The sequence below is a fragment of the Marmota marmota genome, unplaced genomic scaffold (assembly GCF_001458135.2).
Source record: "Marmota marmota marmota unplaced genomic scaffold, marMar, whole genome shotgun sequence".
Classification (NCBI taxonomy): Eukaryota; Metazoa; Chordata; class Mammalia; order Rodentia; family Sciuridae; genus Marmota; species Marmota marmota.
Genome location: NW_026000185.1, coordinates 17,289,836 through 17,360,324, shown reverse-complemented (window position 1 = coordinate 17,360,324; position 70,489 = coordinate 17,289,836). Strand labels below are relative to the sequence as shown.

Below are 70,489 nucleotides of genomic sequence, written 5' to 3'. Positions count from 1 at the left end.
GTAACGGCCACTGCAGGCTTCCCACTGTGGCGCTCCTCTCCTGAGTCCCACTGTACCCTGAAATGTCAGGAATGACTTTCATTCTATATGAATTACAGTAAATATTACTTAAAACAGAAAATTGGACCTTTTTAAAAAGTTGCTTATGGCAACCAGGGTATGACTGATATTCCTTTATAAGCTGTTTAGCTTTTTTCTGTGGGAAAAGGTCTTCTGAGTTCCAGTATCAAAAATTCTAGGCCAACATAGCAGAGCAGACTTCACCCTTATCAACTCTGAATTCTGGGCTCTGTGAGCAGGGAGCAGGGACCCAAGCAGTGTAGGAAGAAGAAAGAGGATAAAGAATCCAGGGAGTCCACTGACATGGGTGTGAATCTCTGTTCTGCCATTTACTCACTGTGTGACCTCTTATGAAATGCTTGCCCTCTCTGTTGCTCAGTGTTCTCCACTGTGAAATGGGTGTAACAGTGCTCAGATGGTGCAGGTGATGTTGGGAGAGTGACTCGTGTTCCTCTGTGTCCTTCATTTCCTTCTCCCCTTCTTGTGGGATCAGTGAGCTCTCAGCTGAAATCATGAAATGCTCAGGTCCCTGGTTTCTGCCCGCCTCTCCCGGACACTAACGAGGTTCCAGATCTGTTTTCTCTATCCCATCCTCCTCAGTGTCAAGTTCCCAGCCAGGACCTCGGCTTGTGTCAGGAGAGAGATGCTATCACCTCTCTTGAGAGAAATAATTCTAAGGCAACTTTTCCAGATTTATTGGTACTTTTATCTAGATTGCATCTGTTAACCCAAGTTATTCTGGAATCGATAGAATTTCAGTTATTAACATAAGTCAAGCCCTCTGGGAGGAGACGGCTTGGGGTCAGGCGACTGTGGGGAGGGGGGCCACCACGCTGCTCCCCCGCTTCTTCCCGTGCTCTGGGGCACCCAGGGAGGGGCCTGGAGCAGCGTTTCCCTGGTGGTGTGGCAGCCTCTGGTAACTGCTTTTTCTTTTTTTTGATCTTTTTAAAATGACAGGTCACAAAGGGTCCGAGTGTGTATAATGCACTTAATGTTTTTTAAACACATTGTTGGTTTTGTCATGATTTTTGATTTACCATGCAGTTGAGTTCCCACTCCCCTCCACCCCGCTTCCCCTGGCGTCACTGTCTGACGTCACCAGGGTACATTTATCACAGCTAAGGCACCAGTCTGGTTCCCAGCTGTTCATTAAACTCCAGTGACGTCCGTCTCCCCATCCTGGAGGCCCAGTGCCGAGTGCTCATGGTTTCCTCTGGTCTGTGGGTCTGTGACGCTGTCTCAGTCTTCCCTTGTGTTGGTCTGACTTTGGCCCTTTGAGGAGGGGTGGTCAGGCGTCTGCAAGGAAGTCCCTCCCTTGGTGTTGGTCAGCTGGCCTTCTGGTGGCTGGACTGGGGCTCCAGGTCCTAGAGAGAGAGACAGAGGCACTCTCCCTCCTCCCAGCAGGTGCATGAGGTCAGTACCGCTTGTCCCTGTCTCCAGGGACAAGCTCCTTGGCCTTGCTCCTGGCTGAGGTGGTGCTGGCTATCACTCTGCTGCTCTTACTAAAAGTTCTTTTTTCTCCTTTGTGCAGCAGTTAAAAAACCTGCTCCAGCGCCCCCGAAACCAGGAAACCCGCCTCCTGGCCATCACGGGGGCCCGAGTGCTCCAGGAGCGTCTCAGCTTCCACCCAGCCTGTCACCAAAGCCATCCGCTCGAAGTCCGTCTCCTCCCCCACAGCACACAGGCCCAGCCCCAGGCCAGCCCTCGGCCACCTCCCAGCTCTCTGCACCCCGGAGGTACTCCAGCAGCCTGTCTCCAATACAAGCACCCAGCCACCCGCCGCCACAGCCCCCCACCCAGGCCACGCCGCAGGGGCACAGCAAGCTGAGCGGCCAGGGCCCACCCACCTCCATGACACTACCCAGTGAGCACGGACTCGAGCAGCCACCCCACACCCCTCCCCAGACGCCAACACCCCCCAGTACTCCACCCCTAGGAAAGCAGAACTCCAACCTGCCAGCTGCTCAGACCCAGGCGGTGAGTAACCCTGAGGCTGCGCAGACACATGCTGGAACCCTGCCGAGACCCAGGCCAGTACCAAAGCCGAGGAACCGACCCAGCATGCCCCCGCCCCCCCATCCTCCTGGCGCCCACTCTGCCGGGGACAGCAGCCTCAGCAGCGCAGCACCAACAGCTTCCAAAATAGTGACAGGTAAGTAGGAGTCACTCTCCCCTGCCGACCATGCTGGCCCCCAGCCAGGTGCTGTTGAGGTTTTATTGGCACACAGCCACGCCCAGCAGTCATATCTGGTCTCTGGCTGCTTTTGTGCTAGAACAGCAGAGTGGTGTGGTCGTGGCAGGTAACGTGGCCTGCAAAACTGAAATCCACAGCCTGGCCTTGAAGTTGGTTCAAGATTTCTAGTCGTATTACATGTGTCAAACCTATCTCCGTTTGCATGTTTCTAAATGTGATGACTTTTAATCCAGATGGATCATTTCTTAGTAAAGACATTCATAGTGAATGAAGAATTTCAGGTATAACTTTAAAAATCCTGATCATGCCAAGTTGAATGTGCTGGAAGGCAGGTCTCAGAGCCTGATCCTAGCAGAGTGCCACCTTCCAGTGGCACAAGAGGGAAGAATTGAGATTCCCTGCAGCCCCAGTGCCAGTCTGTTTTGAGAGGGGATGGTTGTGTGAGTGGAGCAGACCCCTAATGGGATCTCCTGCAGGAACTCTGGAACATGACCATTTTCTTTAATCATATTAAAAACCATTTTCATCTCAGATACTCAAATTCAATATTTAATTTTAAGTATGAATAGATTTTTAGTGTTTTTAAAATGGCATTAGTAGCTCCACATCAATTCTTCCAGCTATAGATTATTCTAGATGGAGGCATTTTTGGAGAAGCCACTGAAATATTCCTCTGGGCTCTCCAACCATCCCAGGTGGCTTCAGTGGAAGATGAGCCAATAGTGCACCCAAAATGGGGACCCAAGATGATAAGGTTAACCAACTTCAAATAATATCTTTCAATAGCTTTATTTCCCCCCAGGAATGTGATGCCTCCTTTGCACATGTTATCAATGGTTAATGACTTTTCTTATGACACCAGTGTTATTTTGAAAACCACAAAGCCACAATGGTTTGTTTGCTTGTTTGTTTCCCAATAGATGTCCTTCCTAGTGCCCTCACAGGTGGGGAAAGTGTCCAGGACTAAGGTCTGTACCCCCCAAGCAGCTTGACCGCAGCTCCAATGCTCCTGCTAAGCCATGTTTCGTGTATGTGCTTTGGACTTTGTGCTCCAGAGTGGCCCTTGACCCGCGCGATGGCAGTCAGCAGGCCGTCCGTGCCATAGCATGTGGACATTCTTGTGTTTATCAGAAGCACTTTGAGCTGCAATGCTCCAAATCCGGGCATAGATGTCAGTAGCGGGAGAGCTGCTTTCAAGCCATTCACGTAGGATGCTAAAACTTGTCCTTCCTGTTGGTAACACAGCCCGATGCTCTGCCCAGTGCAGTTGGCCTCCAGTGCAGTTGGCCTCCCACTGATTGACTCATCAGCATCCAACCAAGAGGACTCGAGTGACAACAGCACAAAAACTTGTGTCCCTTAAGTCCTAGCTTTATTTTATTTTATTTTTTTCAATCTTAAGTGCAAGTTTAACTGCATGGAGCTTCTTAATTGATGTCTGAAATTCTCAGGACCAGGGGGGAAAACCAGTCTTCCCCCAAGATCCTTTACTGAATTCCTTGGAATCCCTTTGTAATCCAGCATGCCTACATTACGCTTTCTTAAACCACAATGAGCTTTTTAAAAGGCGCCGTGAAGCTCATCTGAACCTGCCCTTGGATCCACATTTGCTCAGCAGAAGCCTCTCGTTAAGAGTGTGATTGCCTTCATCACAGCCAGAAGCATTTTATGGGCCATGCAGTAAGAGCACCCCAGCTTCTGCTCGAGCAAGACTCCTATAGGCAGCACAAGGGAAGGCTAGAGTGTAACTGAAAACACGGGGGAGCCACAGGCCCGAGCCCACCTTCCTTATTACCTGGTGACTGACCTGAGTCTGGGAGTGCCCAGTGGGTGTGGAAATCGTTTACAGTGTAGAGTAACTGAGCCATAATCACTGTTAAAGGATTAACGCTTTAGTACTTGTGGCACACCGACATTTTATTTCTAGATCTTTTGTTTTTATTTAGATGGAAGACTACAAACCAGAATTCCATGTCTCCTTTAATAGGGTTCTTACCTGGGTTGTGTTTATGCCAGAAGGTTGTTCTGTTGATCGGCTACAACACTGCAATTCACTGTGCTTTGTAATTATTAGGCAAAATTTTCCACTTAAAAGTAACTTTTCCATAAGATATTAGCTAAATATTTAAAAGCCAGTCTATGCTGTGAGTTCTCCTAACACAAGACTCCAGGTCACCACAATTGTCTTTGTATTACAGAATTAACCTTTAACATCTTACAATCCCCTGGATGCCCTTGGATGTACACAGAAAGCCAGCAGTTAGAGTCCAGGAGCCCACAGGGGTTGGCTTGCCTATTAGCCATTCTCGAACATAGCACTGGGCTTTTCCAGAAGGTAGTAACTTCCTTGAGCAGGGTCCTGTACCATGACATCTTGTTTTCACTTGGAAAACTTCAGATGGGCAATTTCCTGAAAACAGGCCCTTCATTTAGAGTATTTAATCTCAAAGAGCTGACACGAGGATTCTGGGATCAAGGTCAGCTCTCTGGGGATCACTGCCACCACACAGGCTTGGTGGCCCGTGCCTGGCAGCTCAGCACAGAGCAGAGCTCTGGAGAATGGAGGATCAGTAGGGTTTTAACTTCCCAAGGGAACAGTGTTCATCTTGCTGTGTTTAATAAGTTTTAGCAAAGAGTATTCTAATTTAAACATTTCATTAAATAATTTAGATGTATGACCTGCCATATTCAGTCAGAACTGAAATTGGAATATGTAATGGTAAGGAAAAGGCACCTGATTGGCCAAAGCATTTTTGCTGCTGTCTGATCATATTTGTGCACTAATGCCTGTTACTAACCAGTCTCCCTAACCCTGCCTGCTTGCACCCCTACTAATAGTGCATGCACTAAGGAGGGCGGCTTGTCCATGCTTGCTGTGAGTCATCCTGAGTACTAAATGTGTGCACAGATGTGGATCAGGTGCCACAGGGCCGGCCTCATGACTTCTATGACTTCTATTCTTTCCTCTATTGAACAGGCTTGAGGTGTAGTAGAAACAACATACACTGCACCGTCAAGCATACCTGACTTAGCGTTTTAGCTCTCTGTTACACTGGGCAGGGGACAACCTGGTTGACCTCGGAAGTGGTGACACCTGGTAGAACTGATGAGGGGATTAAACTAGGTGAAATAGGAAGTACCTGTTACAGTTCATAACACCCAGGGTCAAATCTCTGGCAGTTGTTTATTACATTTATCTAAACGAAAATGTTTTAGATCAAAGTCACATATTAGATGGATTCCTAAGTCAACGTTTATAGAACTTACATGCCAGACCCAGCCTTCTAGGACCCAGAGCCAGGAGGTCAGGAGCAGGGCTCCTGTGTCCATATTTCAATTTCATGCACAACTTGGTTTTCCTATTAGTGTTTTTGTGGGTTAGAAAGACAATACCCTGCAGGAGAAGACATTTCTTACTGTAGGAAGAGGAGTTAGGAGAATACCCAGGGTCACAATGACGAGTCACTCTCAAATGCCCATAACACTGGACAGTTTGCTGGCTCTCCAAGCGTCCTCTTTTAAAAATCAAACTGTTTATATTGTGAAATAATACATTCTTTAAAAATAGTATGGATGGATATAAAAAGAAATTTTGAGAAATAGAAATAATAAGAACTTACAGTTCTATAATTGGGGAAGTCTATTTTTATTCTACTTTTTAAAAATTCTGGGTTTTCTGAAGGCAAGGAGGTGTGTGGTCACAATTATTTTGACGTATACAGATTTTGATCCTGCGTTATTTTATTTTACATCTGTGGTCTTTGCCATCTATGTTAGATGACAGCATAATATTTCATCTAGCAGATGGATCAGTACTAAGTGGCTTGTTCTTCTATTGGCAGTTTACTTTTAACAAGTAGATAAGAGAAATTGTGTCAAGTTAAATATCCAGTGAGACTTGAACAGAACCTCTCCTAGAATAGTAAAAAGTTGAGTCAGTGTCTTTCATGGATAAGAATATTGCTTTTAGTCTTAAGGAGTGGTGAGGCCTAGAAGGCAGCCGTGCCTGTGGTCCCTGGGTCAGAGCTGAGGGATGGACAGTGGCGGTAGGGCTTGTCCACTCTGCAGCTGAGCCTGAAACTCTTCATTTCAAGAGTGGATTTGGATCCACTTGCTCTCAGATGACCTTGCCCTCTTGAAAGATAGATTTATGACCAAAAGCACGCACTCAAAATCGCAAGGGTGACTGACTGTCCTAGAATCATACCCTAAGTATCAGGTTGCCAGCATAGGCCCTCAGAGGGCCTGCTTCCTGGAGGGAGACACTCAGGTCAGGAGGACCTGGGCTACGTGTGTCAGAGGCCCAAACCCAGGATGAACCATCTCCATTCTGCCTTTGGGCGGAGTCTGGTTACTGGGAGTCTCTTTTCCAGTTTCTTGGTGGTTGTTAGCATCTGTTGTGAACTTAATTCCAAGCAATATGCACAAAGACCAGCCCTTCTTGGAATGCAGATAGTGTATATATATTCATAGGCGGAGGGTTGGAGAGACTTGGATTCTTTCATCTATCTTTAAAATAATTTTTTCTCCTTTTTATTACAATGCACCAGAAAGTTTAAGACTGAAGCCATTAGCTCCTCAGGTGACATCTTCTTTTTCAGGATCCTCACCCAAGAGCTCCCACACTCCCTTAGGGAGGAGGAAAAGCATTATGTAGATCACAGCCAGACTCTAGCTACGTGGCTTCGATCCCTTCAGACCTGCACTCTCCCGTCCCCTGGGACAAGGAGCAGAGCCCTTGAGCGGCTGTCTGCCACCCCTCTCTCCCCAGTGAAATGGTGAGGGTTGATTGGCAGGGTGCGTGGGGAGCACTTAGCAAGCCCAGTGAGTCCTCACGACCGGCGTACTCCCTCTCAGAATCCTCGCTGCACACATTGCCTCCCTCCTTCCTCCTTGTTGTGTGCAAACAGATCCACTGTTTGCTTTCACAAAATGATACACGGAAGAATGAGAAAGGGGCTTGGGGAGCCGGGGGGACGGACAGGAGCAGGTTGAGGGATTTCCCTAGGCCCTACTACACATTTTCCCCCGGATATAGAATTGTCTTCATTATAAATAGAAAAACTCAGAGAAGTAAAAATGGAGATGTTGTCCATGATGTGTGAGGTCTTATATGTAAATATAGATGTTAACAAGTAGAAACCCAGTCCATATGTACAGGGTCTTTGCCTTGCGCATGCCCCCCAGGTTCCTTGTCAGCTCTGGGGGCTGAGAGGAAACACTGCTGCTTGGCACCATCTGTATTGTTGGGTCGGGACCACAGGGAAAGGGTTTACAATTTCCAGTGGTTTTTTTGTTCCACTGTTGCCTTGAGTCCTGGCTGCAGTTGCCTAAGGACATTTAAGAAGGGAGGGTTGGTCACACAGGGTGACTCTTCCATGCAGCCATCCAAGTGTCCAGCCACGATGTGTGAAGTCTGCTGTTTGTCAGTGGTGCTTCTAGGTACTGAGGATGTACTGTGAACAAGACAGATGTGCACTCTGTCCTGTTGACTTCCATTCTGCTGAGGACCATTCTGAGACATCCTCAGTTCTGTGCACACAGACTGCTTCTGACTGTGCCATTGTACAGAGCACCTCAGCCCAGTGCAGTGGGATTTATAGTTATCTTAAGACCTAAATTGTCTGAAATGACATTGAGCGCTTGAATTCTTTAAATTCCTCCATAAATCTAGGAATTTCTCTGAGTTGTGATGCACAGCAAACCCTGAGGGACAAGTCTGCCAACCCTCCTAGAAGTCACTGTGAGGAAAGGGGTGCCCCAGGGAGAACTGTAGGGACAGGAGTGTGGAAGGGGTTGGGGACAGGGGTGAGTCTCAGAGCAGTGAGAAGGTGCACAGGCATTTATTTGCCTGCTGTGCCTGCGTGGATGAGGAGCGGGGGAGACAGAGGCACTATCAGAAACAGCTCCAGCAGGGGCAGCCTGTGCCAAGAGCAGGGAGAGCCGCCTTCAGCCCACCTGGGAAGTGCTCCAGCAAGCCCACCTTCCATGTGGTTCCCTCCCCACACCCTCCAGGACAGCTCTAACCTGACAAAGTAAAATCACAACATAGCCAAACATTTCTCTTCCCTCAAATACCTAACAGAGCTTTTCTCATAATTTGCTAGAGCTCACCTCTACCTGACACTGAACCTTAAGGTTGGGCCCCCCCACTTGTCCACAGGCTTCATTAACACCGTGTCTGTATTGTTCATTGTTGTGTCCTCAGCAGGTAGAACATGGCATGTGGTCAGTGCTCAGTAAATATGTAGTATTTGTTCATGAATGAATGAATTTAGGACCCACTAACCTCTCTGGGAAGAGAGCTGTGGTGGATGAAGGTGTCTTATCAGCATGAGCATGAGGGACAGTGGCTTGAGAACCATATATTTTCCATCTTACTAAAAGGAATTCTGGGGCTGGGAACTTGTATAACTCATGGTAGAGCATTTGCCCGGCATGTTTGAGGCCCAGGGTTGCATCCCCAGCACTGGAGAGCGGGGGGTGGGGGGGAGGATCAACCAAAAGAATTTCAGCCAACATAATAAGACATGAAAAGGGAATTTGATGTATAAGTATTAGAGAAAACTAATATTTATAGGAGATTTGGTAGTCTACTTCAGTTATTGTCAACCAGGGATGATTGGGCCCCCAGCAGACACTTGACAGTGTCTGGAGACTGTCAAGACAGTCACCCTAGGGGAAAAGAGCCATCTAGCATTTAATAAAGTAAAGTCCATGGATTCTGCTCAATATCCTATAATGCACAGGACAGCCCCACAACCCAAATAATTCAACCCCAAATTTTGCTAGCCCAAGGTTGAGGTCATAGCATTGGTAACAGGAGGAATCCCTGCTGATAGGAGATTTCATCTAGTGCATCAGAGGCCTTGATAAGGAAGAGGTTTCCTTTCTTCAGTCAAAAATCCTCTGAGGGCTGCCCAGGTTCACAAGAAGGAGCACCAGAGGGGATTGTGCCATGAGGGCCACTTTCTGGGATCTCCAAGGCTTGACTCAACTTCTCAGGGCTGCTGAGGTCTCTAGCAGGGGACTGTGTGCATGGGCTGACTCACCTTCCCAGCCTCGTCCCCGGGGCTCCCACACGTCGCCCCTCGTTGATACCATGTCTCCTTGTGTTTTCTGTCCAGACACCAATTCTAGGGCTTCAGAACCGCTTCGCAGCATCTTTTCTGAAATGCACTCAGACTCCGCAAACAAAGACCTGCCCGGCCACATTCTGCTGGATATAGACAATGACACGGAAAGTACCGCCTTGTGAAGAAAGCCGCTCCCAGCCGTCCCTCCCACCCTGTGGGCCGGAACCAGGCTGGGCAGACCAGACAGTGAATAGCTTTCAGTGGAGGAGAAAGGTCCTCCCATGCAGGACCTGGCCTTTTGCACAGCCCAAGGAGAGCGTGGAGGCCCACACTTCAAAGCTGCATGACCTGGGTCTTGAAGAAGTTGGCTTTCTTTACCTGGGAGGGCAACCATGGCAAAAAGTCAAAAGCAAAGAAGAACCTGGAGAGGACCAGCCTTCCTGCCGAGCAGTGCATAGGAAGCTTTGGCCACTGCTGTGAACGCAGGCGGCACCCACAGCAGCTCCGAGCGAACGAGAAGCAACGCGCCGTCTATTTAATAAAACCCTCAGCCATGCAGGTCAGTGCTGCTTGCTACTGGGGCACTCACCCTCGTGTACCAGGAGGGAGCCCCTCCTGCAGACTTGCTGCAGAACCGTTTTGTATTAAGTCTGGTCTGTGTCTTCCCAGTCCCCTCAGAACCGTGAGCATCGATGGTGACTGCTGGATCTGTCACCTCATCAAACTGGACGTGACTTGTGCCTTGTCAGATTGCCAGAATGTAGAGAAATGTACTGTCTTTTTTTTTTTTTTTTTTTTAAACAATGTAATTGCTCCTTGATACGGACCGAAAATTATTCTAGTTTCATGTTTAATTTGAATTAAATATATTCTGTGGTTTATATGAAAACTTGATAATTCTTGGACACAAACTAAAATGTGTGTGTGTGTGTGTGTGTGTGTGTGTGTGTGTGTGTATACGTACATACATGTGGGTACATATTGTCACTTAGCCAAGCAGAATTGCTGATGGGTCATCTTAGGAGGTCCAATTGTAACTCAAAGCATTTGAAAAAATAGAGTGAAGTCGCTGCAGTGAAAAAGGCCACCAGGTTCCCCCAGACCTCCAGGCTGAGTGTCCTGTGGCTCAGGCTGCCCTTGGGGTCTCACCAGTCCCCATCCCCTTTCTTGTCCCTCGAGGGACATAGACTGGGGGTGCTCACTCTCAGAGACTCGGCCTCCACAGGGCCAGGAAATACATCAGCAGCTTTAACTGCCACAGGAGTCCCGTTTTCAGGGACTGGGATGCTTTCTTGCCCTGCCAAGTCTTTCCCAGGATTGAAACCCTTGAGAAGAGCAGGTGGGGAATTGGAGCCAAATGAGGCTGCGGTCTGGACCACTGTTCTCATGAAGACCCGCCCCCCCAGGGCCACATATGCACAGAGGGGGACACACTGCCAGAATTGGCTGGCCAGGGCCGTCCATTGTTGGAGCTGTCAGCTGGGAGTGTCAGTGGCCTGCCCCTGGCTTGGGAGACACTGAATTTCCTTTTATCATGAACTTAAACCTGGCTTGACAGGAGCAACCACAGCTTTCTCTTCCTCTGAGTTCCCGGTGCCCCCAGAGCACTCTCCACACTTAATTGCATTGAAAATCTGCACCCGTGACCCCCCCCCCCATATGTTAAGTTTCTGCCTGCTCCAGACGCACTCTTCCTTCCTCCCCCTTTAGCTGTAGAACAAACGCTGCCTAGGAGGATTCTGTGCAGGCTGGGGCTCAGTGTCCAGCCCCTTCTCCACGGTGCCCAGCTGTGCACGGCCAGAGTCTGTCTGCAGCACCTTGGAGATGTCTCCGGAGAGGTCTCCACTGAGATGCCCGAGCCGAGCACTCGGGATGCAGGGACGCAGAGCACGTGCTTGTCTAGGGGACAGCGTTGACATGCTCCCTGCCTGCAGCAGGTGTTCGTTATTGATGATTCTGATACACGACACACCAAACCCTCATTTTAAGGGCATCATTCAAGTTTATTCTGTTTTATTCTGTTGTTCGTGGCTCTCTCCTGCCCTGACAGCTCCAGTCTTCATAAAAATGAAAACTATTTGATGGGTCAAAGGTAAATACCAAACAGAAGCTACTGTTCATCATCTTTGGAGGGATGAGCCAGCAGGGGCCTGGTGGCTCAGAATTGGATGTTCTGAGCTGTCATTGTGTCAGCTGAGGGTGGATCCTCTTTGTCATTTTGGAGCCCACAGTCCCTCCTGCTGTGCTTGTCACCTTGGCAGGCTCTTTTCCCCTCCCCACTGCTCTAAATGGGCCAGAATCTGAATCCATAGCAAGCCACCCTGGCCATCCAGAAAGGTGCTGGTTTCTAGAAAGATCCTGCTGGTTATCTGACTCCCTGATTGCTTCCTTTCCTTCTTTCACAATTTCTTAAAATGCTCTAGCCCTGTGTGGCAGACCTTTTGTCCCTGCTCCTTCTGCCTCTGCCACAACACCAGTGTCCAAGCTGTTCTCCTCACCACGCCCTGCAGCTCAGCACCCATGCGTTTAGTCCAGTACTCTGAAGGCCACAGAGGTTCAGAGAGGAACCCTGGCTGTCCTGATTGTGCTGGGTTCTGCCCCGTGGTCACTCCAAGAGTTCAGAGGTGGTTGGAATGACCCAATCCCTGGACTGTCTTATGGCCCTGGTTCCCAGGGGTCTCATGGATGGACCCCTTGTTCTTCTCGGGGCTGTAGTTCCCAGTGAGTTCATATTTGAAGGTATCAAAGCCTCCTCCTGGTTTTTCTTGCTGAGGCCCACTTCCACCATTTTCCACCATATTCTGGGGCCTTCACCCTCTTCTTCTTTCAGGATCTTCCGGATCCTGCTATGTCGTCTCTTCACTCCAGGTGGGCTCTGGGACCTACAGTCTTGGGTCTCACAGGAGACAGCAGTAGTACTCATTGACTGGGATGTTTCTAGACCAGTGGCTTCCACTTTTCCCCTATGACATGCGTGGAACTAGGGAGTGAGTCCCCCAGCAAGGCAGACTGAGGTCACCATTCATTAAACAACATGTAACAACGGTGGCATCCTGGTAGGGCTTAGATGTGAGGTGTCCACAAAAGCTCATGCGTGAGACAATGAAGGAAATTTAGAGGGAAATGAATGGGTTAGGAGGGCCTTAACCTAATCAGTGCATTAATCAATTAATCCCTGATGGGGACTAGCTGGGTGGAGACTGGAGGCAGGTAGGGTGTGGCTGGAGGAGGTGGGTCAGTGGGGGGGTGTCTCTGGGTTTATATTTTGTCCTTGTAGAGCAGAGCTCTCTCTGCTTCCCAGTGCCATGTCCTCAGCTGCTTGCCTCCACCACACACTTCCGCCATAATGTTCTGCCTCATCTCAGGCCTCGAGGAATGGAGTTGGTCATTGTTTTAGTCAGATTTTTCACTGTTGTGACTAAAAGACCCAACCAGAACAATTGTAGAGAAGAAAAAGTTAATTTGGGAACTCATGGTTTCAGAGGTCTTCGTACACAGCCAGCCAGCTCCATTCCGTGGGACTTTAGATAAGGCAGAACGTCCTGGTGGAAGAGTGTGGCAGAGGGAAGCAGCTCACAGGATGGTCGGGAAGCAGAGAGAGGTGGAGACCTCTCCACTTGCCAGATACAGATGTATACCCCAAAGCCACGCCCCCAGTGCCCCACCTCCTCCCGCCACACCCCACCTGCCTTCAGCTACCACTCAATTAATCCCATCAGGTGATTAATTCACTGATTGGGTTAAGGCTCTCGTGACCCAATCCTGACTTCTCTGAACCTTCTTGCAGTGTCTCACACATGAGCTTTTGGGGGACACCACACCCAAGCCATAACAGTCATCTATGGACTGAGACCTCTGAAACCATGAGCCCTCAAATAAACTTTTCCCCCTCAAATCATCCTTGTCAGGTCTTTTAGTCCCAGCAGTGAGAAAGTTGACTAGAACATATCCCATCACCGTCACTACATTCTGGCAGAAGCAGGTCATAGGGTCTGTCTATACCCAAGGATAGCGAATTAGACAAGGGTGTGAACCACAGGAGGTAGGGGTCATTGAGGGTCACCTTAAGGCCTATCTGCCACACACTTTGAAACATCATTGCTAATGACACTCTTGGCACAAGAGTGAGTTTGATACGTGGAAGAGCACCAACCTTGTTTCCATCCTCCTGCTAGTATGTGAACTCAGTCTTTGTGCACATCAGCAATGAACGTTTCCACATACGCACCCTTAGCACTAGCCCAGGTCATGGTAACTCATTCTGTGTCCTCCAGGTAAATACTGAGGGCTTACTCTTCACATAAACTGACCTGGACCCTGGAGAACTAACATGAGTCATAGAAACAAAGATGATGCTGAGAGGGAGGAGCCACGAGAGCGCATGGGCATGAGCACATCTTAATTATGAGTGCTGAGGGTGCAGGTGGACAGTCCAGAGGAAGGAGGTGTCTCCTGCAGGGGCTGAGTGGAGGCAGCATGGAGGTGGAGCCAGAATAGGAGGTGGAGCCAGGGAAGGGGGTGGGGCCAGAACAGGAGGTGGAGCTGGAGCCAAATAAGGGGGTGGAGCCAGGGAAGGGATGTGGCCCGAGCAGGAGGCAGAGCTAGATTTAAGAGGCAGGAGGCCAAGCTAGAGTTAAGAGGCAGAACCAGAGATGGAGCTGGAGCCAGCATGGGGGGCGGGGCCGGAGCCAGAACGGGAGGCAGATTAGGAGCTGGAGTCAGAAGAGAGGGTGGAGCCAGAGAAGGGCAAGGCCAGAGCAGGAGGTGGAGCTAGAGTTGGAGCACAGAGCAAGGAGTGGGCTGGTGAAGTCAGGAGGATCTAGGCCAGAAGGCCTTAAAGCCTGTACTCGAAAGCTTTCCCAAGGATAGTAGGGAACTGGGGAGAGGAGAAGGGGAGCTGCTAGTTGCATTTGTGTTTTAGATATCTGACTATGGTGCAGAAGCGGGACTGAGGCAGAGGCAAGACTAGAAACAGGGACCAGCCTTGGAGAAGAGATACGCTGGCCTAAATCAAAGCGAGGCAGTGGGAAGGGAGTGGCGTGGAAGTGTTCTGAGCATGGACCAGGACCTAGGAATCAGTGTTTGACCATGTCCCGCTGGCCTCTTTTATGCCATCCCCTGTGCTAAGGCACAGAGGTGAGGGGGAAAATGTGAATATGTTATGACCTTCAGCCGCCCGGGAGACCTTGTAGAGCAGAGAGACCTGAGAGAGACCTGGTCATTAGAGGCCTTATCTTTCCTACAGGAATGTGGGCTTCATCCTGAGAGTCACTGAAAGGATTCAAGGCAGAGAGATCACTGGATCAGATTTGCTCTCTGCCTGTGGCTGAAAAAGGGGCAAGACTACAAGTAGGAAGGCCGGTCAGGCGGCTGGTGGCAGCAATCCCAGGAGAGACGGCAGTGGCTTGAGCCGTGATAGGGACAACTTCCACTGAAGTGTACTTCTGGCCCCAGCCAGAGGCAGCAGGGGTCGGTGTTCAGGTCAGCGCTGGGAGGGAGCTGCCGACTCCACTGGACAGCCCTGTGCCTCCCACTCCTCTCCTTTGGCCCCTGGAGAGGCAAGCGCAGCCTGACCCTCACACATTGTCCCCGGAGTTCTCTAGCCTCCAAAACCGTCTCAGACTTGTGCGGGGAGCCTGTTACAGGGTCTGGGTAGGAACAACATTGGCAACCAGCCCCACGTATCTGCCCCTTCCTGTGTGGCCTCAGGGCGCCTTTCATTAGCCCAGAACAATCATTTGGGTTAGTGTGGAGAAGCCAGGCCTCCTAACAAGGGGAGGCTCTGGGCTAATACAGGTACCTTTGGACCAGCTGGGCCCAGGTATTGAGCACGACTAGGAACTCAAAAGAGATCACTGAGTGACTAGTAGGAGAGGGGATCCTTGGCCCCAGAGGCTCCTGTTTTCCTTTGAAGTCTGGAAGTTGGGGACCTTGGAGAGACCACTCCACTTTCTAGCTCCGTCAGGCCAGTGAATCCCTCTACCCACCACTGTCCTTGATCCAGGGCTGCAGGGCTCTTGTCCCTGGTCTTGCTCTTAGCCATGCACATGACAAACACAACCGCTATGTGGCATCCCATCAGACCCTATTAGGGCCCCAACAGAGAAACTGAGATGGCCGACTCCACAGAGTAGTAGATGGCTGCTCTCCAGGTCCCAAGCCACACTGGCCTCAACCAGTGGAGATTCTCTGTGGAGGTGCCCAGCCTGATTTTCTTATAGTATAGGATTTCAGGATCACAGTGCAAGGATCACAATGAGAAGACCTTTGGGGATCAGCTCTTCCTTTCAAGAAGAAAAGAGATAAATGTCATGTCAAAAATGGCCCATAAACACCTTAGAAGCTTTGTGGTAAACAAACAAAAGCTTTATTATTATTATTATTATTATTATTACTTCATTAAAAAATAACAAGACATCAAAAACAAACTGAGAACTTGGACCCCCTGGGTCCACTCTGCATTAAGCAAAGTAGCCCCACAGGAAGATGGCACAGGTCATGCAGACAATGCAGTTGACATCCAGAAGGGTTTTCACAATGGGGTTTTCCTCCAAGAAATCTATCACAGGTTCCACTTTGCCTGGGGGCTCCTCTTTGCCCTTGTTCTCCATTCCACAGAGCCACAAGATGGCCTTCACTACTTTGGACTGCTTTGGGGTCACATCACCTAAAAAGAACCCAGCAGAGGACCGTCATAGAGATGGGCTTGGTCTCCCTGAGATGGGAGAGCAGAGCCAACCTGAATGTGTTTGTGCAGTGGGACAAGCACTGGATGTTCGTGTTCCAGAAACACAGTCCAACCTCCATATCCCTGGGTTCCACACCCACAGAGCCAACCAAACACCCATCATAGATGTTTGGGGGTGGGGTTGGGTCAGAACTCAACATGTACAGACTTTCTTTTTTTGACATTTCCCTCAAACAATATGGTGTAACTATTCACGTAGCAATTACATTGTATTAGGTATTACAAGTAATCCAGAGATGATTTTAAGTATGGGGAGGATTGTGAAAGTTACTTACATATAAATGCCAAGCCCTTTTCTACAAGGGACTTGAGCACCTGTGGATATAGGTGTCCCCGTGGGACCTGGAACTGGTTACCGAGGAACAACTGTGTTCATTAATACCTTAAGTCTGGAAGACTTTAATTCTGCAAGATTGGTATTTTAAGACTCTCACTGTCTTCCAAGAAAGAAATTGAGGCTCAAACTAACTAGAGTGAAGTCAAGTCACACCCCTGGTAGGCAGGGACAGAGTGAATTTATGAAATCTGCCACCTCCGAGATTAAGGACACCTTCCCCACACTGAGAATCCAAGCACCAAATTAACTTTGGAAATTCCTAAAAACTTGCTTTCTGCATCCCCTATTTCCTCACACTGAGAGTTAAAGCCAATGGGCTACCCCCCAACCCCCACCCCGTGACCTCACAGGCACCAGGGAACCTGGGATGGACCACAAATCTGCATATGTATATTTCCGGTCTTCTTTTCTCTCAATTTCCTGAAGATGACTATTTGAGAATAAATCTCCTCTATCTTCCTTTACAACTGACTTGGAATAAACCTATTTCTCCTGCCCATTTGACTCCCAAGTATTTTTGGCGGGAAGGTCTGGCCCAGTTAGGACCCAGCTCTGATTCCCCTGTCACAAGGCCTCCAGAAGGCGGGAGGGAAATGGGCCCTTTGTGGAAAACTCCATTTCTCTGCAAACTCAATGGCCTGTCGTGAGTTGACAGGGGACGTATCTGAGTCACAGGAGGCATTTTTGCATCATGTTAAAAATCATCTTTGCCTCTATCCAGAAATACGCTTTCCTCCATTTCTCTTTAAACACGTGGCCCTCTGGAGCTCCCCACTTTGGGTTGGCACAGTTCATATCCACAGTATCCAACACCACCACCAACAGAAAGCCACGACAACCCACGGCCCTGGGGACATGGAGATAATAGGAGCCGGTGGGGACTTGGACTAACTGAAGGGCGCATCCCGTATCCTCTTAAAGCTCTAAGTGACTCTCGTCATGTAGATACATGGGCACAAGCATTGCCATTTTTCAAAAGAAGATGGAAATCTGGAATCCTATGTGAAACCTTCCAGTTTTTAAATGTCAACTCACATCTTATTAAAACAATAGGTGCTGAGGCCAAATAGGTCAGCCAGCAGCCAGTTTGAAACCACTCATTTAGAGAATGTCCCTGTGATCTATGCACCCTGAGGATACATGACCGACGTTTGAGTGGCCACCTAGGGGGTCTGCTGTTAGTGACCATCTGCGACTTCTCTTCAGAGTTATAGGAGAACCCCTTCAGGTGGCCAGAGAGTGGAAGGACCAAACCCTGGATGCTAAGATCCCAAGTCCATTCCATTTTCTGGCTTGTGATTTGATAGAGAAACTTCCCCATAAACACAGAATCCTTCCCTGGGCTCCTGTTGTAACCAAGGGAAGAGGCAACTCACAGCTGTGGGGTTTGGACATGTTTTCTTGAACAATCTCATTCTGGATGCCGGTGCTGGTGGTCTCTGGGGTCCCATTCTGAGACAGCGTAAGAGGCAGGGGAATTGCTGGTGGAACTGGTTCCTTCTGGACCCTGGGGTCGTGCCTTGTAAACCAGGTCAGGCGACTGACCTAAGGAGCAGAGGTGAATTGTGAGATACGGGTGGTGGCCACCATCTTTCTTCACCTCCCCTGCCCAGCCCCAAGCTCAGCCTTGGTGCCTACGGTCTGCCCGGTCTTGCCTTCCTGCCCCAGCCCTGCACCCCATGGACATTTCCCTCCCTCGCTCCCCGATCTCTCTCATATGGCCCCATTCTGGTTCTCAGAGCTCCACCCTAGCGCTAGGGTATGGTGGGACCCAGGGATTGACCATTTCAGCTGGGCCCTTTCTTTGGCCATAGGGATTGAGTGGGTTCATGGATGAGCACAATCCTAAACTGACTCCATCAATAGGAATCAGCAACCCTGCTAGAAATCTAGGACCCAAATGCTTGGGCTTTTCCTCAATGACAGTAAAGGAGGATATATTCCTAAAGCCACACGGCACTGTAGGGGGCCCAAGATTGACACAGAAGGGAGAGATGGATCTTTCCTGAGTTCAGAATCAACCTGTCCCTGAGGACCCAATGCTGGACTTGGGTTTTGAACCTTCAGTTCTCTTTGTCACTTGCTATGAAGAGTCTCAGTGGACATAGCTGTCAACCCAGATGTACCATCTCCTTGGAGGGCGGCTCCGTGAACCAGCTCACGGTGCACACAGTGATCAGGGTGGCCGTGGACAAGATCATGGAGAAGTAGAGGTAGTGGACGTCCCTCACGACTGCAGGGCGCTCGTCGGGTTGATCACACAGCGGCTGCACGTAAATAAAGTCTAGGACCAGCCTGATCAAGCCTAGGAGCAGGCCCAAGATCAGGCCTGAGAAGGCACCCTGCAAAACAGAGCACATCACGGGCTTGGGCCTCCGGGAACCTCAAGAAGCCAATCAGGAACTCGTCTCCCCCTTTTTTTTTTCCTTTTTTAACCCAAGATTAAAACCAGAGGCACTTAACCACTGAGCCACATCCCCAGCCCTTTTTTTGGATTTTATTTAGAGACAGGGCCTTGCTAAACTGCTTGAGGCTATCTTTGAACTCGTAATCCTCCTGCCTCAGCCTCCCAAGCTGCTGGGATTACAATCATCCTCCACCATGGCCAGCAAGGAACTTGTCTTTCTTTCAATGATCACCACATGAATCAGCAATTTGGAAAGGCTTGGATCTACATATCTGTTTATCTTTGACAAATACAGTCATGCCTTGCTCAAGGGATTTGTTCCAGCAGCCCCAATGGATACCAGAATCATGGATGCTCAAGCGTCTTCTATAGTAAGGTCCAGTGGTTCATGTAACCCACACATATTGTCCTGAATCCTTTATTTATTTATTTGGTACCAGGGATTGAACCCAGGGCCATTTAACCGCTGAGCCACATCCCCAGCCCTTTAAAAAATATATATTTTATTTAGAGACATGATCTCCCTAAGTTGCTTAAGGCCTCACTAAGTTGCTGAGGCTGTCTTCCTGCCTCAGCCTCCCGAGCTGCTGGGATTACAGGCCTGCATCACTGTGCCCGGCCCCCTTTCCTTTCTTCAAAGACCAGGTAACGCCCTCCCTGCGATTTCCTCCGCAGAGCTTACTCTCTCTAATGACACCAAGTCCAGCCCATGCTTGGGTCTCCCTAGACCCCTGCCACCGTCTTCTCCCAGTCCTCCAGGGCAGCCCTCGGCTCTTGCATGGTGCGGCTGCCACAGAGCTACCTTTTCGTTGGCCCGCCTCCAGAAGCAGCCCAGGATGAAGACTACGGCCACCGGCGGCTGCAGGTAGGAGCTGATGGACTGGATGTAGATGAACAGCTGGCCGCCCTGGCTGGCCTGGACCGCGGGGATCCACAGGATAGACACCAACACCAGCAGAACAACAAACACCCTGGGGCAGAGGGAGAGAGACCCAGGGAGTGTCATCTCCCCTGAACATGGACTTCAGTTTTGTTGAGGTACAAATCACATAACCATAAAATTCGTCCCCCATAACTGTACAGTCCAATAACTCTTAGTAGGTTTGTAGAGTCAAACCACCATCACTACAATTGACATTTAGAACATCCGTCACGTCAAAAGGCCCCCTCGGCCCACTGACAGCTTCTTCCTGCGCTGAGCCTACGCAACCACTTACAGGTGCTCTGTCTCTGCAGGTGGCTTTTGGGGGATGTTTGCCCTAAATGGCATCACCTGGGATGTGGTCTTTTGCAGCTAGCTTCTTTGGTTAAGTATGTCTGTTACAGCACGTCCCTGTTGGAACATGTATCACTATTTGATTTCTTGAGATCCTCCTGCCTCATCCTCCCCAGCCACTGGGATTACAGGTGTGCACCACTGCACCCAGCTATTTCGTTTTCTATTGTAGTTGAAAACATTCCACTGTCCTGGGTCTGCCATTCCCTGTCATGGATTATCCTTTGCCAGTTGATAGATACTTGGATTGTTTCTCTTTTTTGGTGGGGGTTATGCTTTGTGAAATGCATATATCAGTCTCTGTAGAGACACATGTTTTCATTTCTAGAAATGCATATTGCTGGGTCACACGTTAAGTGTATGTTTAACATTTGCAGGAAACTGACCATCTGCTTTGGAGCACTTGAACCATTGGATTTTCCCACCCACAGGCTCTAAGAGTTCCCGTTTCTCTTCTTTCGTGTGTGTCTTTTTGATGAGAGGCACTGTAGTGGTTTCTCACTGCAGTTTTAATTTGCATTTTTCTCATGATGAATGATGTGGAACATCTTTTCATGGGACGATTAGCCATTTTTAAATTTTTTAATTTTTGTACGAGGGATTGAACTCAGGGGCACTTGACCACTGAGCCACATCCCCAGCCCTATTTTGTATTTTATTTAGAGACAGAGTCTCACTGAATTGCTTAGGGCCTCACTTGTGCTGAGGCTGGCTTTGAACTCGTGATCCTCCTGCCTCAGCCTCCCAAGCTGCTGGGATTGTAGGTGTGCATCACCTCACCCGGCTTTATTAGCCATTTCTATAGCTTCCTTGCTGAAACGTCTAGTCGAGTCTTTTGGCTTAAGAGTCCTTCCTATATTCTAGATTATGAATGCTTCATAAGAAGTGAAAATGCTTTCAATTCGGATGAAGTTCAATGTGTTTTTTTTCTCTGTTTCCTACAGAAGGTTCTTGGTTGTCACATCTAAGAACTCTTCCTAACCCAAGGCTGAAGAGCCTTCAGGGTGCATCTCCTTGAGTGACAGAGCCTCCAAGGAGCTTATTTACATGTATTTTACATAAAATTTACATGCCACCCATTTCAGCTCCTCCCATTAGACATCAGGACTTTGCAGGAGATTTGGGTGTAGAACTCTTTATCCAATCCTCCAGAATAGCCCCTTCCCTTCTACCTGGATACTCCTATCAGGGCCCTCCCCCTCTGACCGCCACCCTCCCGACTCCCCACATAGGGTTATCATTGTTCCTCGATTTCTCCTCCTCTTCCTCCTCCCTTCCTCCTCCTCTGGCTCCATGATGGCAAGAATTATGTCTTTTCAATGCTGTATGCCAGTTCCTGGTACATAGTAGGTGCTCATTGAACGTCTCTTGAATGAACAACCTACCAATCACCCATGGCATCTGCAGAGGACACTGAGCCAGCCTGGGTACACTGTTGGTGGGACTGTGCCCATGGGTGGGCTCAGCTCTCTTCTCCCTGACTCTTCACCCTCCCGCCCAGCCCCATGCCGGAAGACCTTACCTGCCCACAATCATGAGCTCCTTCTCAGAGGCCCGTGGCCGGATGTGATTCCACAGATCCATGGTGAAGATGGTGCTGGCACTGTTAAAGATGGAGGTGAGGGAGGACATGAGAGCCGCCACCATCACAGCCATCATGAGCCCGCGCAGGCCTAGGGCAGAAGGGAGGTCTGTGGGCCTCGGGCTTCCCGTCAACAGCTTCTGCCTTCACTTGTGACTCTGGCACCCCAGGCCCAAAGCCAGCTGATCCCAGTAGGCAGAACCTCAGGCAGGACAGCTGGGCCGAGCTCCTGGTTATGCAGGACCTCAGCATTTCGTGGGGCTGAGGGGGACCCCTAGATCTGGGGCTCAGCCGCTGAGCCCAGAGCCTATCCCTGTCTACAAGGCTCCCATCGTGTCCCTACCTCAGATCAGAACCCATCCCTGCTCTCCCTGCTGGGTCCTCCAGGGGGCTCCATGTAGGGCTGAGGAGGGGACATTACCTGTGGGCAGGAGCTCCAACACCAGCTTGGGGTAGGCGATGTCGGAGCAGCCGGAGGGGTTGCTGCAGACTTTCTGGCAGGTTTCTGGATGTGCACAAGCCACTTGATCTGCAGAGGAAGCCCAGGACCCAGAGTTGAGCAGAGAGACCCTCAATGTCCCAGGCCTGGCCACAGTGTGGCCTGACACAGGCCAGCACCAGGAGACAGGTTTACTGCACTTGAGTCCCTAGCTCAGGGACATAGAAAGGGGCCTAGACTTTGTAGGCTGTGACCTTGTCACTTAACCTTTCCCAACTTTAGTTGCTATATCTAGAGAACTGGGAAAACAACACTTTATAACATTATCATGAGAATAGGCTGAGATGATCCCGAGAAAGCACTCAGCACGGATCTGATACACAGGAAATGCGGAGAAGCCCTGGCTCTTATTGTATCCCACATAAAACTGAGACACTGTGTGGCCATTCTGACCACCGTATCCTGGATCAGGATCCATCCCCGCCCCCCCCCCCCGCCCCGCCCCAATGCAGGAGGAGACAGAGGCAATTTCCATCTGTACTGAAGTTTGTCACTGCCTGATACATGTCAACCACACCTTGTTCATTTCTTTTTTGTACTGGGAATTGAACCCACAGAGCTACATCCCCAGTTCTTTTGAGACGTGGTCTTGTGAAATTGCCCAGGCTGGCCTCGAACTTGTGTCCTCCTATCTCAGCCTCCCAAGACTCTGGAATTCAGACATGAACCTCTACAATCCACTGGCAAACACAGTTTAAATTCCTCTTTCCCTTGTCTTCTCGACAGCTCATAGAGTTCAACGGCTACTCCTTATTTTAAACTGGGATCTCCACCATGAGAGCTCTGTCTCTCTGTGTGTCTGCAGCACTAGAGATTGAACCCTGGGCTTCACGGATGCTAGACAAGCATTCTACCACGGAGCCGCACCCTCAGCCCGTATTTCTAGACTTTTTTATGGGTTCTTTTGAACAAGTCCTTAACAAGACTCCTAAAGCACAAGAAATAAAATCAAGAATCAATAAATGGGATGGAATCAAACTAATAACTCTCATAAAGAAGCCCAGGCCCTCCCTCGGCTTAATCCACAGTCCTTTCTCTTCATCCAGATGGGTGACACTGTGTTTCAGCCCATCTTTTCTGGTGAGTGGCACCTACCCCGATCCTCAGGCAGCCCTATACGGCTCCTGCCAATGTCCTCCCTGGTTCTGATGCAACAGCAAAGCCATGATGACCATCTGGCTGAGGTCTGAGTTTCACAAGTGTCCTCAAATGCACATGTTCAACAATATCTCTAGATAATACATTTCACTCCTGTATTTTTTATTTGCATTAAAAATGGTAATCAAGCCCGACACGGTGGCTCGTGCCTGTCATCCAAGTGGCTTGGTGGGTGGGGGGCTGAGGCAGGAGGATCCTGAGTTCAAAGCCAGCCTCAGCAACGGCGAGGCACTAAGCAACTCAGGGAGACCCTGTCTCTAAATAAAATTTTAACAAAGGGCTGGGGCTGTGGCTCTGTGGTTGAGTGTCCCTGAGTTCAAAGCCTGGTACTAAAAAAAAAAAAAAAGTTAATAAAAATGTAAGCGGGTAAAGTACATCACAATTTTAAAATCCAGTATTATTGTATCTTCATTTTCTTTTGTTGATGAGCAGAAGATCTAAGGAATGGAAATAGCCTTTTCATCCATAGAGGGGCTCAAGGGCTTCTGGGTAATGTCTTCTCTCAATTGGGACATTTCCTCCAATGACATTCACCAGTGGGAGAGAAAATGTGTGCTGAGGCCAGAATTAATACTACTAATAGCAATTACTTTGGAATAAAGTAGATTCCCCGCAAACTCAAAATTAAAGAAGGCAGACCAAGAAAGTCTGAGGAGCACTGGGAAGAACCACTCTCATTGAGATAAATGCTTTGAGGAGGTCAAAGTTCTCAAGTTTTTATTACTCTTCTGAGAAAACTTGGGAGGGGATAAGATAATATTTACCTTCCTATTCTCAGAACGCCATCAAGTGGGCCAAAGGTCTGGTTCAAGTTCAAACCTACACGAGTTCGCCTCTGTTATCTAAGAGGCCCCGTCTTCTAGCTAAGAGAGAAGGAGCAAGGGTCTCACTGTTCACTGAAAGTTTTCCTGTCTCCTGATAGAAGTGGATCCTTCAACCACGGGACACAGGACAGATGCAAAGTTTATAAGGCACATCTGTTGAAGACAATTGTGTGTGTTCCTTCAGCCTAAAAAAAATGCTCATGAGGCTGGGACAGAGTTCAGCTGGTAGAGGGCTTGCCTCGCATGCACAAGGCCATGGGTTCAATCCCCAGCACCACACACACACACACACACACACACACACACACACACACAAATACAAAAGAAAGAAATATGCTCATGAGAGGGCAGGGGGTTGGTTCAGCTAAGTTATAAATGACATCAACAGCCTCCTGATCATTAGCGCCCATTCAGTAACATCCACTCACCTGTCAGTTTACCAACCACTTCATGGAGTGCGTTCTCTTAGAGAGCTCCAGACCCCCTGCTGCTTAAACTAAATGATGCCCCAGACAAAGTCAAATCCAAACAGGGCACAGACCCTCCTTTTCCCACAATGCAACATTCCTGGAAGGCTTGCTATGACTCAGACTCTACAATAAACACTGTGCACAGGCCTCCTAATTTTCACAACTCTGTGGGGAAGCTGTGGCTATTATCCTTATTTTAAAGACAAGGAAACTGGGGCTGGGGTTGCGGCTCAGTGGCAGAACGCTTGCCTTGCACGTGTGAGGCAAGTGTGAGGGATCGTATCTCATTTAACAATGATGGTTAATTGGCTGGTTGACTGCTAAGAGAGATGATCAGGGTCTCCTTATTGATCTTCCAGATCTCAAGTCAAGGCTCGTGGTGGGATTTCCATGTCTAAGAGTCAGTTTTGGAAGCAGATAGATGCCTTGGTTCAAATCCTGGTTCACCCAGTAACTACTTCAGCAAACCAGGTACCCGAGGTTACGAGCCTGGATTCCTGCTTGTCTCCTCAACCCTCACATTCAACCCATCATTAATCTCATGGACCCCACTAGAAAATACATTTTCAAACCTATTGCTTGGACCGACAATGGTGTCCTTAGATGGACACTGTCAAAGGCAGCTCTGTCTGGCCTTCTCTCCACGTCTTCATGTGTTTTCCCCCAGCACTTAGCACCACCAGTGACTCTCTCGCTTATGTGTCTCAATCAACCAATGTGTTTACTTATCTGTCTCTTCCAGTGCCACAATCTAAGTCCCACTAGAAGGACACTCTGGTTCACTTAGGTGTCCTCAGGGTACTAGATGAAGGCCCAGCAGATAATTGGCTCTCAAACTATTTGCTGGATCAATGGAAGAAGAGCTAAATGAGCGAATCAATAACTTCCTCTGGATTTCAATTTCCTCATCTGTAAGATGGGAAGGGCAGTCATAGCATTGACTTCACAGTGTCCTTTTGAGGATGAAGTTAAGCAATGCAGTGGTTCCTTGGTGTCTGGGGGGGACTGGTTTCAGGACCCCCTGTGGATGCCAAATCAGCAGATGCTCAGTTCCTCTATAAAACGATGTAGTGTTTATATGTAACCTAGGCACGCCCTCTTGTTTACTTTAAATCACTCTAGATTACTTATAATGCCTGATGCAACATAAATATTGTTATACTGTATTGTTTAGGGAATAATAATAAGAAAAGAAAATATGTACATGTTCAGGATAGATGTGATTTAATTTATTATTATTATTATTATTATTATTATTATTATTATTTTGGTACTTGGGATTGATCCCAGGGGCACTTAATCACTGAGCCATATTCCCAGCCCTTTTTATTTTTTGAGACAGAGTCTTGCTAAGTTGCTTAGAGCCTTGCTAAGTTGTTGAGGATGGTTTTGAACTTGCCATCCTCCTGTCTTGGCCTCCTGAGTTGCTGGGATTACAGGAGTACACCACCACATCTGACTAAAGTATTTTTGAACTTCAGTTGATGGAATTCATATTTATGGAATTCAGATATATGGAGAGCCAAGAATGCATGAATAAAATAGCAACTGGGAGAATTTACAAAGTGTCTCAGTCAGTCTCGTGTCACTATAACAAAACACCAGACACAAGCTACTTATGAGCTAAAGAGAGGTTTATTTTGGCTCATGGATCTGGAAGATGGGGTGGCCCCATTAGTCTGGGCTTCTAGTGAAAGCAGCAGATCTTAACAGGAGCATGGAGTAGAGCAAATGCTATGTCTTGAGCCAGGAAGGAGATAGAAAGTGAGAGAGTGAGAGCGAGAGCAAGAGAGAGAGAGAGAGAGAGAGAGAGAGAGAGAGAGAGAGAGAGAGAAATTGGGTCTTATAATCCCTCTCAAGGGCACCCCTCCAATGACCTTAGAACTTTCCACTGAGTCCCACAAGGTCTACAGTGCCTGTCTTTACTGCCCTCTGGAGACTAAGCCTTTGCATATGGATCTTTGGGGACGTTCACTCAAAGCACAATATATCATGCTTGCCTTGTGTCAGGACCTGCTTCAAACCCGATAAAGTATCATTATCCCCATTTTACAAGTGAGGATACCACCAGGCGTGGTGGTGCACACCTACAATCCCAGCAGCTCTGGAGGCTGAGGAAGGAGGATCACAAGTTTGAGGTCAGCCTCAGCAACTTAGCAAGGCCCTAAGCAACTTAGTAAGATCCTGTTTCAAAATAAAATATAAAAAGGGCTGGGGATGAGGCTCAGTGGTTAAATGCCCCTGGGTTCAATCCTTGGTACAAACCCCCCAAACAAACAAACAAACAAACAAACAAACAAAAAACCAAGCGAGCAAACAGAGGCCAGGGGAGTTGAAATGACTTATACAGAGTCATACAGCTCGTAAGTAGCAGAGCCAAGACTCAGGCCTGGGCGGTCCAGATCAGAGTCAGTCCCCATGACCACCACACTCTACTCAAGACTGCACGGGTCTGGCCCCTAGCAAGCGCACCGTGAACGTTGCTTATGGCCATGTTGTTTGTTCACACCTCAAGCCTTGCTCGACAGCTGTGTGTTTTCCAACAAGGTACCACAAACCCCAAGATTGCACTTCTTGTCTCCCTGAAGGTTCTTCCAAGCCTGAGCCCCCTAGTCTAGAGGCAGGGCCACTTACAGCTCCTCTGGGCTGAGAAGCAGGAGCCCAGAGTTTAGTACCATGGACAGTACCCCAACTTCCCTTCCCTGGCTCTTTCCTCCTGATATAGTAAGGGCCCTAAACTCCTTGGACTAAACTGGGGCAACTGCAGACCATCCTGCCCTCCCTTTCTTTAACACCATGAGGATAAGGCCAGGGCAGGACACGTTCCACTGTCCACTCCCCTGTGAGTTAATAACAGCCTTGATTGGGGGCAAGGATGGGAGCTTTCTTCTGTACGGGTCCTGGCTCCTGACACCATGTGGTGTCCAATGACGTCGCCTACTACAGCGTTGTTATCCCCATCATACAAACCTATCCCATTGCCACAAAAATAAACTAAGTGCTGTGCTCCAGAGACCCTGATGTCCTCTGATATTTGTCAAGAAAAATACAAATAAAAATGGTCCCATGGGCTGGGGTTGCCGCTCAGTGGCAGAGCGCCTGCCTGGCACGTGTGAGCCCCTGGGTCCGATCCTCAGCACCACACAAAAATAAATAAATAGAATAAAGGTACTGTGTCCATCCACAATAAATTTTTAAAAAATGGTCCCATTGGTCCACAGTCACCAAACTCCTGAGCTCCAACACCAAAGCTTGAGAGGAACTTTCCCATGGGACATCAGAAACTGACATCTGCAAATGTACCATTTTAGCTCAACTGTGATATAAAAATATAGTTGACAAAGACCCCTCGCCCCCCTCCCCATTGAATTTTCACTGAATGTGGCTTGGGACACCTATTGGATTTGTGCATTGAGCCCACACTAAGGAACAGCATGAGGTCAGCAGGTGCCCAGGACCCCTGCCACATTGTCTTGGGGGCCAGCAGCTGTTTAGAACACCCTGCAGGGTCCCAGACTCACAGACGGGGGCCTCCTCTCCCAGCCGTCTCCTCACCTGGAAAGAGGATGCGGCTCACCATGCCAGGGAACACCATTATGAACAGGGGAAGCACCTTCAGGTACGCGGCCAGCAGGGACCCTCCTTTGGCATGGGACAGGTTCCTGGCAGCCAGGGTCCGCTGAACAATCACCTGGAAAAGAGGAGGATGGGCAGCAGCTGAGGTGGCTTGCTCGGAGGGCAAACCGGGTGTGCGTTGGTCCTCGGCAGGTGCGGTAGGTCTTGGTTTGCCTTGTGTGAAGAAGTACCTCTTGTCCACCTCTGGTCTCCCTGGGCAAGCTGACTCCTCTGCCCTCTCGCTCTCCTTCCATCTAGAGGCGCCAGGTCTGGTTTACTGTATGAACTCTGGAGATGGACACAGCCTGGGTTCTAATCCTGCCACCCCACTTCCTGGCTGCGTGACCCCGAGCAGACAAATTTATCTGTCTTTGCCTCAGTTTTCTCACCTATAAATTGGGGATAATACCAGGGCAGTTTTGACAAGTGAATGAAGCAAAAGGGTTTAGCATACTTAAGATGGTTTCCAGCGCATAGTAACTGTCCCATAAAAATCAGTGGCTGTTATCCACCTCTAGTCTCTCAGATATGTGAATTTCTAGAAATGTCCTTTTAAGGGACTTAAAAACAGCCTACTACAGGGACACAGCCACATCAATGTTTATAGCAGCACAATTCATAATAGCTAAACTGTGGAGCCAACCTAGATGCCCTTCAGTGGATGAATGGATAAAAAAAAATGTGGCATACATACACAATGGAATTTTACTCAGCAATAAAAGAGAATAAAATCATGGCATTTTCAGGTAAATGGATGGAGTTAGAAAAGATAATGCTAAGTGAAGTTAGCCAATCCCCAAAAAGCAAAGCTGAATGTTTTTTCTGATATAAGGGACTCATAGTGGGGTAGAGAGGGGGAGCATGGGAGGATTAGATGAACTATAGATAGGGCAGAAGGGTGGGAGGGGAAGGGAGGGGACAGGGGGTTAGCAAGGATGGTGGACTATGATGGACATCATTATCCAAAGTACATGTAGGAAGACACGAATTGGGTGTCAACATACTTTATATACAGAGATATGAAAAATTATGGTATATATGTACAATAAGAATTTTAATGCAAAAAAACAAGTACATGTATAAAGACATGAATTGGCATGAACATACTTTATACAAAGATATGAAAAATTGTGCTCTATACGTGCAATAAGAATTGTGATACATTCCACTGTCGTGTATTTAAAAAAATAAAATCAATTAAAAAAAGAGAGAGAGAGAAAAGAAATGTCCTTTTAAGTTTAAACTGCTATTTTTTCCTATGGATAACCAGAATCCTCACTAAATCAGCAAAGAATCCTTAATGGAAGAGCATCCAGAAGTAGAATTTGCCTTAAACCTCACATCACACCCCTAATAATTTTTCAGTACGTTTGGATGAATACCCAGGTGCGGGATTATTGCTTCCTTAAGGTGCCAAAGAGTCAGACAGGAAAGAGTTTCCCACTGGAGATCTGACATTATCACTGAAAAGAATTCAGGCCTCTCTTCCCATGAAGCGGTGTTTCCAAATATGAATTGAGGAGGTAGCTGGATCATTTTAAGAGTGAGCCACATTGGGCTGGGGGTATAGCTCAGTTGGCAGAGTGCTTGCCTCGTGTGCACTAAGTCCCTGGGTTCGATCCCCACCCAGAGGGTGTGGCCCTCCACAGGAGCCCCCAGGCCCAAGTATTGGCCCCCATCTCTCTGAGAATGAGCTGAATACATAGGAGATGCTCAGCCAGTGACTGGCGTGTTGCTGGGGCATCCATAACATGTTCAAATGTCATTAACTCTCACCAGCTATGACTTTCCTTCTCCATCTCTGCCCAGGACAATCTGGAATATGCTCTCAGTGAATGCTGGGTGCTGAGCTGCCTTGCTCTCCCCTTCTAAAGGGGGCCTAGATGAAGGGTTGGGACTGATGTGCATTTCCCACCCCCCACCCCAGCACACTGAGCCAGCACATCCTTTAGACTCTGTGGAATCTGGCTCAGCAGAAACCCCTCGTGGTCAACCAGAGTCAAAGGGCAGAGGGGAGCTTGGACTTCTGATGAGCGTTTTGAAAGATCAGATCCTCTTGCGCTAAGTCCTAAGGTTCTTGCATTATGTGGGATGGAGGGGCCTTCAAGGGCTACGCGTTGGAATAAGAGTTTGCAAACTAAAGTAATGATTTGTACAAATTAATAAATACAAGTTGGTGAGCTGTGCCCAAAACAGTAACATAAGCCAGAGGACGAATGTCAATGTTGCCAATGGTGCATTTACCATCCCTGTAACGAGACTGAAAAAATTTTTTTCATGCATCTCTATTTTGTAACGATTAGGAGCTCCATTTGACATGTGAGAAAATAAGGCTCAGAGATGTGAAATGGCATCTCCTGAACTTGACCCATGGACTTCACCTGGATCCATACCTTGTCTCAGGAACTCTCCTACCCGAGACTGGCTAAGGTGGAGAAGGAGGCTTTCTTAAAGGGGCAGCATATGTACGTGGCACACATGATGGCCTCGAGCTCAGCTCCTCATGCACAGAAGCCCAGGGGTGGGACCTGGGCTTCATTCTCTGGAATGTCACCTGCCTCGGTTCAATTGTCCAACCCAAGATCATCGCTTTAATTAAATTCTCATCAGGCTGGGCACAGTGGTGCACACCTGTCATCCCAGCAGCTTGGGAGGCTGAGGCAGGAGGATTGCCAGTTCAAAGCCAGCCTCAGCAAAAGCGAGGCTCTCAGCAACTCAGTGAGACCCTGTCTCTAAATAAAATACAAAAAAGGGCTGGGGATGTGGCTCAGTGGTCGGGTGCCCTGAGTTCAATCCCTGGTACCTGCCCCCCCCCAAATTTTCTCATCAGCCCTGACTATGCAAAAGAGCTTCCAAAATGGTACACAGATCTGTGATCTTTAGTGTAACAGGAAAGCACCCTATTTGAACGGGTGATAATTCACTGATTTAAATCAGAGCAGGGAAAGGGTCCCATCCACCCCTGCTGGTCTCCTTCATCTCCCCGCCCTTCAGGTCCACCCAGAGTTTCTCTGCGTACCCACAAGCAAATGCAAACTGACTCTCTTCTGCCCGCTTATCATCCTGTAATGTCTTCTAATTTTCTTGTTTATTTTTTCTCACCAGTTACATGTTGGCCTTAAGACCTTTGCTCTGGCGGTACCCCTTGCTGCAAATGCTTTCTCCAAAGTTATGGAACACTTGCTCTCCTCCTTCAAAGGAGCGCAGAGCAAAGACTCCTCAAAAATTAAAAATAGAACCGCCACCTGATCCAGCAATGTCACCCCGGGGGTATACATGCAAAGGGCATGAAATCAGCATAATAAAGGGACATCTGCACTCCCCTGTTTAATGCAGCACAATTCACAATAGCCATGGTATGGAGCCAACCTACGTGGAGATGAAGGGGCAAAGAAAATGTGGTACATACACACGGTGAAATACTATGTATCGATAAAAAAGAATGCTTTCATTTATGGCAACAGGGATGGGTTTAAAGATTATGTTTAGTAGACAAGCCAGGCACAGAAAGACAAATACCATGTGATTTCATTCATATGTGGAATCTGGCAAAACTGAGCTCATAAAGAGTAGAAGAGTGGTTACCAGAGGTTGGGGAGGGCCAGGGGGAGAGATGGGAGGGGATGGGTTAATGGTACAAAACTACAGCTGGAGGGCATGGTGGTGCATGCCTGTAATCCCAGTGACTTGGGAGGCTGAGGCTGGAGGATCACAAGATTGAGGCTAACCTCAACAACTTAGTGAGGCCCTAAGTGATTTAGAGAGACCCTAATAATTGAAAAATGGAAAAAAAAAAAAGAGGGCTGGGGATGTGGCTCAGTGGTTAAGAGTTGATCATCACACAAAGTATAAATGTACCAAAATATCACATTGTATCCTCCAAAGACATGTAAGTATCTAACAACTAAAAATAAATAAATCTAAATTTAAAAATAGAGTAAAATTCCCTCAAAAGTCTTGCTCAGGGTCACTCCCCCTCACTGTATTCTTGATTTTTCTTCTTCTTCTTCTTTTGGTAGTAGGGATTGAACCCAAGGGCACTTCACCCGAAGCCACATCCTCAGCCCCTTTTATTTTTTTTATTTTGAGACAGGGTCTCATTAGGTTGCTTATAGCCTCGCTAAGTTGCTGAGGCTAGCTTTGAACCTGCGATCCTCCTGCCTCAGCCTCCTGAGCAGTCTCCTGAGCAGCTGGGATTACAGGCACACACCGCCCTGCTCTTCCCAGGCACTTGAACAGGATCGATTGGTAAAGATCAGCAGCTCTGGATCTGCCATTAGCACCAGGAAGAGCAAAAAGCAAAATAACACGGAGATTTGTTTAATTTAACACGCAGAAAGGAAGGAAGTCGTCAAGGAGCTGGGGAAACAGATGAGTGAACAGAGAGTGGGAGAGGAAAAGGCCAATGTCAGCCACCCCATCACCACCCCGGGGGAAGAGGAGTCTGGAGGGAGCTCACTCAGCCAGCTGCCCTGTACCTGATCCGTGCACCAGTACCAGAGGGATGGGATGGACATTCCAAACAGGATCCCCGGCCACGGGAGATCAGACGTCACTGGATCTCGGAAGATATGGAAGGCGTCTTCCCGGGGCAGCCCGCAGCTGCTGTTCTCGCTCCGGTTGCTAGCCAGGGCCAAGAAGTACTTCTCCTTCAGCCCGTCCATCCCGCCAACCGCAGCAAAACCTACAGTAGGGAGGAAATCTCAGTTACCCAGGAAATCAGACAGGTCCGCATCCACTGGTAAGGGGACAGATGGGGCTGGATGACGTCCTCGTGGGAGCAGAGCTACCAAAAAATGTCACCCCTTAAGGTTTCTGAACCTCTTTTCTTTTTTTATGCCTTTGTTAATGACTGTGCATCGCTTCTCAGAATAATATATCTAAATGCACAATACAAAGCAGACATTGAAAAGAAAACAGAGGGCAATCTTTAAAATATAGAAATGATTCAGGGCATATCCCCCAATAGGAAGTAAGAGGTAGCAGTGTGTCTAGTAATGACTTAGTTCAGGAGGATGAGCAGTCAAACACTATTTGAAGATATCAGCAGTGGCTGTCATGTCACAAAAGAATCAGGGATATCGGTTGGTATCAGAGTCAAACATGTTGCTAAGACGACTGTGGTCTGTGTCCTACCCTTATAATTGGAAATGGCAAATTGCAATGATAGATTTAGGAAAATCAAGATTTTTTTCCCACCCAGGATCACAGGTACCCTCAATTTGGTCCATGGGTCCCAGGTTAAGAAACCCGGCCCTCAGAAAATGTTCTTTTGACTTTGAATCTTCTCGGCTGTTCTCGATTCACGGATTCAAGGAGTGGGCCAAGAAAATGGAGGATCTTGAGCAAGTCACATCCTGTCTCTGAGGTTCAGTCTCCTTTTCTGCTTGTGGGCACGGTGAAGCCACAATCTCTATCGTGGGGCAAGGACGCGTGTGATAATGCACATAAAATACTTGGCACAGAAAACTGAGCTATTCCTGAAAACAGACTATGGTCTTCTGCAGCTGATTTTATTAATTGAAAGAATTCAAGATTGCTCTCTCTGGATCACATTCTGCTTTCTGAAAGGTCTTTTTCCTACTGCTGGGGACTGAATGCATGGGCAGTCTATCTGTGAACTGTATCCCCAGTCCTTTTTACTTTTTTATTTTGAGACACAGTCTAAGTTGCCAAGGCTGGCCACAAAGTTGCAATCCTCCTGCCTCAGCCTCTCCGGTCACTGGGATTAGTGTGCACCATCACACCCAGCTATTTTGTTTTTTAACATGGAGGAGAGCAGATTGGTGTAACCACTTGGGTCAGAATGACATGTAACCAGCATTCTGTCCCATCTTTACTGAGGATTGTGGTGAACAGTGGATACTGAGATAAAAAACAAACTGTTATCTTTTTGGAGACAGGGGATTGAACCCTGGGGTGTTTAACCACTGAGCCACATCTCCAGCCCATTTTTGCATTTATTTAGAGACAGAGTTTCACTGAGTTGCTTAGTGCCTCACTTTTGCTGAGGCTGGCTTTGAATTGGCGATCCTCCATGCACCACCATGCCCAGCTCAGTGTAATATTTCTGAATACACTTATGTAAATATATAATGTGTAATGATCAAATTAGGGTAATCTGTATATCCATCAAGTCAAACATTTACTATTTCTTTGTATCAGGAGCTTGGATGGGGAAAAATATATATTTTCATAAATCTATATGTCATCCCAGTAGGATTAGAAAAAGGAACATTCAAAATCCTTTCTTTCAGCTATTTTGAAATATACAATAAATTATTACAAATTATAATCACCCTGAAAAATTACTTTGTTGGGGGCTGGGGTTGTGGCTCAGGGGTAGAGTGCTTGCCTCACACGTGTGAGGCTTTAGGTACGATCTTCAGCTCTACATAAAATGAATACACAAAATAAAGGTATTTGTCCATCTACAACTAAAAAAAAATTTTTTTTTAAATGACTTTGTGGTATTGATGAGTTTGATTTTGGTCCATATCTGGGCCCACCCATATGGGTGAACTTCATCTATCATATGGATAGTTGAGTAAAGAATTATCTGAGAAGAGGTGAAACTGGAGTAGGCCGGTACTTCATGAGCTTTAATGTGCATATGAATCACCTGGAAATTATTAGATTCTGATTCAGCAGGTCTGGGGCAGGGGCGGTGCCCAGGATTCTGGCTTCCTCGTGAGTTCCCCTGTGATGCTAAGGTTGCTAAGCAACCGTCCATGGATCCCATACACTGAACAGCCCCGATGTAGGAGTTAGCCAGGTACCAAATAAAATCCAGAGTCTTCTTAGAATGATGAAAGTGAATGATTTTGAACTTAGTCTTGATTTACTACACAATTTCTTAAGTTAGGTTTTCAGTTTTTCTTATTTTTTTTCCCCCCTAGGTAACCTGTAATGTTATCATCAGCAGATAATAATTTTTTTCTTTCTTTTTAATATGTATATCTTATATGTTTCATTTTGTAGAGTTTATAAGGTAGCATCCTTTTTATCTGATTTTACTGAGATAACTTGTAGTGTTAAGCAAAGGTTTGAATTTCTTCTTTAGATATTGAACTATTAAGTCTCCTAGTTTCTCTTGAGTCAAATTTAGTAATTCATACTTTCCTGGAACAGCATGAATTTAAACTGATTTTTTATGTTTATCGTCATAAAGCTGTGAGTAGTGTAGCCTGATAATTTAATGTACTTCCTTTGGGTATTTAGTTCTTTTCCTCATTCCTAATATATTGCATTTATTTTTTCTTCTTTTTCATTGATTTGATTTGCCCCGATAGCTCATTGTTCTTTTCAATGAAATCAGATGCTGGAGTAACACATTTTGTAGTTTTCTCAATTCTAATTCATTCAATTGGGCTTTCATATGGATGGATACAAATGTTTTTACAGCTGAGAGCCATGGTGCACACCTGTAATCCCAGTGGCTCTGGAGGCTGAGGCAGAAGGATCGCAAGTTCAAGGCCAACCTCAGCAATTTAGGCCCCAAGCAACTTAGCAAGACCCTGTATTTCAGTCAGCTCTTTTGTGGCTGTGACTAAAGGACCTGATCAGAACAATTGTAGAGGGGGAAAGGTTTATTTGAGGGCTCCTGGTTTCAGAGGTCTTAGTCCACAGAAGGCTGGCTGCATTCCTCGGGGCGTGAGGTGACACTGAATGTCACGGCAGAGTGTGTGACAGAGGGAAGCAGCTCACAGGACCAGCAGGAAGCGGAGAGAGACTCCACTCTCCAGATAAAATATGTACACCAAAGCCGCGCCCCAATTCCCACACCCCACCTCTTCATTACCCTCAGTTAATCCCTATCAGGGGACTCCTCTGAACCTTCTCGCATTGTCTCACACATGAGCTTTTGGGGACACCTCACCTCCAAACCATAACACTGTCTCTAAATAAAAAATAAAAAGAGATGGAGATGTGGCTCAGTGGTTAAGCACCCTGATTTAACTCCTGGTACAAAAAAAAAAAAGTTTTTACCGTATAGTGTTTAACTTCCTCTATTAAGTATGAAATGAAATGTTCTTATCATTTTTTTCTGAATAATTCATAATTGTATATTTTTTTATTTTTGAATCTGGGAGTCTCACATTTGTGAAATCCTCTTCCTCAGTCCCCCAAGTTTTGGGGACCACAGATGCATACCAAGCATTATTTGGGAGATGGCTTTAAAATTCTAAGTAATTAGACTGAAAATCAATTTAAACTCATAGTTATGAGGGTTTTTTTTTAATATTTATTTATTTATTTTTAGTTTTCGGCAGACACAACATCTTTCTTTGTATGTGGTGCTGAGGATCAAACCCGGGCCGCACGCATGCCAGGCAAGCGCGCTACCGCTTGAGCCACATCCCCAGCCCCATAGTTATGAGTTTAATTGGTTTTGGTTTGTTTTACCTGGGTAAGGTAATAGAATAATGTTAGCATGAGTATTTTTGCAAAATTTTAATATTTTTTTTCCATGATTGAATTTTCTAGATGTTTCTGAGGATGCTGGGGAAAAAGGAACATTCACTATTTTGCTAATGTTTATTTGTTTATGTAAAATTTTTTACTTCTAAATATTTTTGTTTGGGCTTCTTGTTGTGTCATGTGTTAAAGTATTTCCATACTACTTAGTTTTCTGTCAGCTTCATTCTGACGAGTTTTGCTTTTGTGTATCTCGCTGCAATGTTATTTACACACACAGATTATATCTTCGCTGTCAATTTTCCATTTTGAATCTAAAAGATATTTCCCTCTGTGGAATCCTCTTTGCCTTATGTTATGCTTATTTTTACACATGCCACTTGCAAATTATAGCAACGGAGTTTTTTTTTTCCACCCATACTAGAAATATTGAGTTTTGTGGAGGAAATAAACAATACGTAGCTGAGTAAAAGAATAATAACAGCACACCGCCGTAAACCCTCCACAGAGTTGATCATTGCAGTCAGTAGAGACTTTTATCTGATTTTCTTGGATTGAAACAGGTAATGCTTTGCATCCTATTTAATTTTTTTACTTTTGGTTGTGATTCTTTGTTATCTACCTTTTAAGGAAAAAAAAACTTTACGCATATATTCTCTATATAAAGGATAAGCGTATTATTAGCTTTTTGTCACTGAGACACAATGTCTGAGAAAAACAACTTTAAGAAGGAAAACTTTATTCTGGCTCATGGTGCCGGATGGTTGGCCCAGATCTACTGGCCTGAGGTGGGGCAGAGCATCACGGCAGCAGCGGGTGGTGGAGGAAAGCCGCTCAGCTCACAGCAGCTGGGGAGCAGAGAGAAGCTCTCTTTACAGTCTCCAAGAGCACACGTGTGCCCAAGGACTGGTCCCTTCACCTAGGTCCCACTGTGATTCCCACAGCCTCCCAATAGTCCCTGCAGGTAAGAAGTCATTAGTGGATTAGCCCATTGATAAGATCAGTGCCCCTTGATCCAGTCACTTTCCAAAAGCCCCACAGCTGATCACCCCTGAACTGGGGACCAGGTAGGACAGACAGCCAGGGCTATTGTCTTACCTAACCACAGTACAGCTACCGAAAGGAAGAAGAAATCAGCATTTGCTATTGTCAATGTTAGAGTCCTCCCCTAAACCCGCATGTTGGAATCCTCATCTCCCCGGGGTAATGGGGACTTTGGGATGTGATTAGGCTGTGAGGGCAGATTCCTCATGAATGGGACCAGGGCCTTATAAAAGGGACCTCAGACAACTAGCTGCCCCGTCCACGTGGGAGGACACAGCGGAAGGTATGCGCTCATCAAACAGAATCTGCTGGCAGCTGGACTTTGGACTTCCCGGTCTCCAGCACTATGGGCAGTGTCTTGTCATATATGACGGCATATTTTGTTTATGTTTATTTGTTTGTATTTATTTGTTTATATCTAATTTGTTATATATGATGGCAGAGTGCATCACAATTCACCTTACACCTACAGAGCACACTTTTCCAGCTAAGATGCATGTATTTTTTGGCAAGAATGGCACGGAGTTAGTCAGGTGCAGTGGCACATGCTTATAATCGCAGCTACTTGGGAGGCTGAGGCAGAAGGATCACAAGTTTGAGGCCAGCCTCTACAATTTAGTGACACACTGTCTCAAAATTAAAAAAAAAAAATTAAAAAATGAAAAGGGCTGGGGATGTGGCTCAATTGTAGAGTGCTCCTAGATTCAATCCCAGGAACAATACCACCAACAAAAGAATGGCACAGAGTTGATGTGCTGTGCTCAGGATCAGGAGGTACGTAGTACCGATATGTCTTATCCCTGCGGGTCTTAACCTCGATCACTTAGTTACGCTGGTGTGCGCCAGTTTCCTTCACTGTATACTGACTATTTTTCCTTTTGTAACTAATAACTATGCCAGGTGCAATATTTTTCTTTCTTTCTTTTTCCTTCTTTCTCACCAAGTTGCTGAGGCTGGCTTTGAACTTGTGATCCTCCTGCCTCAGCCTCCCGAGTCACTGGGATCACAGGCGTGTGCCGCTGTGCCCAGCTCTGGTGCTGTACTTTAATATTCTGTGAATATCTATGTCTTCATGAACTTTCACCTGCTAACTGGACCACGGAGCCTGGATAATACCGGCAACAGTGATTACTCTGGTGAGCCAAGGGTGATTTTCTATTTCCTCCATCTCATCTATGTTGATCTATCAGAATTCCTCTGTAAGAAAGAGTTACCCTTTCATAGTTTTATCCATATCCACATAGGAAGGGATATTAATTTTTACTTAAAAAACAAAACTAAACAGAAAAGGGCTGAGGTTGTGGCTCAGAGGTGGAGCGTTTGCCTGGCACATGTGAGACCCTAGGTTCGATCCTCAGCACCACATAAAAATAAATAAAATAAAGGTCTTGTGTCCATCTACAACTAAGAATTTTTTTTTAAAATCCAGAAATTTCCATGATAACACAATCCTCTTTTATCCAAAATAACCCTGTCTCAGGCAAAGCCCCCATGACATCATAGTGTGCTGTCGTCCCCCCCGAGTGACAGCAGGACCCACTTACTGTAGCCCATCAGGATGAGTGCGCCCAGGAGCATGATCACAGTCTGCAGAGCGTCCGTGTAGATCACCGCCGCCAGGCCACCTGGGGGGACGATCACTAGGTGAGGACCAGGTCCCCTGATGGGGAGGAGTTCCCCCAGGTCACTGAGGGAACCCGGAAGGTCAAGAACTGACCGGAGACTTCCTAAGTCTGGCTGATTGCAAAGACGGTACCCTAACTCTTCCCGGTGTGCGGGCACATTCTGCAGTGGGAAGTTGCTGCTCCTTTTATGCGGAGGAGAAGATGGCCCTGTGACTTGCTCTGATCTTGGTAGAAGTGACACTGTGCGGCTCCAAGCCTGGCCCTACAGGAGCCCTGTGGCTTTGGTTCTTACTCTGCCCTGAGAGCAGCGGCTTTAAGCAGCCCAGTCTCACCTAGTGGAGGGTGGTGGCCATCTGGAGGGGCCGCCCAGCCGGCTGCCCCTGCTGCCCACCCCCCATGTGAGGGCTATCTTGGTCCCACCAGCCTTCAGGGTGCCGTCTAACTCCCCATCAGTGAAGGCAAGGCCAGCAGAGCGACCACCCAGGTGAGCCATGAAGGTGCAGGAAATGATAAGCCAGTTTGGGGAAGTCCCTGCAGGGTGGGTGTGTGTTGGCACAGCAGGAAGTGACCTCACACCACCCAGGAACTGATGCCTGCACCGCGGTCCCCAAGCTCTGAACAGCTTTATTTCTAACGTCGGGAAAGGGAGGTGAGGACCAGGCATTCAGAGACCCCTAGGCTTTCTGAACAGGGTCAAGGTGGTCTGCCTGAGAGGATTCCACTGCGCACTGCAAAGGCTAATCTGTGCAATGACGTCACAGTGGCAAGCCATCAGCACCTGTTCCTCACTCTGTCCTAGGGAAAGGACACTGCCTGGTTTGCAGCTGTCTACTAGAGGGCAGGGTAGGTGTGTGATCCCCAAACCAACCCTGCGTGTGGGCGTGGCTTTCTCCCCGACTCCGCCTCCAGATCAGCAAAAGCCCAGCCCACTGACAAGTGGAGGAGGCTGGCTTCTGGCCTCCCTTTTCTGCTGCCCTCTGATGAATCCACCTGAAGTTATTGAGAAACTAAAGTTTAGTGTCACTTAAACCCACCCTCATTTCTAGGAGGTTACTGTGAATTGAGCATTTGCGGTTTTTTTTTTTTTTTTTGGTACCCGGGATGGAACTCAGGGGCACTTAACCACTGAGCCCCATCCTCAGCCCTTTTGATATTTTATTTAGAGACAGAGTGTCACTGAGTTGCTTAGGGCCGCATTAAGTTTCTGAGGCTGGCTTTGAACTTGTGATCCTCTTGCTTCAGCCTCCCGAGATGCAGGGATTACAGACATGACCCACTGTGCCCGGCAAACATTTGCTATTTTATGCTTAGGATGTAAGTTCCTCTGGGGTAGAGATTTTTGTCTCTCTTGCTTATTTCTATGCCCTAATTCTTAGGATAATGTCCAGCACATAGTAGGTGTGAAAATTTTTCTTTTACACACCAGTTGTGTGTATGTGTGTGTGTGTGTACAGATGCACATTTGTGGAGTGAATTCTATTGTACCAACAGGAAGCAGAGAAGGTGAAGCTGGAGCAGATGAGAAGGTAAACATTCAAAAACAGTCAAGGCCCTACTATGTGCTCGGCAACTTTCCTAGGACACACATCTGGGGGCAGGGAAGATAAAGCGGCCAATCTCAAGGCTCCAGAATTGCAAGAGTTAAATACCCAGCCTCGTATTCTGCATGTAAATACCCATACTCAGCACTTAGTAGGTCCTCAACAAATAGTTCTGGGGTTCATGGAACAAAAAACAGTGTGATGTTGCATTAAAAATTTTTTTCTCTTAGTTGGCAACCCCCTTTCCTTAGGTCAGGGCCAAGATCCATCTTATGGGGGTGTGGAGTGAGGTTTCAGGGTCCCCACACCCTGGGACACCAGAAGCCCCTCCCACCTCTCTGGGCACCACCCCTTGCTCGGTCGTACCTGCAACGGTGTACAGAGCCGTGATGGCCAGGAGCCCCACCACCGAGAGGTAGAGGTCCAGGTGCAGAGACTGCTGGATGAAGATGGCGCCTGCATACATGTCCACCTGCGGGGACAAGAGTGTGACAGATGAGCGAAGGGACGCGGGGATGAAGGGATGGACATTTGCAGCACAGTTTCTCCAGGGTCAGCAGAAACCTTCTGAAACGCCAACCCCCTTTCTCTCACCGGTGAGCCCCTTCTGAGATGTGACTTCCCTGCAAGGCTTCGCCGCAGCTGGACGTTCTCAAGGGTTTGCAAAGGAACATTCTAGAAGGGATCCCGAGTCTGTCCTTTTTTAGTTCCAGGGGAACTCCTTCTGCCTCCCCTGGTCCCCTACCTGGGGCACGTCCTCCCCACCCCAGCGGCTCGGCCGAGCCAGGCCTGCTGAGCCCACGTGCCCCCCGAGGTTGCACGTCTGTGTAGCCGCTGTCCAGGCGATCTGCCCAACCAGAGGTCGGGGTGGGCACGTCCAGCTTGCCCTCCGTGCCTCTGATGAAGAGCTAATCACCACCTGACCAGGAGGAAGAGCGGGGTCCCAGCCAAGGGCCGGGGGGCTCTGGCAGTTCCATTCCCTGACTCTCAAAGAAACCCAGAGAGACTGCGGCTGGGTGTCGGGTGGAGAAGGCGTCCTCCCTCCCTCGGCCTGTCCTGTCCCCCAGCCTCCTCTCACTCCCCTGAAACTGAGAGGGGGAAGGCAGATGGGGAGGGGACAGCCCCGAGATGGGCTGTGACCCATCTTCCCGCCATGCTGCGGGGCCAGGCCAGGCCGCGTCCCCCCCACCCCCTTACCGATATCTTGGTGAAGATGTACATGAACAGGTAGATCACGGCCAGGGTGATGGAGATCCTGCTGCCCCCAAAGCGCTTCCGCAGGTACTCCGGCATCGTGGTGACCTGGGGAGCCGGTGGGAGCCCAGCTTTGACCTCCAGCTGGCTCTGGACACCAGGTCCCCCAGCCACCAGCCCTGTCCATGCCCGCCCTGCCCCAAAGCCAGACTCACAGAGGGTCTTCTTGGGATTCTTAACGGGACACTGAAGAAGGAAGAAGGGTAAAGGGGCCCAGAGAGTGGAGGAGTGGGGGTTCTGTGCAGGGATGTGTACCCCACTGTCACATCCCCACATGGAGTGCCCCTCCTACGGTGGCCGGAGCCTGTTCTGTTTGGGCAGTGTTGGGGACCGAGCCCGGGGACCCTCTACCACCAGCTTTTTATTTTTTAACTTGAGAAAGGGTCTTGCTAATTTGCCCAGGCTGACCCCCGTGATCCTCTTCAGGGTCCCAGGTAGCTGGGATTGCAGGCATGTGCCCCTGCGCCCGGCCAGGATTATTTTTTATTTAACATTTTTTTTCTAATTGACACATTTTCTTATTTACATAAACTTACTTTAAATCATTTCTGTAATAGAAAAGCAGACCTAAGAGCCAGGTGAGATGGTGCACACCTGTAATCCCAAAGGCTCCGGAGGCAGAAGCAGGAGGGTGGTGAGATCAAAGCCAGCCTCAGCAACTCATTGTAAGTGAAATGTTTTTTAAAAAGGGGGCTGGGGACGTGGCTCAGTGGTTATTAAGCCCCCTGAATTCGATTCCCAGTACCAAAAATAAAAATAAACAACAAAAATCCCCAGTCCTAAATTTAAGGGAACCCTCAAAAATAAATATAGGAATGATAGGGATCATTTAGTTTCTATTCTCTTCTGGCAAATTATTGTTGTACATCAAAGAATTTTTTTTTTTTTGTACTGGGCGTTTAACCCAAGAGTGGTTTACCACTGAGCTACACTCCCAATCCTTTTAATTTTTTAGTTTGAGACAGTCTCACTAAGTTGTTTGCTGAGGCTGGCCTTGAACTTGAAATTCTCCTGCCTCAGCCTCCTGAGTCTCGCCCACCTACTCATTCTTTCTTGACAAGGAGAGGGAGACAGAGGGAGAGCTGTTGAATGATAAGACGTGAGACTTTGCCCCCGAGTTCCTGTAATGAAGCATTTTACAATGTGTTCATGTACCAAGACACCACACATACCCTGCACTCCAGAGACACGTGTGATCATGATGTGTCAATAAAAATAAAACTTATTTTAAAAATAATTTTAAAAACCTGAAAGATAATGGGAAGGAAATGACTTCACTATGTGACTCAGAGTAGGAGCCCAGGACCAATACCTAGAACCGCCCCAAGAATCACCGTGTTCCAAATTTTTGGGAAATGGCTCTACCGTAGACTTTTGCCAGGTCTAGGGAGCAGATTCTGGGGAGAGGTGGGAGGCAGCTGGAGCGGGGAGGCTGGGCCCAGGCTGAGGGTGGAGGACAGGAAGGCCAATTGGCCGGCAAGCCAGGTGGGGGTGGGGGAGAAGGAGGGGGAGGGGGGGAGAGAGAGTGAGAGAGAGGAGAGAGAGAAGAGGGAGAGAGGAGAGGGGTAGACAGGAGACAGAGAGGGGACAAGGCGTCTGCCACCTGCCTGACAGTATTCTAGACAGTAGGAGAAAACAGATGGCCCCACCCTCCTGGGAGAGACACAGCAGTCCAGTGCAATGATTCTCAACCAGGCAAGAGTTTTCACCCCCCAGGGAGTTTTTGGCACTGACTGGAAACATTCTGGCTGTCACAATTTGGGGTCAAGCTACTGGCAGCCCAGGATAGAGACCAGAGATGCTGTTCAACATCCTGGAATGCACAGAACTCCCCCACGACCTGCCACACACACACACACACACACACACACACACACGACAAAGAATGACCCAGCCCCAAACATCACTGGTACCAAGGCTGAGAACCCTGGTCTCGTGGAAAAGTCAGATTAATAATCACACAAGCAAATGCAAAACAGCAACCTGAGAAAACCAACAGAGGAGGAGATTTAAGCGGAGGGGGAGCTCAGAAAGGGTTTCCTGGAAGAATTGATGCTTGATCTAAAAATCTGAAGGATGAATAGGATTTGGAAAAATGTACAAAATAATGGAAATGAGTGGAGAGATGGGTGGCCCCCGAGAGCACAGCTTATTTTGCACGTTCATTAATCAAATTAGTCTATAATTGCCTTAGTGGGCAATATTTGCAGGATCCTATTCTCCAAATATGGTAGGCAAAAATGAATTCTGGGTGGAGGTGGAAAGTTCTAGAAAAAAGTATACGTGGGAGAATATCTTTATGCCTTTGTGATATGACAAGATTAAAAAAAAAACAAGATATGAAAGACAGGATCAATGTGGCTACAGTAAAATTGAGACCTACTTCTTGAAAGGTACTGTATGAAAGTGAATCGAGTAGGAAAAAAAAAGATATTTGTTAACACACAACCATCCTAAGGACTTATTTCTAGAATTTATGAAGAATGAGAACAAATCAATAAAACAAGACACATAACCTAATAGAAAAATGGGCAAAAGTCCCAGACTTCCTGTCATTATAACAGATATCCAAGATAGTCCTTTTATAAAAAGAAGAGGCTTGTTGTGGCTCACACTTAAGTTTGGGTTCTTGGTTTGGCCCAGGATTGGTTGGCTCCATTTCTCTGGACCTGAGGCAGCACATCACGGTGGGAGAGCGTGATGGAACCAAACTGCTCACCACGTGGCCAAAGAGAAGAGCAAGAGACTCTTCCTCTTGTATACATGGGAGAATATCTTTATGCCTTTGTGATATGACAAGATTAAAAAAAAAAAAAACAAGATGTGAAAGACAGGATCAATGTGACTACCCTCTGTGGGGTCCCACAGTGCCCCCGAGAGTATTTCCCCAAGACCCACGACCTCCCACCACGCTCTGCCTCTTGAAGTTCCCCCCCACCTCCCAAGAGCACCTGGCTGGGCACCAAGCCTTTATCCTCTGGATCCTTGGGGAACAGTCCAGATCTGAATGATGGCAACTAGTTATATCAATTTCCAAAGAGGAAAGTCAAATGGCCAGAGGGTACATCGAGAGAATTGTCGATTAAAAGCCCAGTGAGTTACCAAGTGCACTCGCTCAGGGACTTTGAAGTCAGAAGACCCAAATATCAGCAAGGATGTGGAGCTTTGGAGTAAGGGGAATCTCTCTGGGAGAAAATTTGGTAGCATCTTGTAAACCCCAAGATAAACATCCAGTGGCCACGGCCGTTCCACTCGTAGGGAGAACAGGGAGAGTCTCCCCAGCAGTGCATGTGTCAAATCAAGACACAGGGGTTCAAATCCCACAGCAGTGCCCATCATAACTGGACACTGGGAAGTCCCGGATGTCCATGACCTGCAGAATGGTTAAATACTTCAGGGTGGAGTCATACTTCAGAATCCCAACGAAATACACAGTAATGAAAATTAACACGCGGAAAGAATCGGTACCCTCCAGGGACATCAGTGGAGTAGAAGGTGGAGAGGGAGGGAGGAGGGACAGGAAAGGGGAGGAAAGCCTGAGTGAATTGAACAAAATCCTGACATGGGCACATATGAACACGCCACAGTGAATTCTACCTCCATGTGTGTTCATAAAACACCAATCAAAAATAGGTAAATGGCCCAGCGTGGTGGCGCATGCCTGTCCTCCCAGCGGCTCAGGAGGCTGAGGCAGGAGGATTGCAAGTTCAAGGCCAGCCTCCACAACTTATCGAGGCCCTAAGCAACTTAGCAAGATCCTGTCTCTAAATATAAAAAAATAAGAAATACAAAAGGGCTGGGGATGTGGCTCAGTGGTAAAGTGCCAGAAAAGTAAGAGATGGAGAAGAGGGGGAGGGAGGAGGAAGGGAAAAGGAGGGGGACCAGGGACAGAAACAGAATAGATCATGTTCCATGCACATATGATTTTGTCAAAATGAATTCAACTATTATGCATCAGGACGATGCATTACTTAAAAAAATAAAATATGCTACCCCTGATTCAATTTATATGTGATTATAGATAAAAGCTTGATCAAATGATATTGTTCAGGTAGGTGCAATAAAAACTGCAAAGAAAAGTCAGGAAGTGATTACTTGAGGCTGAGAGGGAGGCCCGTGGTCCTTCTAAGGCTCCGAGGGGACATTAAGCTTCAGGTGTTCTTCTTTTTCTTCTTCTTCTTCTTCTTTTTATTTTTTTTTTTGGTACCAGGGATTGAATTCAGGGGCACTCGACCACCGAGCCCCATCCCCAGCCCTGTTTTGTATTTTATTTAGAGACAGGGTCTCCCTGAGTGGCTGAGGGCCTCACTTTTGCTGAGGCTGGCTTTGAACTTGAGATCCTCCTGCCTCAGCCTCCCTAGTCACTGAGATTATAGGCGTGAGTCACCACACCTGAAGAGATTTTATTATTATTATTATTATTATTATTTGTGTTTTGGCATTAAAACAAGTCTGAGCCCAATTCTTTCCAGCCCCTGAGCACCCCATGTGCACCTTAAGATGTGGATTATGAGGTCAGAGCTGCTCAGGAGTCCCAGTGCCCTCACCTGTGCCTCATCCCTCCCCAGAGCTGGGACCTCTTATGGATGTCCATGGGCCCGAGGACAGGGAAGGGCAGCCCGGCATTTCCCCCAGAGTGTCTTCCCATCCCACCCGAAGCTCCTCAGACTCACCTGCCCAGCGATGTAGATGGGGAGGAAGATCCAAGACAACATCAACACAGAAAATAAGCCCTGCCCAAAAAAACACAGGCAGAGTTGACTCCCAGCTCCCAACGAGGTGCCGATCCAGATGTCTCTCTGCACCCTGAGGGAACCTGACCTGAACTCCACCTCATTTTGTGTCTTATTTGCTGCATGGTTCACCTTCCCTGGCCTTCGGCTTTCCATTTTTAAAAATGGGGAGAAGAGAATTAAGGAGGGAAGGGAAGAGTGGAAACGTAATTCTCTTAATGTCTCTACGTGGCAGGTAAAGATGAGGAAGCGACTTCAGAAACTGTTTCTTAGACAGTCCAGGTTGGAGATGTAGCTCAGTGGCTCTATGAGGCTCAGAGAGGTTACGTAACTTGCCCAGGGTCACAGAGCTTATAAACATTGAAATCAGGATGTGAACCCAAGTAGTCTGTAATTGAATTTCATAATGCGATAGTATATGCAGCATACTGAGGTCGGAGCCTGGCATAGAGTAAGCATTTTAAAAATGTTAGTCATGATGAAGATGAAGGTCATCATTAATAAACACAAGGTCCCTTCCCAGGAAAAATAATCCAGTGTGAATTCTGCTGTGTAGAAATGTGTCTTCTCATGGGTATTGCTGTGGTTAAAAAAAAACAACAAAAAGACAAATGCCACTGAGCCATATGATTTTTGTGATGGACAACTGATGTCCCCTGACATCATCCTTTTCCTGCATCTGAGAGGGAGGGATTCTGAATCGTCTTCTCCAAATCTCTATTGTTGGAGTCACCAAGCAAACGCAGGGACATCTGAGGCTCACAGACCCAAGGGAGGTTTGCTGATGGAGGACCCTTGAGCCTCCTGTTCCTGTTTTCAAAAAGTACTATTCTGCTTTTTAAAGTGCATCGGTGGCACACACCTGTTATCCCAGCGGCTCTGGAGGCTGAGGCAGGAGGATCGCAAGTTCAAAGCCAGCCTCAGCAACTTAGCGAAGCCCTAAGCAACTTAGCAAAAAAAAAAAACCTGCCTCCAAATAAACAATTTTTTAAAAGGCCTGGGGATGTGGCTCAGTGGTTAAGCACCCCTGGGTTCAATCCCTGGTACCAAACAATGAAGTCAATAAAATAAAGTGCAGGGCATTCACGACTTCTCCCCAGGTGCCCCCACCAGGTAGAGGTCAGGTGCCTGTCATGGGTGAAATACTTACATTCAGCTCATAAGCAGTGACCGAGATACCCACAGCAGCCCCTGACCCCGCCAGACCAAGGAAATGTCCACTTCCGACATTGCTGGCGAACAAGGACGCGCCCACCTGCGGGGGACACATGGATCAGATGGTGCAGCCAAGAACCAGTTCTGTCCAGGTTCCAAAGGGACCAAGGCAAATAAAGAGGAGAAAGAGACCCCACCCTTCTCCGGCATCTTTGTTCAAATTAGAAAAAGACCCCCCCCCCCTCCAGGCTCTTTTGCATCCACCTATCAGAAATGGTTAAACAGGCACACCTCACCTCCAACGCCTACAGGTTGAATTGCGCCCCTAGAGGTACACAGTGCACAGCTTGAACAACGGTGCGCAGCGTCCTTGGCAGGGAGGGGAGAATGACAGGCACTGATTTAAATGCTTCCTGATGAGAATCCGGAGCCTGATGACTCCTCACCCCCTGCTGCTCACATCACCAACCCTCCTTCTGGGACAAAGTGGCCAAGACTGTACTCCCTGATTCCAGACACTGCTCTCTGCTGATTGGACGGGACAGCCCTTGGCTCTGACAGGGTGTCTTTTCAATCCATTAGTTCTTTAACTTGTCTAATGATGTTTGCAGTGTGTATTACCCACCTGTTATCAAATGTATTTTATTTTTGATGCCATTGTTACCATTGTTAATGGAATTATTCTCTTAATTTCATTTTCAGATTATTCATTACTAGTATATAAAATTACAATGGACTTCTTTTTTTTTTGTGTGTGTGTGTGTGTGCCAGGGTTTGACTCAGGGACGCTTAACCCCTGAGCCACATCCCCAGCCCTTTTTATATTTTATTTTGAGACAGGACCTCACTGAGTTGCTTAGGGCCTTACTCAATTTCTGAGGCTGGCTTTGAACTTGCAATCCTCCTGTCTCAGCCTCCCCAGCTGCTAAGATTTCAGGCATGCACCACTGTGCCCGGCTAAAATGCAATGGACTTTCAACACTGATCTTATATTCTGCAGTCTTACTGACTCATTTATAACCTCTAGTAGCATTTTGTGGGTTAGTTAGTTTCTATGTGCAAGATCATACTGTATGCAAATTGAGAGAGATTTATGTTTTCCTCTTCAATCAGGGTGACTACTTCTTTTTCAAATTGCAAATTTCCCTGGCTAGGACCTCTGGCAAAATGTTGAAAGTGTCATAAGGGCATGCCTGTAATCCCAGAGACTCAGGAGGCTGAGGCAGGAGGATTGCAATTTGAGGCCAGTCTCAGCAAATTAGTGAGACCCTAAGCACCTTAGCAAGACCCCGTCTCAAAATATCCTGTCTTAGTAAATAAAAAGCGCTGGTGATGTGGCTCAGTGGTAAAGAATCCCTGGGATCAATCCCTACTGCAACAACAAACAGAAAAATCTTTGTCTGGTTCCTAATCTTAGGGGGATACTCCATCTTTCACTCTTGGGCTCGTTAGCTGTGCTGTGTCTTTGTAATGTCCTTTATTAAATTAAGGAAGTTTCCTTCTATTTCTAGTATTTTTTGGGGGGGAAGTTTCAACATAGAAGGGTTTTAGATTCTGCCAAATGCCTTTCCTGCATCTGTCGCAGGGATCGGGAGGGTTTTGCCACTTCTTGGATGATACAGCATCTTACCTTGAGTGACTTTTGGTAAATCAGACCAAATTTTCATTTCTAGGGTCAATCTCACTTGGTCACGGTGTGCAGTCATTTTTATGTGCTGCTGGATTTGGAGTGCTGAGAGCTTTTGAGTATATTCAATAGAAATACTTATCTGTAGCTTCTCTTTTCTTGGGAGATCTGGTGTGATCTCCTGGTTAACATTGGTCTTGCAGGAGGGGTTAGAAAGTGTCCCCCTATCTCTGGGAGGACTTTGTGAAGGATCGGTGCTAATTCCTCTCCCAACTTTGGCAAGAATTCACTTGGAAGTCCTCTGCTTGGGGCTTCTCTTCCCGGGAAGTTTTATAGTTGCTCATACAATGTCTCCACCTTGCACGAGGACAATCAGGCTTTTCATTTCTCCTTGAGTCACTTTGGGGACTTGGTGTCTTTCTAGGGATTTTTTTCCATGTCACCTAGATTTTCTAATTTTTTTTTTTGGCATAACTGTTCACAGAGTCTCCTTATAATTATGTTTTAAATTTTTCTTTAGTATTGGTAGTAGCACCACCTCTTAAACCCTGATTTTAATAGTTTGTACCTTCTCTTCTTTGTGTTCATAAAACTGACCACCTCGCTAGGAGGTGGTCAGTTTTATGAACCTTTGCAAGAACCAATTTTTTTTTCTTTTTTATACTGGGGATTGAACTCAGAGGTGCTTAACCACTGAGCCACATACCCAGCTCTTTTTATTTTATTTATTATATATATATTTAAAATTTTTTGTAGTTGTAGGTGGACAGCATGCCTTTATTTTATTTGTTTATTTTTTGTGGTGCTGAGGATCGAACCCAGTGCCTCACGTGTGCTAGACAAGTGCTCTACCTCTGAGCTACAGCCCCAGCCCTCTTTTTATTTTTTATTTAAAGACAGGGTCTCACTAAGTCGCTGAGGCTGGCTTTGAACTTGTAACCCTCCTGCCTCAGCCTCCCCCAGCTGCTGGGATGACAGGCGTGTGCCATGGCACCTGGCTCTACCTTTGCTATTGTTGATTTCTCTGATGATTTTCTAGCCTCGACTTCATCTTTCTCCACTCTTTTATTGCTTCCTTCCTTCTGCTTGCGTTGGATTTAGTTTGCTTTTCTTTTTCTACTTAATGTGAAAGGCTAAGTAATTGGTTTGGCGTCTTTTTTTTTTAAAAAGAAAAAAAACAACAACAACTGGGCATTGCAATATGAATTTGCCTCTAAGAAATGCTTTAGCTGCATCTCATAACTTTGGGTAGTGCTTTTGCTTTCAATCCTCTCAAAATATTTCCTAAAATTGTTACAATTTCTTCTCAGATCCATTGATTATTTCAGGATGCATTGCTTAATTTCTACGTATTTGTGAATCTCCCAAACTGCCTTCCATTAGTGATTTCTAATTTTATTTCACCATGGATAGACAATATTCTTTGTGTTCGTTTCAATATTTTAATACATATATATATATTTTTTGGTACTGGGGATTGAACTCAGGGGCACTCCACTACTGAGCCCCATCCCCAGCCCTATTTTGTATTTTATTTAGAGACAGGGTCTCCCTGAGTTGCTTAGGGCCTCACTGTTGCTGAGGCTGGCTTTGAACTTGCCATCCTCCTGCCTCAGCCTCCCGAGCCTCTGGGATGACAGGCGTGCCACGCCCAGCCTCAGTCATTTTAAATTTATCGCGACTTATTTGTAGCTGAGCATCTCCAGTTTATCCTGGAGAGTGTTCCCTGTGCCCATAGAAGAAGGCATATGTGGTTGGGCGGACTATTTCTCTGTATGTCTGTTATGTGACAGATAGAAACATAGATGAGAGAAAGACAGACAGACAGACAGAGAATAGTCAGAGGAACCAGGTCATTGGGTCCCAGGGGCAGCACCTGAGCCTCTGCATTCAGCCACACCCCAAACCAGTCCACAGGTAGAGGGTTCCCTTGGAGGAGCCGATAAATCCTCTTTTGGCTTAAATAAATTTGAGTTGGCGCCAAGCCCTTTTTAGTCTGGACTGTGACTTTCAGCCAACATGGAGCCCAAGAGCCCGAGATGGAGCACCCGTCCTGGAAGGTTCTTTGGGAAGTGACTTAGCTGGACTGGAGAGCACTTACTGGCCACCACACCATGTCCCCTCCAGCCAGGAAGTAGCCTTTCACCGTGTCTCTTTTGGTCTTCACCGTGGACTGAAACAGAGAGGAGGGGCGGGGGAGACTGTTAGCAATTCCCGGCATCCCCCACGGGTCAGCCCCCAGGGAATCCAGCAGGCCAGACTCGGGGACCTCACTGGCTCTTCAGGGTTGGCATTCACTGAGTGCTTTCCCTGTTCCATGCTGAGCATCTTCTAGACATCAGCTCATTTTGGGTGCCACCAGGACCGTCTGACAGAGGAAAAGACTGAGTGAGCTCAAGTCCTACCCATTCATGCTGCTATAACAAAATGCCAGAGACTAGGTAATTTATAGACACCAGAAACTTGTGCCTTGTAGTTCTGGAGGTTGGGAGGTTCAAGATCAAGGTGCCCACAGGTTCGGTGTCTGGTGAGGACCCCGTGACTCATAGATGGAGCCTCCTCTGTGTCCTCACAGAGCCTGTGAGTGGGACGGGGAACTCGTTCCCCTGATATTCTTATAAAGCCTCTGATCCCTTTTATGAAGTTTCTGCCCTCATGACTGAATCACCTCCTCAAGTCCCCACCTCTTTATACTGTCACATTGGCAATCAGGTTTCAATATGGATTTCAGAGACAGGAAAATGGTTCTTAGACACATCATCTCTGTCCAGACTCCTTCATTATGAGATAAGTGCATATTAACAATGCATTGAGGGGGGCTGGGGATGTGGCTCAAGTGGTAGCGCGCTTGCCTGGCATACGTGCGGCCCGGGTTTGATCCTCAGCACCACATACAAACAAAGATGTTGTGTCCACCGGAAAAAAAAAAAATAATAATAAATAAATATTAAAAATTCTCTCTCTCTTTCTAAAAAGAAAAAAACCAAAAAACCAAAAAACAATGCATTGAGATACTATTTTCCTCTGTCAGTTTGACAGCACCTGGTTGGTGAGGACATGATAAAACAGGCTTTGTTGTACATATGTGCAGATGGGTAATTTATGCTAATTGGACACAAATTTAGCATAACTGCAAATGCATATCTCCTTCAGTCTGAGAATCCTATTTTAGGAGATTTATCCTACATCATGTCTACACTCCAAAATAATGAGTGCATAAGGTTTGTTTATTATAACCTGGACAGTAAGAGGTGAGAGAAAACCCAACTGTCCCTCAGCAGGAAGTCGGTTAAGTAAATGACAATAGAGTCATCTAATGCTGTTCAGTGTTTAGGATGAGGAAGCCGAGCCTGTGATCCTAGAGGCTCTGGAGGCCGAGGCAGGGGGTTCGCGAGTTCAAAGCCAGCCTCGGCAACTTAGCAAGACCCTGTCTCTAAATAAGATATATAAAAAAGGGCCAGGGATGTGGCTCAGTGGTCAAGTGTCCCTGGGTTCATTCCCTGGTACCAAATAATAATAATAATAATTAGTTAAAATAGAATAAAGATAATTAGGAAGGTTTGAGGTACTGATATGAAGAGACAGTGGTAAGTAAAAACAACAAGGTAAAACACAAGTAAGTACAGAAAGCTACTTCCTGTTTAAGAAAGAGGGCAATAAACATATTAATACTGGCTTGGATTTGCATAAAGAAACTGGAAGAATTCCCTAATACACAGTGATTACAAGCCAGTAATGGCAGCTTCCTATGCAGGGAAGAGTCACAGGGAGACTTTATACTTATGTCCTGAGCTATTTTTATTTTGAGCCACTCTTGCCTTTAAAAAAAAAAAAAATTCCTTTAGATTGCTGGGTGTGGTGGCGCACACCTGTGATCCCAGCAACTCAGGAGGCTGAGGCAGGAGGATCTTGGGTTCAAGGTCAGCCTCAGCCATTTAGTGAGACTCTGCCTCAGGAGATGGGGTGGGGGATATAACTCACCTCCCTGGGTTCTATCCCTAGTACTTCAAACAAAACCAACAAACAAAAGCTTTTAGATTAAAATAAAAAGAACATAGGCTTCAAAATAAGGTGGATAGGAATTCCAACTCCAGTTCTTCCAACTTACTAACAGAATAAAGAACTTAAATTTTTGAGACTCAGTTTCTTTGTCTGCTAAATGGGCACAGTGTCTTCTGAGAGGCCCTGGGCAAATTGCCTGAGATGACTTGAGGGGAAATGCTTAACCAGCTCGAGGCACAGCCAACGCCAAGGTGCTTTTGAAATGTTAGAGGCCTGAGGAAGACCTTGGGCTGGTTTCTTCCTCTCAGTACGTCATCTCCCAAATCACAGGGTTCACGCGGGGCTTCAGGCCAGTGTCCCCTTCTCCCTCCCTCCCCAGGGCCTGGCTTACCCAGAGTCCAACAGCCAGGACGAAAATGAAGTAAAGCACCAGCACCGCGATGTCTCCAGGCTCCAGGCTCTTCTGGGGAAAAGCCTCCAGGGGATCCGACTGCGGAGGCCGCGGGCTGCTGGGGCTGCTCTCCATGGTCCTGAATGAGCCTTCTCAACCCTGCGAAGGGCAGATGTGTCAGACCCCAGATTCCCTTTCTAGGCTGCCTCCTGGGGCCATCTGAGGAGTAAGATCCACATGGAGGGATGTGCGCTGGAGGAAGGTCCCTACATTCATCCGTCCACCCATCCATCCACTGGTCCATCCATTCGTCCATCCACTCGTCCATCCATTCGTCCATCCACTCGTCCATCTGCTCATCCATCCATTCATCCATCCATTCATCCATCTGTTTGTCCATCCACTCATCCATCCACTCAGCCATCCACTCATCTATCCATTCATCCATCCATTCATCCATCTGTTTGTCCATCTGCTCATCCACCCATTCATCCATCCATTCACCCATCTGTTTGTCCATCCACTCATCCATCCACTTGTCCATCCACCCATCCATCCATTTATCCATCCGCTCATCCATCTGCTCACCTATCCACTCGTCCATCCATTCATCCATCTGTTTGTCCATCCACTCATCCATCCACTAAACCATCCACTCGTCCATCCATTCATCCATCTGTTCGTCCATCCACTCATCCATCCACTCAACCATCCACTCAACCATCCACTCATCTATCCGTTCATCCATCCATTTGTGCATCCATTCATCCATCCACTGGTCCATCCACTCATCCATCCACTCGTCCATCCATTTGTCCATCCATTCATCCATCCATTCATCCATCCATTTGTCCATCCATTCATTCATCCACTTGTCCATCCACTCATCCAACCACTCATCCATCTGTTCATCCATCCACTCATCCGTCCACTCAACCATCCACTCATCTATCCATTCATCCATCCATTTGAACCAAACACTCTTGCTCCAGAATCCAGGCTTTCAACCTGTTTCCCAGCAGACTGCATTTCCATGGATAATTTAAGGGATTCCAGTGACAAGCAGGTTAACGGACCCAAGGCTGTTGACATCTAATCCCCAGAACCTGTGAATATGTTCTTAAATGACAAAGGAAGATTCGGTTTGCAGGTAGAATTAAGGTTGCAAGTCAGTTGACCTTAAATATAGGGAGATGTCTGGGTATAGAGGACCTTAAAGTAGGGACCTCTCTGGATGATGTGGCAGAACCAGAAGAGAAACCAAACAGGTGACAGTGTGAGGTGGTGGTGGGGGTTGGGTGGACCTTGTTGGCTTTGCCAAAGGCAGAAGGGACCCTGCCTACAGGATCCGGATAAAGCAAAGGGATGGACTCTCCCCTGGACCTTCTAGAAGGAATTCAGCCCTGCTCATACCCTGATGTTAGCTCACGAGACCCCTTTAGAACTTTTCAACTGTAAGATGCGAAACTCATGGTGTCTTAGGCGCAAAATCTGCGACCACTCACTGCAGCAGCAATCCCACGGAATAGTTTAAAAATAATTATTAAGACTCTTCTTTATCATCAGCACCCTATAGAAACTAGTTGGTAATAAGGAAGTGGTGGGGGCTGGGGTGTAGCTCAGTGGCAGAACATGTACCTGGCCTGTAGGAGGCCCTGGTTTCAGCCCCAGCACTGCCAAAAACATATAAGGAAATGGGGAGAGGTGAGATCAGATGGGGGCAGAGTCGAGACACAGGCGTGGCTGGGTGCAGAAAGTTGTGCAGGAAGGTTATTTTGAAGGCAGCGTCGTGGACCTTAGAGGGTGAGCTGAGAGGGGTTAGGGGCTGTCTTCGTCCGTTCCTGCTGCTATTAACAAAATACCTTAGCCTGGGTAGTTCACAAACAACAGAAATGGGTCAGGTGTGGTGGTGTGCACCTGTCCTCCCTGCAGCTCGGGAGGCTGAGGCAGGAGGATCATGAGTTCAAAGCCAGCCTCAGCAACTCAGCGAGACCCTGTCTCTAAATAAAATATAAAAAGGGCTGGGGATGGGGCTCAGATGGAGTGCCCCTGAGTTCAATCCCTGCTACAAACAAAAAAAAACCAAGCAAAACCCAGAAGTGGGTTGCCCACAGCTCTGGAGGCCTGGGAGTTCAAGATCAAGGCACCAACAGATGCAGTGGGCAAAGCCCCGATGCTCATAAATGATACTTCTATGTGGCCTCCGTGGGGGACCGCTCTCGTAGAGGCTTACAGGAGGAGATTGAATGTTCCCTTGGAGATGCTGCCCTGTGGGGCCCTCAGTATCTGTTAGGTCCTGTCTTGAGACCAGTGTAACCTTGAACTTCTGGATGGGACCACTGCACCTCCATGATCTCTTATCTCCTGATGCAGGATTAAATAGCAGAAGCCAAAGTTCCAACCCAGCCCCCGTCACCTGTGTCTCAGTGGGTCTCGATTTAGGATCAATGGATGCTAATAATCACAGCTGCTGCAGACCCGCCTCTAGGACGCTAGACCTCAGGTCTTGGCTGGGGAAGGTAGGGAGGGAGGGCTGGAGCTGGAGACCCTTTCTGGCTGTGGGGTGAAGTTTCCTAAAGTAGGTTCTAGAGATGAAAGGCAGGTTCTGGAGGCTTGGAGGAGGAGAGGGGGCGAGATGCCCTTGAGGGTATCTCTAAGGAGAAAGCCCTCCTCAGGTCATGCCGGCTTTATAAGTGAGGAAGTTGTGGCTCAGAGAGGTTTAGGGATACATCCAAAGTCACACAGCGGATGAGCGGTGAAGTGAGACTCAAATCCAGATCTTTCTGACTTCAGAGCCTGCCTTCTCCAACATTTCCACCTGCTGCTTCCAAAGCAGGGGACTTTAAGGAGAATGAGGACAGGAAGCAGCTCAGGGTTGCAGAAGGAGCCAGCCCTCCCTGTGCCCAGCCCCGCCCCCATGCCCCTTGCAGCCCTCGGCCCGCCAGGCACGGAGCGCGGTGGGAGCGGCTCGCTGCACATAAACAAGTTATTCATCACCGCTTTGGGGCCCGGGGGAGGCTGGCACCGCTTCCGAGCCTTCCTGGGTCCAGGGAGGTGGGGCCCTGCCAGGGTGTGCAGGGGCCCGGCTGCATCTTCACGGCGGGAACAGGAGCATCCGTGGACCAGAGGCGCCGGGTCGCCCAGTTCTGCTGCCTCTGTCCCTGGCCCCAGGCAGATCCCTCCTGCACCCTTTCCTTATCCAGCACCCCAGGGGTAGGGCAAGGACTGGCCATGAGCTTAGGGCCACAGGCTCCCTCTGTGTCACCCTGGCCTGCTGCATCTCCAGTGAGCTGGCTTCCAGGCTGATTTTTGTCTCAGCGAACTCCAGAGGTAGGATTTGAACCCAGGTCCTGCGTGGCAGCTCATCATGACCTGGCTGCCTCTCCTCCCCTCCTCGGGCGCGTTTCTCCTTCATTCTTTCCTTCCCCCTGTCTCTGTTCCTTCTCCACAAACATTTGTTAGGCTCTCTGCCAGGCCTGAGAAACTCAAAGGAGCATTTATTCAGCACTAGCTGTTTGCCAGGCTCAGTGCTAGGCCCTGGAGATTCATTGGAATGAACACTCATTGGGCACCAGTTGTGTGCCAGACTCTGTGCGAAGCCCTGGAGACCGAGTAGGGCAAACAATTATCAGGCCTCAGCTGTGTTTCAGGGTCTGTTAGGTCGGTCAGTGGAAAAAGCATTTATTAGGCACCAGCTGTGTGCTCGGCATGGTGGATAAAACAGGGAGAAAGGCAGCCCCGCCCCCATCCTCAGGGGTTTTCACCCCAACCCCTTGCAGCATGGTGTGTCCCCAGGACCAGGGGGTGAAATGACCCCAAGCACCTTTCGCACCTTGTCCCAGAATTCTTTGCGGCCTCTGGAGGGCCATGCTCCTCCTGCGGGGGGGGGGGGGCCCTGCCCGTTCATTCCTGGAGGGCGGGTTAAGGGCAGCCTGGGTTCTGACAAAGGCTTTCTTTGCAGTGGGTGGCCCTGCCCTTGAGGTCGCCTGCTGGCCCGAGCACAAAAGGAAGCTCAGTCCGGGGGGCGCAGCTCACAGCCTTCCTTTTGACCTTCTGTGTAATCTGCTGTGGTCGGATGTGAAAATTTTCCACACCACGGTGCAAGGGGAAGAGAAATCAGGAAACAGGTTCCCAGGCCACGGGGCACAGGCAGGTGGGGGCTGCATCTCCTGACTCGGGTCCCCCCGGGTGTGCACCCACTGGGGGGGGCTACCTGTGCCTCCAATAACTTCTGCGCCTCTGAAGCATCTCACAACGAATGAAAGGGGAATGAAACAGAGAGCAATGCTGACAGCCAGCTGTGTGCGCGGGAGACACTCACAGACACAGGACAGTACCGTTTGTCAGGATCGGGCATGTTGGCCAGTAAGGATCCATCACTTCAGAGGGAATGGCAGGAGGTGGACAGGGAGGGAGAGAGAGGGAGAGAAAACAGAAGTTCTCTGCATTAACCAACCACGACAGAGTCGCTCTCTCCCTGCAGATTTTAATTATGGGGAAAAGACGACCCAAGAAATAGATGTGATAAAGTGTAAAAACTTTAGAACTTCACTACCCCAGCTCAGCTCCCAGCTCCACTTCCTCTGAGCTCTGTGACCTTGAGACTCAGTTTCTCCATCTGTAAAACGGGAATCATAACCAGACACAGGCCACGGGTTTGTTAAAAGCAGTGGGCATAGTCCCTGATGCTATGTAATTAGGTACGGGGATACTTGATCTGCCCCCATCCGTGGCCTTTGTGGTCAGCCAGACCCTGGCCACTCATTGCATGAGTCTCATTGACAACGCAGCTCTCCGAAGAGCTCAGGTCTCTGATAAACCCCATTGATCAGGGGAGTCAAAGAACAGGCCACTGGTAAATGACCAAACTGGGCTCCAACCCAGGTTTAACCCAGAGCTCCTAACCACCCTGGGGCACGTGAACCTGGCAGGTGTGATAACAAGGCCTGGCATGGGCCAGCAGCCTCTCAGGTCCTTGTCCCCTCTCCTGTGTGGCAGGCTGCAGCGGAAGCCCCCTGTCCACTCCACAGCCACACAAGCTGGGCCTCAGGTCCTGGTCTAGGGCCTTCGGGCAGAGTCAGGCCATCCAGAGGGAGGCAGAAAGGTCAAGAGGACAGAAGAGAGACTAAGGCAGAGAGGGCACAAGGACCCCTGGGTACAGAAGAGAGGCGCCTTCACTTCCTGAGCAGGTGATGCCTGGGGCCCATTGGGAACTGGTCTCCAGAGTGAGGCCAAGACAGACAGCAGGACTTTGGGCAGCTCTGCTCATTCAGAGGTTAATTCCTGGTGCAGTGGGACCCGCCAGCCTCCCCGCTAGTGTCCACAGAGGGGAGGAGGTGAGCCCGTGAGTGCAGGGGAGCATCCTCCTCACCCTCCTGTCCCTTCAGGGGTGACCTGTCTCCTGATTCCTGGAGAGACTAGAAGTCCCAAGAGCTCCTGAGCCCAGACCTGCCGTCACACGGATGCCCGAAGACATCTCAGGGTTGACGTACGCTGTAGAAACCATGCTCTGAGGACCCCGCAGGTGCCTCTCACTCACCTCCCGTCTCACTAACTGGCGGTGTCGTCCCTTCTGCTGCTCACACCAGCAATGAGTCACCCTAACGTCACTCAGTCACTCACTCATTCAAGTGGTCTGGGAGCAGCTCTCCGTGGTAGGTGCTGCCCTAAGCTCCAGAGACGCCATGGGTGCAAATATATTGTAGCATCTCTTTCTCAGCCCCCATTCTCCTAGGCTCCTAAATCACAGCCGGAATCCATTTGTTTTCCCTCACCTTGACTTCTTCTTCCTCTTCTGCTTTTTTTTTTTTTAAACTGGGGATTAAACCCAGGGACACTCAACCCCTGAGCCCCAGCCCCAGCCCTATTTTGTACTTATTTAGAGACAGGGTCTCCCTGAATTGCTTAGCACCTCGCTTTGGCTGAGGCTGGCTTTGAACTCGCGATCCTCCTGCCTCAGCCTCCTGAGCCGCTGGGGGATGGCAGGTAGCCCTCACCTTGACTTCTATTTCCCTCGTCCAAGCTCCATCACTTCTGTCTACCCTACAGCAAGGACCTCTTCCCATCTCGGTCCACCTTTGCTTCCTTTTAACCCACACCTCCTGTGGAAGCCGCAGAGATCTTTGAACATAAACCAGGTAAATTATTTGCCGGCTCCAATTGTCTCTGCGCCCACAGAGGTGTTTGCTCTGTCCCTGTCCCAGCCTCGGGGCACACCGCCCTTCCTTGAAGGCAATTTCTGGCCTCAGGGTCCTCATCCTTCTGTTCCCTCTGCCTGGGATGCCCTTCCCTGTTCTCTTTGCTTGACAAACTCCTCCTCGTCCCTGAGACACCAGCCTACTGTGCCCATCTCCCAAACAGCCTTCTCTCGGCCCCAGTCGAAGTTGGACCCTTGAGTCGCCTGCTTTCGTAGCAGAGGTGACTTCTCAGGTTTCATCACACCTAACAGCTGCTCTGCAGGAGCCCCTCACTCCCACTCATCCCCACCTCCTCTAAGTTCCATGGAGGCTGGGAGTGTAGCTGTGTGTGTGTGTGTGTGTGTGTGTGTGGTTTATGTGGATCGATTCTTCCTCCTTTTCTCTCTGGGTCCTTCACCTCCACACCTGTAGGCTGGGCCTGGCTGAGGCTCACATTCTCATTTGACAGATAAGGACTATCAGGCTCCAGGTGGCCGAAAGTCCCAAAACTCCCGGAACTGACTGTGCTATGACCCTCACTAGGTGCCATCCGCTGCCCAAACCTACCTGCCGAGCTCCCAGTCCCCCGGCCACGCTGCAGGCCTGTGCTGGACAAGCTTTCTCTGCAGAGGGGGGCTGCGGGCCCCAGGGTTCCCAGCTAGAACCCCTCTGCCCGGGCTGTCCCCTGCCCAAGACGGTCCTGCGCTCAGAGCGAGCAGGGATCTGCTGCAGGGAGCAGGGCATCTTACCTGATTCCAGGTGCAGGCTCAGCTGTGGGGGGCTTCGGAGGCAGAAGGAGGCGCAGATGGCCGTAAGAAGAGAGGCCCCTGGTCTCCTCTCCCCTTGCAGCAGAGAGCGTCAGAGGACAGCAGTGACCCCCTGTTCCTAGGCGGCTGCTGCTCAGAGAATCTCCCCAGAGGTCAAACTCCAAACTCCAACCTCAGCTGCAGTGAGGATTAAAGGGGGTGTGAATGATCTCCCCAGAACCCTTGAACTCTGAGCAGGCCCCTGTGGGAAGGTGGCCTGCCCTGGGCTCTGCCTCCACCAGGGACCTCACCTGGCAGGGGGCCCATGGACGGGAGGGGTGTGCGAGACTCTGGAGCCAGGGACACAGTCCTGCCTCACCACCCACTCTTCCTCTGTCCCGCCTCCAGGCTGGGAGAGGGCAGGCTTGGGACGGCTGGAGGAGGGGGAGGAGGGATGCTGGTGGGGGCGGGGGAGGGGTTGCAGGGGACAAAGGGAAAGTGCCCAGGAGGGACTTCTGCATCCTCAGACAGTAGTGGCCTTAGCGGCCACAGGAATTACACGGGATTGTTCAGCCCTTTCTGCACCAAGGCAGGGCAGAGAGGCGGCATCCGGAGCCCAGGGAAACTGTCCAACCCCTGTAGTGCCAAAGACCCAGGGAAAGTATCGCCAACGTCTTTACCCGATGCTCGGGGCATCCCCAGCATTTTAAATTAGTGAGTAGCATCTGCAGACGAAGAGACTTAAAAATGCAATTCCGAATTGCCCACATTTCTTGAACCATCTGAAAATCTGGCCAGACCAGTCCCCCATCACCACTGGGCAGCCGCTGTCTGGAAATGAGTCCTGGCCACTCCCTCTTGCTCCATCACTTGGCCGGTCTGGACCCTGGGGGGGTCCTCTGTGCTTCCCTGTGTCCTGGCACAGATGAGCCCAGAACAACAGGAGAAGACAGCCTGCGTCCATCCTGCCGAGCTCGGTTCCAATGCTCAGTGTGTCTTGACTTGCTTTCCAACAACTTGGTAAGACAGGGCCTGTTATCATCCGCATTTTCCTGATGAGGAAACAGCCTGCTCGTGAGTGCAGCAGAGCATGGCGTAGCGCTGCAGCCAGCTGGACAGAGGGGGTTTGGGTGAGCAGAGACCTTCCGCTTAGTTAAACACTAATCCAGGCCCAGGAAAGCCTGCAGGGAGATAAGGAGGTCTCTAAAGAAGGTGGTCAGGAGGGAGGTGGGGGGAGGGCTGGCCACGCCCCTAACTCTAGTCTTGAGAGAGGATCTGCAGGGAGGGCACGCACCCCATCCAAGATCTCCCCCAGCTCGCAGGCCTCTTCCCACAGCCAGCGAGGAGTGTGTCCTAAAATGCCCGAGACCTCTCCACTGTGTGCTGGGGCCTTTGTAGCCGTGGGGTTGACCAGTTGGCTCAGGATCCCAGAGGGCAACTTGTTGGGTTGACTTCATTGTTGGGAAAGGACGTGGAGCCTGCAAGGGGTAGACCCCGGGGACTGGCCGCAGCCTTGATGCCAGTTGAAGGTGGCTTCCCAATGGGAGGGGTGGGGACCACCAGTGTGAGCATTGGGGACACCTGGAAAATGCAAAGAGGGGTGCTGCAAGCCTTAGAAGCAGGGTCCAAAGTAGTCCTGGTAAAGCAAAAAGAGACCATGGCACCAGAGTGGCCACAGGGACCCTGCTGTGTGCGTCACCAGGAGCCGCAGACCAGGAGCCAGGCCCTCAGGCTCAGCCCTGCAGAGTACAGCAAGAGCCAGCCTCTGGGAGTGCTCACCCTGCGCAACGTCATGGCTTTGTGCCAGAGCCACAGGTGAGAGTGTGGGTCCTTGCCTAGGGCTGAAGAGGGTGGCTTTTACTCCTGGGATCACGAATGCAGTATTCCATGCAGCCTCTGTGTCCACTGATGGTGCCTGGTATCAATATCGGTCCCACTGGCTGCGCCCTCCAGCAAGCAGCCCGACTGATCAGATCTAGGGGAGGCACAAGGCTTGTGGCACAAGGCTTGTGGTATAAAACCTAGCCCAAGGGCTGGGGCTGGGGCTCAGTGGTAGAGAGCTCGCCTAGCATGTGTGAGGTACTGGGTTCGAGTCTCAGCACCGCGTATAAAATAAATAAAGAATAAAGGTCCATCAACAACTAAAACAACAACAACAACAAAAAAAAAACCAGCCCAAACTCTCTGCATTCCTAGTCTCCTGTAGACAGATGCAGGTAGACTGAGTTACAACTGAGGTAGGTGAAAGGAAAATAGATAAGAAATTTGATGCCACTCTGGTAGAGTTATGGAAGCAGTTGCCCAAGGACAAAAGGTTTCAGCCACAACCTTTCAATAAGAAAACAAAAAAGCAGGCAATCAGAAAAGGAGAAACGAACTCAAACTCCAAAAAGAGGCAGAGCCCAGCCAGGCGTGGTGACACACACCTGTGATCCCAGCAGCTTGGGAGGCCGAGGCAGGAGGACCGCAAGCTCAAGGCCAGCCTCAGCAACTTAGCGAGGCCCTGAGGAACTTAGTAAGAGATGGTTTCAAAATAAAAAATAAGAAGGGCTGGGGAGGTGGCTCAGTGGTTAAGCACCCTGGGTTCAATCCCTGGTACCAAAAAAAAGAGGGAGAGACAGAGACAAGACTAGCCTCTCTCATTAGGAGATGTCCTGAAGGCAGGTTCCCCCTCGGAGGAGTCTTTGAGCCCTTGGTTGTGGGACAACCAGGGGAAAGGCCAAGGCTCGGGGTCCAGGCCTGGCTCTGGACCCAAGACTGTGTACGGACTTGGCAACACATTGGTCTTCAAAAGACATTCAGAGAGAAACTGCTATTGGGGCCCACGGGGTGGGGGGAAGAGTGAGAGTCCGAGCCTTAACATTGACTCTGAAGAACCCCGACCCGTGTCCATAGCCTCCGTTTCTGCACACAGAACAGGTGCTGAGGTCTCGCGGGGCCAGTGTCTACAGGGTACCGCAGGAGAGGGCCTGGCCATCAAGCACGGGTCAGCCTAGCACCAAGGGCCAGCTAGACCCCTCCTGCTGCTTCACCTGCCGCCTGCTCAACTGTTGCCACCAAACAGGGTCGGCTCCCTGGTAACCACCAAGAGATAACAGCCCTTACACACCTTGGCTAAAGGAAATATAATTGGCCCAACCCACGGTCCTTTTAACTCCCCCGTGTGTGGCCGGTCAGACAGCGGGAGGAACCTGCAGGGATTTAAATAAATTGATACTCTATTCCTCCCATGCATTCTGCTGTCATGCCTTTAAAAAAATAAAATCAATTAGAAAAAAATAAGTTGATACCCCACATCAAGCAGCATGGCCCCCAATGCAGAGTGGCTCAGACCCAGCCCGGAAGACACCACTGCGTGCTGGATCTCGCTGATGCCTTCTTTAGCATAGACCCAGGGTCAAGAGCCTCTGGGCTTCATGTGGGAATGGACATTTAAGGTTTAACTTCAAGGACATCTCCAGGGCCACTCTGTGTGACATGGTATAGTGGTGCAAGACTTGGAAAGCTGGTCCTGATCTCCACAGAGAGTTGTTTTGTTATGTTGGTGACATCCTCCTCACTTCTGAGTCTCCTTTGGCGCCCCGGAAGCAGCACCCATGCTCCTACTCACTTGCCGGGGGCCAGGGGAGAAGACGGGCAGGGCCCGGGCTCCTCGGGAAGCTCTTGGTGTCACTGTCTGTCGGATAGGACAAAGGTCACACCCACCCCCAGGCTGTGATGGGAAAGGTCCGGTGATTCCACTTCCAGACACAGTAAATGACACAGGTGCGGGCTCAGGTGGGTCCTGGGATGTCGGAAGGCTGTCCTCCCTCACCTGGCTCTGTTATCACCACCCCTAGATAAGTCGTGGAAGAGGGGGACAGGATGGGACTGGGACAAATGGGACAGGATGGGACTGGGACACATGGGACAGGATGGGACTGGGACACATGGGACAGGATGGGGCTACTAAGGCCTTCTTTGACATTCAGGCCCAAATGGAGAGTAAAACAGTCACAAGCGCTTGGGACACTAGACACGTAGAAACCTCCTGTGCTTACTGTCCATGTCATCCAGGTGGCTTTGGAGGGGACTTATGCCAGTGGATTGAGGGACATAGGCCCCCATGGGATTGTGGTCACTGTTAAGGAAAGTGGGGGGGGCAGAGGAATGTTCTAGCTTGTTGGGAGGACAACATATGCCACTCACGCTGCTCTTCCCGCCACGGAGCCCGTCACCAGGGAAACAGGTGATGAGGGGCGACAGGAAGGCCTGGCGGAGGAGACTGTCACTTGGCTGCGTCGTAGATCAAAGCATGCAGAAGTCTACATGGGCAGCCGTGGCACACTGGGAACTGCCCAGGCAGATGTCACTGCTGCCCACCATGATGACCAGATGCCACCCAAGGGTGTATCAAGGAAGGGATGGAGACATCCCTCTTGGATGGCAGATAGACGAGTCCATTGGCCCTCTCCAGCTACCAGAAGGGGCCAAATATGCATCGACCTGTGTGGACAGTTCCCGGCCTGATGCAAGCCTTCCCCAGCCAAAGAGTCAATCAAAAGGCAACACAGTGTGTGTGTGTGTGTGGGGGGGGGGTGCACTGTGGTGCACCCCTGTAATCCCAGCTGCTTGGGAGGCTAAGGCAGGAGGATCAAAAATTCAAGGCCAGCCTCAGCAACTTAGTGAGACTCTGAGCAACTTAGCGAGACCCTGTCTCAGAATAAGACGTAAAAAGGTCTGAGAGGTGGCTCAGTGGTTAAGTGCCCTGGGTTCACTCCCCAGTGCCAATAAATAAACAAATAAATAAGGCAACTATTAAGTAACTCACCACATGCATGACACACCACAGGTGATTAAGAGTGACAGTCATGGGCCATGACATGCCACAGTGGGCTCAAGATTAGGTTATACGATGAATCTTCCACCTGCCATGCGATGTGACAGGAGCTGGCTTGATTGGCAGATGGGCCCACGGGAGCAAGCCCTAAGGACAGAGAGTGGCTCTCAGCAGGGTGGCCGCTCCTCTGCCCGAGGCACTGAGGACAGTAGGTGAGAAATCCAGACATCAGCGAACTACAGACATTTCTATGTCATCTCACCATGGCCACCACGATAAGGTGACAGATAGAGGACACTTGCACTGAACATTTTCTTAAACCGGCCCGGGGGACAAGTCACCGCTTATTGCTGCTGGTTCCTCAAGAGGCCACCTCATCACGTTGAAGACTGTGAATTTGCAAGTAGAGCCGGCTGCCCGGGATCCTGGCCCCCCAGGACAGGTGGTGTTACCTGAGGGGTGATAACCCCGAGGGATGACCGTGCTCATACCCTAGGGAAATTTCCACCCAGTTAAAGGAGGAAAGTCCAGACTCACCTGACACCAGGAGTGGATTTCAAAACCGTGCAGAGCCAAAGAAGCGCTCAAGGACACACCTTCGGGTTCTATCTATGACCTGTATCTCTGAGTCTCTGTTCTGCAAGTCGCTGTTCAGAGAACCTGTTCTGCAAGTTCCAGGCTGAACCCGACCCCTGGCGGCTGTGATTTCTTCCTGATTATCAATAGCGCCCCCCCCAACCTTTTTTTTTTTTGGATATCAGGGATTGAACCCAGGAGCACCTTACCACGGAGCCATCTCCCCAGACCCTTTTTATGTTTTATTTGAAACAATCTCTCTAAGTTGCTGAGGCTGGCTTTGAACTTGTGATCCTCCTGCCTCAGCATCTCAAACTTTTTTAAAGACACCCTTCAGGGCTGGGGTGCAGCTCAGTGATAGGGCCTCTTACCTAGCATGCAGGAGGCCCTGGGTTGCATCCCCAGCACCACCACGAATGAAGTAAAATAAAATACAAAACGCCGCCTCCTTACCCAGGCACACTGGCACATCTCCAAACGTGGCTGTTTATTTTAACAACTGAAAAGAGTAAACAAGTGTTGGGACAGAGTCCCAGCTTTGGAGCAAGATGAGACATTTCTTTTCTATTTAAAAAAAAAAAATTTTTTTTTTAGTTGTAGATGGACCCAATCCCTTGACTTCGTAACTAGGAGCCCTGGTGCAAGTCTCTCAACTCCTCTGAACCTCGTTTTCTTCTATACAAGCAGATGCTCGGAACCCCACTGTGCAAAGGGGGTGCTCCCATAGGGCCCCTCTGCAAACAGGTGCTCAGGACGCCCTCTGCAGGACATGAGATAAAGATTAAGTGAGAGGCGGCAGGTGAAGGACTGTGGTAGGTGCCCAATTATTGGTGGCGCCCTCTCTCCGAGACTCTCAGGTCCTGTTCTTTCTCTTTACGACAGCTTCCAAGAGGCAAAGATGACCTCTCAACCCCCAGCCTGCCACGGAAGCCAGTTTGAATCTCTCTCTCTCTCTCTCTCTCTCTCTCTTAGTTTGACCCCATCTTCCCAGAGTCACAGTTGTTACAAAACTTCACCCGCAGCCGTGGGAGGGCAGAGGGGGTGAGAACCTGGAGATGACAGTCAGGTGGGCCCTGGTTCCTGCTTCTCTGCCCCTAGCTGTGCTGTGTGTCTTTGTGCAACTGACTTCAGTGCTCTGAGCCTTGATTCTCATCTGCAGAACAGCCGTGCCCAGCTCTTTTATCAGGAAGATTCAAGGAGATAACACGATGACATTCCCCCGCCCCAATACTAAGAGGCTGTTTTTCTTTCTCCCCTTGTTTGCTCATCACTGTTCAGTGGAATTTTCCAGTGGCTACAGAAGTACATGGGAGAATCCTGCCGTCTTCTGCTAAGCCAAGCAGGAAGGAGAAGATCTGCAAACATGTAGAATGATTGCTATCTTTTTTTTTTTTTACAAAAATCGTTTGGGGAAAATGTTATTTATTTAATGAGCAGTGGGTTTGTTATTGCTACTTTAAAATCAGTAAATATTTTAAATGGATTCTTAATTTAAATATCTAATACAGGAACGTCAACTAACAAAAGTTCTTTGGGGTCTTTCTGGGTTAGGGGGTCCTGAGGCAAAATATTTTTTTTTTTGAGAAATGCTGCTCTTTGCAACCGTGCATGAGCCTGGGCACCCGCCAAAACCCTTGTAAATCAGGAGCAGTGGCACACGCTTGTAATCCCAGTGACTTGGGAAGCTGAGGCAGGAGGATCGCAAGTTCAAGGACAGCCTCAGCAACTTCGTGAGACCCCCGTCTCAAATTTAAAAATAAAGAGATCTGGGCATGTAGCTCAGTGGTTCACTTCTAGCACTAAAACTAAAATAATAACAACCACCTTTTAATGTTCGGTCTAAACCCAGAGTCACATAATGTGTGTCGAGAGGTGTCTTCGGATGAAGTGTGCCTTCCCCGGGAGCTCCATTAGAGCAGTAGGGTCTGTCATTACACAGCTGTTTACATCTCCATAAACCTCCTCTAGCAGGCTGCTAATGACTCCGGAAGGACCCTTTAAATTGGTCACTAAACATTTTAACAGCAGGTCACCGTGGCAGACAGGCTGGAGTTTGGAATGAGACTTGAAGACCCGTGGAGGTTATTAGGGAGGACAGCATCCTGCGCAAGCCCGTTGCTGGGTCTCAACGTGTTGGAAACATCACCCCCAAACTCATGTGTTAATGATATTTGGAAGGGGGACTTTTGAGAGGTGATTGGGTGGCGAGGGCTCTGAGTGGGCCAATGAACGGATTCATGGGTTATCTCGAGACGGTTCTTTGCCAGACCCAGCCCCTCGATCTTGGACCTCCCAGATTCCAGAATCATGAGCTGAATAAATCTTCATGCTTTATAAATCACCCAGTCTGTGTTATTCACTTATAGCAACAGAAAATGGCACAATACACCTATCAACCCTAACTTGTGCCAGCACTGGTTTACACCAGCCCAAGTGGCTTACTGACAACACACTGTCACTGGCGCAGGTGATGAGTTCCAGAATGGCACATGGGTAGGGACCTGGTTTCTGCTTTCAGCATTTGCTTAAGTCTCGTCTCTCCTGGCTTTGTGATTTATGGCAAGTTACTTCACCTCTCTGTGCTTTAACCTGTTGGTCAAATAATTAGGATTGTTGTAAGGATTAAAGATGGGGACTAGCTGGCAAAGTCTCCCTCTCTCCCTCTCTCTCTCTTCCTGGGTTCTATCCCTGACCAGCTCTGCCATGTGACCAGCTCTTGTTTATGGAATGAGATGGGATGTGATCTATGAGATTTCTGTCCCCGCTTGTTTAGAAGGGAGCTGCTGACCTTCACTCTCTCTTTCCACCACCAACATGGTCTTGGAGGCTGTGTAGGGAAGACAGTGGGGCTTTCAGAAGCCTGGGATTCTGAAAGAGCAGAGAAGCCACCAACTTGAAGCCTCCAGACTGGTTGCTGGACACTTGTTACCATGTCACAGGTTTGTCGTGCAAAGCCTTTGCAAGAGCATCTGCCTGCAGAAGCCCTGGGTGAGATTTGCAGTCAGGGTGGAGCAGTTTTGTTCTGGGAGGACCCGGTAACTCCATTCCTTCAGCCTAGGAAGATGCCCACGACCTGCTTGACTTTGCTAGTACCTCCACGACCCAGCGGGTGTGTGACCTGAGAGAGCTCCTCTCCCTCCCCAAACAGCCTGAAGCTCCTCATCTGTTAAACCAGGAGGAAATAAAACCACTCTCTCTCACAGGGTAGTGGCGAGGCTTTGGTGAGAGAATCCGTGCAAACTCTTGAGCTGTATTTTAAAAAATATTTTCCAGTTATCAATGGATCTTTTATTTTATCTATTTATATGTGGAGCTGAGGATCAAACCAGGGCCTCACACGTGCCAGGCAAGCCCTCTGCGACAGAGCCCCAATTGCAGCCCCTTGAGCTGTATTCTGTAAGTGCTAAATAAATGTGTACCATTGTTTTAATGACCATTTTTAATGTTTCTAATAGATACTGTCTCATATATATCCAGCTGTGGGTTTTTCCTGATTCTTGTTCCTTGGGCATCTTGCAGGTGTTTTGTCCAACTGGGGGGAATCTTCTGACGATTAAAAACATCTGGTTGCTGGGCGCAGTGATGCACACCTGTCATCCCAGCGGCTCGGGAGGCTGAGGCAGGAGGATGGCGAGTTCAAAGACAGCCTCAGCCAAAGTGAGGCTCTAAGCAACTCAGTGAGACCCTGTCTCTGAATAAAATACAAAATAGGGCTGGGGATGGGGCTCAGGGGTCAAGTGCCCCTGAGTTCAATCCCTGGTACAAGAAAAAACAATAACAATAACAACAACAACAACAAAACTCTCTGGTTTCCTGTTCCCAGCCCCTTCCTGTCCTCACAGCCACAGTCCAGACCAGAATAAAGTTGAGAAGGCAGATAAATGGGGGACCCCTGGCCACACCTGGGGGATGGTCAGCTGCCACACCCCAGATCTTGGAAGCCAGATCCTACATTTTAACAAAGTGCCCAGACCAGCCCCTGCACGAGGAAGTCTGAGTCTCCTGTCACCTTGGTTTGACCTTGGCCTTGAGCCCCTGGGATCACAGGCGGGCGCCCCCTCGCCAGGTTTCAATTTTAGAGGTTGAAGACCTCAGGGGGTGGGGGAGATCCCGGCCTCCCGAACCTCCTCCAGGAA

General features: G+C 48.7%; 2 protein-coding genes and 1 long non-coding RNA gene across 12 annotated transcripts in view; 2 read left to right on the top strand and 1 right to left on the bottom strand.

Moving 5' to 3' along the window:
- Arhgap17 (Rho GTPase activating protein 17) overlaps window positions 1-10,219 on the top strand; it is a 47,325-nt gene extending 37,106 nt beyond the window's left edge. For 3 of the 9 annotated variants that reach the window (XM_048789680.1, XM_048789681.1, XM_048789683.1), the window contains 3 exons: window positions 1,592-2,212; window positions 3,175-3,198; window positions 9,382-10,219. In XM_048789680.1, the coding sequence (XP_048645637.1) occupies window positions 1,592-2,212; window positions 3,175-3,198; window positions 9,382-9,512 (776 nt within the window). In that variant the 3' untranslated portion in view covers window positions 9,513-10,219. Of the gene's footprint in view, window positions 1-1,591; window positions 2,213-3,174; window positions 3,223-4,924; window positions 4,974-9,381 lie in introns of all 9 variants that reach the window. The other 6 variants (XM_015491182.2, XM_048789682.1, XM_015491181.2 and 3 more) reach the window with 4 other exon arrangements.
- Window positions 10,220-15,674: 5,455 nt separating this feature from the next.
- Window positions 15,675-61,384, bottom strand: Slc5a11 (solute carrier family 5 member 11). Of its 2 annotated transcripts, XM_048789679.1 has the most exons (17): window positions 61,270-61,384; window positions 60,962-61,156; window positions 54,037-54,195; window positions 51,745-51,816; window positions 48,012-48,116; window positions 46,802-46,861; window positions 42,072-42,176; window positions 41,241-41,346; window positions 39,253-39,333; window positions 32,725-32,930; window positions 28,187-28,322; window positions 22,102-22,209; window positions 21,621-21,771; window positions 19,625-19,793; window positions 18,542-18,757; window positions 17,792-17,960; window positions 15,675-15,997 (listed from the first exon to the last, which is right to left on the bottom strand). In XM_048789679.1, exons 3-17 carry the CDS (start codon window positions 54,169-54,171, stop codon window positions 15,792-15,794), a joined length of 2,025 nt encoding a protein of 674 aa, XP_048645636.1. In that variant the 5' UTR covers window positions 54,172-54,195; window positions 60,962-61,156; window positions 61,270-61,384; the 3' UTR covers window positions 15,675-15,791. The 2 variants fall into 2 exon arrangements, with proteins under 2 accessions (XP_048645636.1, XP_015347058.1); XM_015491572.2 differs by lacking the exon at window positions 61,270-61,384 and having other exon boundaries at window positions 60,962-61,187.
- A 127-nt stretch (window positions 61,385-61,511) lies between these two features.
- LOC125612344 lies at window positions 61,512-64,328 on the top strand. Its single transcript, XR_007342687.1, has 3 exons — window positions 61,512-61,978; window positions 62,661-62,773; window positions 63,873-64,328. It is a non-coding gene; the product is annotated as an uncharacterized LOC125612344 (long non-coding RNA).
- Window positions 64,329-70,489: the final 6,161 nt, after the last annotated feature.

Excerpts from the sequence above, each read along its gene's own strand:
- Slc5a11 (XM_048789679.1), bottom strand. The coding sequence starts at position 54,171 with ATGGAGAGCAGCCCCAGCAGCCCGCGGCCTCCGCAGTCGGATCCCCTG. Across the intron at positions 42,177-46,801 it reads CCATCTACATCGCTGGGCAG|GTCACCACGATGCCGGAGTA; the intron begins GTGAGTCTGAGG and ends CCGGCTCCCCAG. Across the intron at positions 19,794-21,620 it reads GAGCTCATGATTGTGGGCAG|GGTGTTTGTTGTTCTGCTGG; the intron begins GTAAGGTCTTCC and ends CCTCTGCCCCAG.